Here is a 72089-nt window from a genome sequence, read left to right on the forward strand (position 1 = left end):
TGTTTTTAACATAGGAATTTATTGAAAAGAGCCTGGCTCGATCCAAGAGGTTCTGATTTGGGCAACACAGCTAGTGTCGCCATACAGTCTGGGCGACACTACCAATCTCCCCCACACAGGCTGGGTCGACAAGGTCAAACTACCCCGGATCATTTCAAGGTTCAGGGCTTCTATTTTGTGAGTTTTTGGGGTCATTTTGAACTCTGCATTCTGCAAGTTTGTATCTGCTACTTTGGGACTGGCATATGTCAATGACTCCACCCGACCACAAAACGTCAACTATTATCGATGAGTTTTAGATGAGTTGTCGTCTTTCTATTGGGTGATTAGGGGCCTTGAGAACATGTCCATATTTTTACCTGCTATGGGGCATTCATGTGTTATACTGGCAGGGAAATTCTTCATAGAGGGGTATTTCCCTCAAAGGGTTCTTCGCCAGTTTCTCCACATTCAGAATACACTTCTTCCGAAGAGGCGATCGATCGTCACCCTATCATTCCGCTTCGTCGGCACTCTTCAGCTCTTTTGACCAAGGCAAGTTTGTCATGGAAGGGGAAGAAGTCCTCTTCTAGTGAGGGGTTAACTAGGCCAAACAAGACCACGACCACTTTGAACTATGATTCTTTGTGGGAATGTGCTTGCCCTCTTCCACTATGCTCCAGATCATAAAGACTTCGTGGCGAGTCTTCTGCTCCTGGTCAGGATCTTGTGGCTCATCCCAAAGATGGCGCCTCATGTTCCAATAAACTAATCAAATCAGATGAGGACACACCTTAGATCATCTTGGAAGGGGCTGAAGTCGAATTAGCTCGATGGGTGGCCTTTGTGGCGGAACTCAAGGAGAAGGATATTGATCCGAAGTTGAAGACTGAATAGCCAAACTCTTTCTTGACATGAATGAGTTGATTCTGTGATCATTCTCATTTTCAGTACTTTTTCGTTTTATTCAAGTCCTTTGGGATAGTAGATATTTCAGTCGTAGGACCAAGTTTGATAGCATGAACGCCTATAATAAGCCAATTTTTAAAACGGATGAATAAAGTCAGAATTATGAGGTTGCAAAATTTTGTTTTTTGTTTTGCTTGATTTCACTTTTTTTTTTTTATTGTCCCTGTTGGGGGGTCTTTTAACTTATTCATATGCGAATGACTCATTGAAGTAGAGTAGAACACTTTCTTTACACACACTTTCATATTGAATTGTTACAAACTCAGAACCCCCTAGTGTTTGAACATATTTTTCAGCACCTTGGTCTTTGACAGGAAGTAGATCATTAAAGCTTACAAAATAGTAGAAATTCTTGATAGTCTCATAATGGCCCCAGAGCTGGTCAATATCTTTATCAACACCTCAAAAGATCACTTGCCAAGTTTCATCGCGATTAGATATGTCTAAGGCAATGAACACAAAGAAACAGTTTTCGGAAAAAAATGGCCTCTAGCATTCTAAATTGACCCTACAACTAAAACTACATTTCGGTGTCTCAAATCATTGTGAGACCATCGCCATTGGATCTGACACGGTCAAAAACCCTTATGGGTCAAGTTTCGGCTTAATCGAGTACTCCAGGACAAAGTTATAGATGAAGGACCAAAAAAGGGTAAGCCATAGACTATTTCCATGTGGCCTCACTGCACCAAAACACCATTGGAGGTGGTCATTTCACAAACACGGGCAGTGACTTTTAGGGCCCATATCTCACTTGTTCCAAGTAAGATCATGCTCAAATTTTGTGAGCATGTTCATCTTGTTGAGATGAGTGTTTCGATATGTGGTACGCCACGTGACGATGTCCAAGCAGGGAGAAAAACTAGAGAGAAGTTGTCGGTATGTGAAAACGTTGCTTAAAATTCAGTAGCGATATGCCTTGCTTGATCGACCAAATCACAATGTTCACACAACGGATCAACGCAAAACCAATTTCATTGCATGTGTAAGGTTTTGAGCTGTCATTGGTCCAAACCACGTACATGATGAAAGGACAAATTTCAAGAACGAAGCCAACAAAGTAGCTAAAATTCCAGCAGCCGGATTCCAGATTCCGGCTAAAACTCAAAAAGTTGTGAAATCTTTGTTCTGGCTCCAAATCACGTTCCATTGCTTGCCACGTGATCGTGATGACATGCTTAGTGCACTACGACATAAAAAATTTAGAAAAACATTAAGGCAAGATCTGAGCGCATCATTGATCCAAAGTTTTCAAGATTCAAGCAAATTTCATGTCTAATGATCGTGGTTCGAAACACGATCCATGGCTTAAAATTTGTATCAAAATGATTGTCATGCCAAGCCTTATAAGAAAACGATCATCTTTGGATCAAACAGGCATCAAAGCAACCTCGGATCAGTCATGGAAGATTATGCAAGTTCTATGGCAATAGCAGAGACTATTTTGATATTTTATGAATTGTTAGGCAGGGACAAAACATTCCTTTTGTACCATATTTTCTTAATTTTCTTTAACTCAGAAGAATAGTAATTATCATCAATTTTAGGTAGCTTTGGGTGTCCACCCTTGTTTGGGCCCAATTTTATATAATCATACAAAGCTAAATTGTAAAGGACAACACAAAACCCTCAGTTCATTCTTTCATCATTCAATAGAAATTTTCATTCTTGCTCGAGCCTGTGAGTATGTCGTGGAGAGAAGGAGAGAGGAGACAGAGAAAAAGGGGCACCTTTGGGGCAGGTAACTTTTTCTCTCCTCCCCTCTTCTTTGTCCCCTCTTTCTCTCTCTTCTTCTCATCACTATATCTTTCTCTCTCTTCTTCTCATCTCTATCTCCTTCTCCTTCTTCTCATCTCTTACTCGCTCTTCTTTTCTCTCTCTTCTTTTCTATTTCTTTCGCTCTCCTCATTTCTTCCCAACACTGGCTTGGTTTTCTCATCTCTCTCTATTTATTTCTCTTCTTCTCTTCTCTTTCTCTTTCTCTCTCTTCTTCTCATCTCTCTCTTTGTCCCACTTCTTTCCATCTCTATCTCTTTCTTTCCCCTCTCCCTCATGCACCTCTTCTGTCAGTCAGCGAAGTCAAGCGCCGACTGGATTTCTCTCTCCTTTTCTATTGCAATTGGAGAAGTCTTAGTACCGGTTGAATTTCTCTCTTCTTCTTTCATCCCTAGCACCGGGTGATTTTCTCACTCTCCTCTTCTAAAGCAATTGGTGAAGTCTCTGCACCAAATTTCTTTCTCTTCTTCTTTCATCCCCAATGCTGAGTGAATTTCTCTCTCTTCTCTTCTAATGCAATCGACAAAGTCTTAGTGTCAGGTGAATTTCTCTCTCTTCTTTTAATGCAATTAGTAAAGTCTCAGTGCTGAGTGAATTTCTCTCTCTTCTCTCCTAATGCAAACGGTGAAGTCTCAACGTCGGTTGAATTTCTCTATCTTCTTCTTTCATCCCCAGTGTCGGGTGAATTTCTCTCTCTTCTCTCTTGTCACAATCAGTGAAGTCCAAGCTTCGTTGGATTTCTCTCCTCTCTTGTCACAATCGGTGAAACCCAGCACTGGTTGGATTTCTCTCTCTTCTCTTGTCACAGTTGGTGAAGCCCAACACCGGTTGGATTTCTCTCTCGTCTCTTGTCACAGTCGGTGAAGCATAGCGTCGGTTGGATCTGTCTTTCTTTTGTTGAAGTCGGCGAAGCCTAGCGTCGGCTCTATCTCTCTCCCTTGATTCTCTCTCATTGCATCCAGCGCAAGTCTAGCTCGGATTGGTTCTCTTCCTCCCTCTCCCATCTTCTGACAAGCAGCAATGTCTAGCATCGACTGCATCTTCCTTCCCTCCATCTTTTATCCTCTTGTCTCTTATCCCTTCTACTATCTATTCCCTTCTTCTCTTACCTCATTCTTTCCTCATAACCACCACTCTGCAATTCTTTCGCTCGACTAAGAGGGATTGATGTTAGCCTCTCGTGGAGGTCCTGTCATTTAGCTGTAATGTTGTTGTGCCAGGACTACTTGGTCCACTTTATTGCCACGAAAGACTGACAATCGTGCTTAGCCAGTCGGTATTGGCAATGATGTCTACTAGTGATCCCGTGAGCCGGTTTTAATACAAAGCCCGTTTTGCTACCATGTTAGGCCAATTACTCGCCAGCTTGATACTCTCACTCAGCCGAACAATTCTCTCCCCCGTCTTTCTTCTCTTCTTTTTTTTGAATGCACATGCTTGTATACGTTCATCAAAGATGAAAAGGGTGAGGTCTAACCCACCTGTCTTACAACCTTTGCCATATATGTGTGTGATTGCATAAAATAAGAAGAATATGAGCCAAGGGAAGCGATTTCAAACTAGTTTCATTACTGGGGGCTTTCTTCGTGATCTAAGAGGACGCCCACGCGAGCCAACCCGAGTAAGTCCTGAACCCACCTTAAAATTTCTCTCTCACCCATTGGTAACACCTGCCCCCGTTTTCAAATGGGGTTCCCTAGAGAGAAATCTCATAAACGTCCCAGGTCTTCATTCGAAACCCGAGACAAGCGCCGCCCGATCATCCTGGATCCAGAGGGAGAGATCAAGGCACCTAACCAGCTTAGCGACTCCACTGGGGACTTACTACCCCTTAGTCGGATAGTTCTTGTTTTGCTAGTTTCTGCTTTTATTTTTGCTTTCATTATCTTTTCACATTCACCTATGGCTGCTGGGTTCTGTAACCAATTTATCTGGATCGGGGATTTTCTAATCCCCGTATTTGACAGTGTCCCTAGGGAACAGATTCCTTCGACTTTGTTCCCGACCATGAGCTTGAGCAAAGACCCCTTGTCTTAACCTGGACCGGCGTGAGGTGAGACCTAAAAATCTCTCACTCCCCATCTCCTCGCCCTAGCGGAAACTCCACCAAGGCGCCCTGCACCGTCAGCACTTATGTTGCCCCACACGGCATGCACCCAGCCACCGACAAGTCACTTGTCGATCGTACTCCTGAGGTACGCCGGAAGGCCACCCAGTCCCTTTTGACAAAAGACAAATAGTTTTGCATTGCTCCTATGGATCACCATAACGTTACCCCCGACATTTATGCACCACTGGTCTCCATCCCGGGAGGCCCAACACATCCAGGTGGAGACCCCACGGTCTCAACCTCACACACACATCACAAAGCTCGTGGGTCACCCACTCGAGTCACACCTCAAGGCAACGCTTCTGTTGCCTTCACGATCGGGTCTTCCAAGGGCAGATCCGGTGCATGCCACTCATATGCATCTCACTGCTTGGGGCGATGCCATTATTAAGCTAACCCGAGTACACATGAGTCGACCTCCTCATCCTCCTATTATGCATGCACAAGCGCACCCTATAAGGGGAAGCCCTACACCTGTTCTCTTACAGACACTTGCTCATAGTTCTTGGCCTCTTAAGGCCAGATCACTTGCACGAGTCCAGGTTGGGCCTCAGGTCTCTCATAATCCTTCTTCAAGGGGCGCACATGCGTCACCCTCTCAGATGTCCCCTCGCCTTCAACTCGAGCCTCCTCATGAGTCAACTCTGCTCTTGCCTGCTCCTTCTTCATTGAGCAAGCACCTTCAGCCGTGGTACTCGAAGATTTTTCTCAAGAGTACTATCCTGAACTAGCCTCGTCACCTTAGTCCTATCTTTGGAGCTCATAAGAGAGCTCGGGGCATGGACCTAATCGAAGATAGAGTCCTTCATCCTCCCTGACACAAGATGACTCCAGTTTCTGGACCTCATCCATTGCCGCATTTGATGGAGACAGCTCTCTCTAGTGCAAGAAGAGTTGACCAGCGTGACCTAGATCGTAGTTTCGGCACGAGGTCCATCAAAACCTCAAGGCTAAATGCGATAGAGGTCTGCAAATTTTGTCTAAGGAGGTTACCAAGGTAGTCAAAATAGCCAATTTTGACAACTTTTCACCTGAATCCCTTCTACAACCTTCAGATGATGAAGCCTGAAGATGAGCTCCTTGAGCCCTGTGCTGTGGTGACCATCACAGTTGAAGACGCAGCCACTCAACAACCATGGTCCCAAGACCATGTGGAAACGGTCCAAACATGATCTGTATAAAAGAGTCGAGTTCAGTCAAGGCATGTTGGCCCCCTACTAAATGACCTACGCCGTATGACCCGTCAAGCTCGCAATCCCTCAGTCACCACTAACGTTGACCTCCCTAGTAAAACGGTCTGCATAATGGTCGTAAGCTAGCCCGGTGATGCGTAGGAAGAGCGTATGAACAACTTTGAGGACATGGTGCATGCGATGATGGAAAAGATCAATCGTATCGACGCTGCATGCCAGTCGGCTAACCATGAGGTCAATTCGCATCACTTTGATGGTGCACCTCCATGGCGGCTCCCTCCGTCTATCTCACAGGACAATTTTGTCCCTCATTCACTCTCTCAGTCAGATATAGACGCCATGGTCACTCACAGCCTGAAAAACAGATAAAATATGGGGATACAAGGAGTGACACCTTATTAAAGGCCTTACCCCTCCTGTATTGATCAAGTCATGTGTCCCGCAGACTATAAGAAAGGGAAGTTTCCTCTATACAGTGGAACCCTGTCCCCAAACAAGCATATTTCCCACTTTCAGGCAGCATGTCGGGAAACAGTGGCTGACGGGAGACTTTTTCTCTGACAATTCATTGAGACCCTTGATGGCCCAACATTCCAATGGTATGCTCTACTTCCTTCAAACTAGGTGCATACATGGGAGGAGATGGAGAAACTGTTCTATCAAAGCTTCTATGAGGTCGAGAGAGACGTTGAAATCATCGAACTTCTTACCCTTACTAAAGACCCCGATGAGCCCGTGGATCTATTCATATCAAGATGGAGAAACTTGGCTTCTCGCCATCCTAGTCCTATGCCTGAGAAGGAAGAACTCCAGACTTGCGTGCAGAACTTGCGACCGGAAATCGCTCTACATGTTGAGGCCTCTAGTCCGACCTCCATATCAGAGTTGATCTTTAAATCAGTTCGCATAGAGAGTTTATCACTCCATCATGGTGGGACACGACAACCATCTGCAAGTTCAGCAAACAACCGGGGCAACGGTAGCCCTCGAAATAACACACGGGGTAGCCAACAGAAAGGGGTAGTCAGTGCAGCAGTCATGGTCACTGATTCGTAGAAGGCTTCCTCCCAAGCATTCGACCTCTCTAAAATGGTAAGCACGGTGAAGGTAACCATTCAAGAGGAAGACGAAATGCCTGGTATAATCCACGCCTTCTTCATTATAATTCTTCAGGAAGGTATAATCACACTGAAGCAAGCAAGGCAACCTCGTCGCCTTATTAAGGGGACTGAAGATCGTTGATGCCCATTCCATTAGATAAGAGGTCATTATTTGTCAAAAGGCACAACTTTCCTTGATATATTTGCAGAGAAGATGCCGGAGTGTCAAGAATTTTACAATCTTGCCGTAACTTATCCCCAAATCACTTCTCTATTGGGGGAAAAGATCTCACAAACCAGGACCTTGTATCAATGCCTCTGACTCTACAGAACCCTCGGATTCCTAACCATGGATAACATACCATGGTCGAAACAGACTCAAGTCCTTAAGACGAGAAGTGGTTCGCCAAGAAAGATTGGTTTGCAGCCCCAGTGAGACGAATCATAAATCACTTTAGAAAATCGGAAAGAGACGGGCACTAAGGGCTACTCTTGAGAAGAAACATGACCACTCAACCCATAGTCGAGCAATAATTTCTCAGGCCCCTTCTCCTATTGCCAACCTTGCTGGACTTCATCCTTGCCACAATCCTTTTTCCATCTTCATCCTATCAAGAAGATGCTCCCGTCTCATCTCCCACTTAGCACACGTCCAATGAGGGTGACGACATTAAATGCACTCCCCAACGGTCTAAGCAAGGGAAAGACTTAAAAGACCCCCTGCGCCCATCCAACCCTGGTGATGACATAAAAAGCTGCTCAGATCGGTGTGATGAGGGGAATAAGCTTAAAAGTCCCCCACCTTTTAATCCTACTCCTCCTTCTTCCCCTGCTTCTCATTCTCCTCATCAATGTCTATTGTAAGTACAACCTTGATTTGTCCAGACATCGAGACTCTCGATAGAGAACTTGAGGGATCGAGCATGACCAAGACACAACGGAAGCGATTGAGAACGACCCTGACTCTAGCAGCAAGATTCTTAATAGTAGTTAATTCTCTGGCAGCTAAAGCTAAGGCACAACCACCTTCTTCTAAGAAGTGTAAGACGTCTACTCCAAAGAAACCCTAATGGCCACCTGAGCCTGACTTTGAGCAGAGACTGAGAGAGTCGAGGCGGCAAAGCTTCTAATCTCAAGGTGCTTGCCACATGATGCAAATCTTCGGGGCATTACCCACCATGGGGCAGATAAATCTCAAGTCAGGAAAGACACTGCATCTTCCGCCGCAGAAGTCGTGCCCCTTGAAGTTTGCCAGTCCTCCACTGCCCCTTAATCTAAAGACTAGTCAGCCTATCCTATAGCTCCCTAGGCTCCTTCCTAATCCCAATTCTTCAAACAACATTGTTTATCATGAAAAATCAGAGATATCTATATTGATGATCTCTCGGATCTGACACTTTAAACTGATAAAAAATAAAGTAAATAAAATGGTAAAGAGTGTGGGAATAATCGAATTCAGATCTGAGGCCAGATCTACACAGAAATGAGCAGATCTGCTCTCAAATCTGTGGCGGAGCCAGATCAAAAGCATTTAAAATATGATTTTAAATCAAAATAACCAAATTCAGATCAATATCAAGTGAAGAAAACAAAAGAAATAATAGTAAAAGGGGAAGAAATGTTACCAGATTGGGCCGGATGCCCCGGGCTTCCCGAGCCTTTGGGGCTCGCCCGTATCAAAACCGGCTCCTCTTGCCCTTTTGGTCCAGATGTCAATCAGAAAATCTCTAGTAATGAGTTCGGTCCTAAGTTTATATCTAGGGTTTCTCTCATGAAGCTCAGGCTCCTGGATGCAATTTCCATGTTTTTCTCTCCTGTCGTTGACTCAGGTTTTTCATCTCTATCGGTTACTTTTCCTCTTCTAGGGTTTTAGTCTCTATATCTAGTCTCTCGTCTCTCTCCCAAAAGAAATCTCTCTTTCAAAGTCTCCCTACGTCCCCCCTCTCCATGATCCCCAAAAGATCTTAAAAGGGGGCAAGAATTTGTTAGGGAGAATATCTTCAACCAACGGCTCAGTCAAAAACATGTCTTCGAGGGTCTCGAATCTGGGTGGCACGAGGCGTGTCGCCTGAGTGGCATGGGGCATGTGACTCTAGCGACACAGGTCATGTCGCCCTGGTGGCACGGGGCGTGTCGCCTGGGTGGCACGCCCCGTGTCGCCTAAATCAAAACTTGTCAAAATTGATTTTTCTTTTTTGTTTCAAGTGTGTTCCTCAGCCTCTTGTGAAGCTCTTAGAGAAAATAAATATATTTTTTATTATTTTTAATGATTGTTTTGGTAAAACACGACACTTACAGAAATCTGGGTAAAAACAAGGTCTTTGCAGAGTTCCGGGCAGGCAAACTGGTTTCGGATCACGAGGTAGGCTATGAGAACTATGGATTTGAGTTTGCTAGGTTAAGTGCGATCTTAAGGGTTAAAGATGCCACAGAATTTTCAAGATTTAAAATGGGGTGTCTACAGTTGCCCCTCTTTGGGATTCCATATCCTTCGAGGGACAAGTGAGTGGCAAAGAAGTAGAGACTCTGACGTTCCTTGTCCTTCGGGGGGCAGGCGAACATTAAAGATAAAGTAGATATTTTAAATTTCATCATGAAGTCACGTGGTCAAGGGGCACACCAACTATCCCACCAAGTCATTACGCTCACCGAGCTCACCCACCTAGGATATTTTCCTCCTAGGGTTTTCGGCGTGAGATGTCGATGAATTACACAAGCTTGAAACTCAAGTTGGATTTTATGGCCATGCCACTTAACGTTAGGGGAGTTCACAATTTCAATTTTTAACCCTGGTATTTTCCTAAGGCTATCTATAGGGAAAGGCCTTCTATAGGCAGAGACTTGTTTGGCCACATCCGAAGTGAGAGATGAGGCAGCAATGCGGCAATCATGGCAAACGCGGTATTCATCACATACGTGTGTCCTAACACCTTTGTTTTAGAAAATGTTTTAGAAATTTTGAAAGTAGGGGGAGATTTCAATAGAACCCGGAGCAAGGACAAGTTACGATTTGAACAAAGAAATTATAGTTTTTGAAATCAAGACATATAGTGAAAATTTTGAAAAGAGAAAGATATTTTGAAAAACAAGGTTGGTTAGCAGTTTTAACTCTTGCAACCATAGAGCCCTCTAAACAGTTTAATGTCATGAAGCGATGGACCATAAACCGGACCCTTTTAAGTCATACGGGGATAGACGTTTGAACAAGGTGGTTGTGCCTTGAACACATTGAATAGAGTGGTTGTGCTCTGAACAACATTGAACAGGGTGGTTGTGTCACACGAGTTGGACGTTTAACTGAATATACCTGACCTTTAGCGTCATACGGGGCTAGATGTTTGAATAGGGTTGTTGTGCCCTGAACACATTGAACAGGGTGGTTGTGCCCTGAGCACATTGAACAGGGTGGTTGTGCCTTGAACACATCCGACATTTTACGTCACACGAGTTCAATGTTTTTCCTGTCTTGGCTCTTTAACGTCGCACGAGTTTGATGGTTTTCCTATCTTGGCTCTTTAATGTCGCACGAGTTTGACGTTTTTTCTGTCTCGGCTCTATAACATCACACGAGTTTGACATTTTTCCTGTCTCAGCTCTTTAATGTCAAACGAGTTTGAATTTTTTCCATTGAAACAAGGTGGTCGTACCTTGGATCAGACTTTGGTTGGCAGTTTAGGCTCATGCCACTGAGGAGTGTTTTCTCTTTTTATTTTTTTGAAACTTGGTTGGCAGTTTAGGCTCATTCCACTGTAGAGTGTTTTTATTTTTTGAAATTTTTTTTTTTTGAAATTTTCTAAAAATTTGGTTGGCAGTTTAGGTTCATGTCGTCGAGGAACGTTTTTATTTTTTATTTTTTTGGAATATTTTTTGAAATTTTTTGAAAAATTGGTTGGCAGATTAGGCTCATGCAACAGAGGAACGTTTATTTTTTAACTTTAAATTTTTTTTCTTTTGAAATTGTTATTTTTTAAAACCGGTTGGCAATTTAGGCTTATGCCACCATGGAGCATCTGATAGGTTGTCCGAAGACAAGTACTTCAAAATCATTTGAAAACAATTTATTTCCAAAATTCATTTTATAAAAAAGATGATTTTTTATTATTAAAATGCCTCGAGATTAGACCCGGCATGTTGCCCAGAGTTGGTTGACACAGGGTTTGTCGCCAGGGATGGGAGACAAAGGACGTGTCGCCCACCGAAAAAATTTCTTCTTTTTATTATTTTTTTTTTCTTTCTTTTATTATGGGGTGGGTGGCACGGGTCGTGTCACTCGAGTGACACGAGATGTTCCAGCAGCCAAATTTTTGTTTTTCTTTGGTAAAAGGTTGGGCGACATAGACCATGTCATCCGGGTAGCATGAGACGTGCTGCCAAGTAATTTTTTTCTTTTTTTTTTTGGTGAGTAAAATTTGGGTGACACGGGATGTGTCGCCCGAGTTCGAGTACAAAATTGGGTGACACGGAGCGTGTCACCCAAAAAAAATATTTTTTATTTTTATTTTGATTGTTTTCTTAGCTTTAGGGTTATCCATGCCTGCTATTGGCTGAAGTGAATAACTATAGGACGCTTTTTGGGTCAAGTTTTTTTTTTTTTCCAAAAATCATCCTCCTCCCATTCTTCCCTTATCTTTCAAACTCAATTTTCTTACTGTCATCTTTGTCCTCTCCCTTCATCATCATCTTCCATCTTTTTTTACAGATTTTTCTTGCTCTCAACTTCAAGCTTTCTTGGCTCCTAAGAAGGACAACACGATCTCCAAGAGCAAAGAAAAAGTTCTCTAACGGGTTGACAATGAAAGAGAGGAGGAGGCTTTGCCACTTTTCCTTAGGGTCAGGCAATTCCCTGAAGGTCTTCCCTCTCATATTTCACAATGCCTTCGATCGGGTGAAGTTCCTCGACGTGTCAATGGCTTCCCTGTTATTGGGCCATAGTTTCGGGATTGGTTTCTTTCTGCTCCGCAATGGCCCGAGATCATGGTACTTCTAGCCGCAATCTTGATCATAGGCATCTTGAGTATGGCCTCTTGCCCTGTGAACTTTCCACTTCTCGAAGAGTTTGCCGAAAGGTTTAACTCTCAGACGAACACTTTCTTTCTTCTTACAGGCGAGACAATTCCATCGTTGGAGGAAGATGTCAGGATTTCTGGCTTGAACTTGGTTGGGATTGCATATCAAACCTCAATTGCCACTGACGACCACTCTATCATGGGTGCGTGACCATTGGGGGCTGCTTATTCTTCTCGTGGTCATTGGGTTGATACGAAATTGCTGGTCCAAAATCATGAGCAATCTCGAGCCGTTGAACAGATCTTTACATTTCTTTTTTTGTTGTTGGCCTCCGATCTTTTCCCGAGTGGTCGTAAGATAGTTCGCATTTCCCTTTTTCCTTTAGTCCATGCTTTCTGAGAACAAGCAGGTTACACTGTTGTTCTGACCGTGTTGGCAGGCATATACTGGGGTCTTCACGACAGGGTCACACGAGGTGATCGATTTATTGAGGGCAGTGTCCTAATTTTGTAGGTATATTTTTTTGAATAATTTTATTTATTTTGCCCCTGGAACTCGGTTTTGAGGATGGTGTCCTGATTTTCTGCAGATTTGGGCTTACAAACATGGTGTTGTTGTCCGCCCTCCTAGCTCAACGATGGCTCTATCTGCTGCTCTGAGACTGGCATATGTCAATGACACCACTTGACCCCAAAATGTCAATTATTATCGTAGGATTCTTGACGAGTTTTCGTCATTTAATTGGGTGATTAGGGGTCATGAAAATGTGTCTCTATTGCTGCCTGCTATGGGGCATTCATGCCTTATTCTGGCGGGGCAGCACTTCACAGAGGGGTACTGCCCTCAGGTTTGCCAGTTTTGCCATACTCATAATTATACCTCTCCAGGAGAGACAATCAATCGTCGCCCTATCTTTATGCTTCATGGGCATTCTTCCACTCTTCTGGTCAAGGTGCGTTTGTCATGGAAGGGAAAGAAGTCGTCTTCTGGCGAGGGGTTGGCTAAGCAAGATGGGCCCACAACTACTTCGAACTATGATTCTGGGTGGGAACGTGCCTGCCCTCTTCCACTATTCCCTAAATCTTCGAGATTTCATGGTGAGTCTTCTGCTCCAACTCAGGATCTCGTGCCTCATTGGGAAGATAGCCCCTCTTGTTCTAATAAACGAATCAAATCGAATGAGGATGTATCTGACATTAGTTTGGATAATGCTGAAGCTGAATTGGCTCGATGGGTGGCCTTCGTGGTGGAGCTCAAGGAGAAGGACATTGATCCGAATCCAAGGACTGAATAGCCAAACATAATATCTTTCCTTTAATTATTTTTTTTTTGGCATGAATAAGTTTGATCTCATGATCAACACTATTTTTCAGTAGTTTTGTTGAAGTTGGTTACGAATTTCGGTCTGAAGATCTGATTTGACGGTGAGAATGCATGTAATGAAGCCATTTTCAAGGGATGAATAAAATTTGAAATTGACATTTCCAGAATTTTGTTTTGTATTCTCATTGATTTCCTGGGATGGTGGAATCCTCTTTTATTTTTCAAAACTTTTTGAAAATTGTTTTTTATTATAATGGGGTGGGCGACACGAGATGTGCCGCCCATGTAAATTTTTTTTTTTTTTTTTCTTATTTGAGGTGAGCGACATGGTTTGTGTCACCCAGGCGGCACGAGACGTGTCACCCATGTAATTGTTTATTTGTTTTTTATTTTTTTTATGAGGTGGGCAACACGGTTCGTGTCACTTGGGAGGCACATCTGCCCACCTAACTTTTTTTATTTTTTTATTTTTAAATGAGGTGAGCGACACGGTTCTTATTGTCGAGGCGACGTGCCGCCCATGTATATATATATATATACATATAGGAAAACACTACGCAGCCTATAGGCGAAAATGAACAGTGATTTCGCCTACCCCCATCACCGTCCAAAGTTCATTGCGCGGTCATGATTGTCGAGTAGTGTTTCATCTTATATTTTTTTTTTCTACAAATTTGATTGACCAAAAATTTGGAGCGTGTATTCCTCAAAAATAGGGCATCTTTCAGAATTATAAAAAAAATATTTTACATGAAAAACATTGACCAAAATACCCCCAAAATGTTTCAGAGGTATTTTGGTCAATTTATTTTTCATGGATAATGTTTTTTATATTTTTATTAGATGAACCTTTATAAGATATACATATCCTCCAAATTTCATATCATTTCGATTTATCAAAAAAAAAATGAAAAATAAAACACTACAAACAATCATGACTACGCAATGAAATTTGGATGGTGATGAGAGTAGGGGAAATCACTATTCATTTTCTCCTATAGGCATTATAATATATATATATATATATATATATTAAATGAGGTGGGTGACACGAGGGCATGTAAATCTTTTTAATTTTTTTTTTTTTTTTTTTTATAGGTAGGCGACATGGTTCTTCTCTCCCATGTAATTAAACTTTTTTTTAAAAAAAAATGAGGTGGGCGACACAAGAAGTGCCTCCCATGTAATTTTTTTTTTTTTTTTTAATAAAACTGAGGTGGGTGACACAGTTCGTGTCACTCGAGCGGCACGAGATGATGCCGCCCATGTACATATATATATATATATATATATATATATATATATATATATATATATATATATATATATATATATATATATATATATATATATATATTTTTTAAATGAGGTGGGCGACAAGAGACGTGCCGCCCATGTAAACTTTTTTTTTTAAAATGAGATGGGCGACACAGTTCATGTCGCCCGGGAGGCACGAGACGTGTCGCCCGAGCAGCACGAGATGTGGCGCCCATGTAATTAATTTTTTTAAATTAGGTGGGCAACAGGGTACGTGTCGCTCGAGTGACACGAGATGTGCCGCCCATGTAAATGTTTTATTTTTTTAATTAAAATGAGGTGGGCGACACGGTTCGTGTCTCCCGAGTAGCACAAGATGTGCTGCCCATATATTATTTTTTTATTTTCTTAATGAGGTGGGCGACACTGTTAGTGTCTTCCGCCCATATGTAAATTTTTTTCTTTTTTTTTTATTAAAACTGAGGTGGGGTGTCACGCGACGTGGCGCCCAGCCGGCCATTGTTTTTTTTTTTTTTTTTTTAATTAAAAATGGTGAAGTGGCAAGAAGCGTGCCGCCCAGGTTGGGCGACACTGATAGTGTCCCCCGGGCGGCACGAGACGTGCCACCCATATATATATATATATATATATATATATATATATATATATATATATATATTTTAACTATTACTTTTGGGAGAATTATGCTCCTATTGGGAGGTCCTTTGTACATTTCCCTTCTTATGGGGAGTTTGAAAAACCCCTTGTCGTTATTTTTATTTATTTATTACCCCTATTGGGGGGAAAGACGGTTAGGCGACACTAGGTGTGTCGCCCCCTTAAAATAAACCCCCCCTTCTACTTTTTTTTCTCTTTATTTTTTTTTATATTTTGAAAATGGGTTGATCTCACAATCACCATTATTTTCAGTAGTTTTGTTAAAGTCCGTTGGGACAATAGGAACTTTAGTCACAATACCAAATTTGATGGCATGAAAGGTTGTAGAAAGCCCATTTTAATCAAGATCATAATTTTACTTTTTGTTCTGATTGATCTTTTCTTTTTCTCTATTATTTTTGTTACCCTTGTTGGTGCCCTTTTTTATTTTTTTACTTGCATGTGTGTGATGGACCAATGATACAAAATAAAACACCTTCCTTGCACTCACCTCTTTAATTTGAATTTTTATATATTTAGCTCCCTAATTGTAGGGTTTTTTATCTCGAATTTCCTGCTATTGGGTCATCATACGCACACACAGGGATGGGCTTGCCTCAATTTGCCACAGGGGATTCAATCGAGAGAAAAATGCTCCCAGACTAGCCAATTGGCGAGGTTCACCCATCACTGATATGTGGTAGTTGGTAGTTATACTCCTACAATTATGGAGTGCTTGACTAGTTTCAAGCCTTCATAAACGCATAGGAAGTTAGCTTCGAGAACGAGGTCAGATTGACTAACAGTTTAACCTCTTATAATGATGGAGGAGGTCCCTTATAAAAGAAGAAAGCTTTTGAAAATGGATGATTTTAACAATCAAATTGAAACAACATTTTCAAAAGGGATGGGCCTTACGGTTTTGCCTCCTGTGGCCCCTTTGGTGGTCATTTTCTTTGTTATATTTTACCCAAAGAAGATGAAAGGATTTCCTTATGAGATCGTGAGAACTCAGAAATCACTTAGTTGTCTTTTACCTTTGGAGCTATCATCCTCTGCTTCGCAGATCCATGAAAAGTCCTCTGGATTATTGTCGAGCTTTCCTCTTAGAGGGTCTCGACGTTTTCTAGGGTTAATTGAAATCACTTCAGTTTTCTATTCATGTCACCCTCCTACATCTTTCTAAGTTGGTTCTGTTAGGAACCTGCAGGGTTTACGAGGAGTCTTCATCCTTAGATCTACTTGTATAGTATTATTGGGACTTGCATGTACTTATTTGTACTTGAGTGTTTTGCATCGAAAGCTCCCTCTTGAAGATCTTTGTATTCTCTCTTTTACCCATGATGCCTTTTCAAGTGTTCACCAAGTCCATTTTTTTATTATTTTTATTTGTGGGGCCTTTTTAGGTTTCCACAACGTGTTTTAGCCCGTTACATATAGTATTTTCTGAGATACATTGCATTAATGGGATCATTGAGTTTGTACCCCTCTTGATTTTGTATTTTATAAGAATTGCCTGCATGCACTCAGGTAACCATGAATGGCCCCTCCCAATTAGGTTTGAACTTGCCTAAATGGTGTGGATTTGCAAAAGTGTGTAAGATTTTCTTGAGTACCATATCTCCTTCTCTGAATTGTCGACGAACAACTTTTCTTTGGTATGCCCTTTCGGTTCTACGTTAGTAAGCAATGATATTTTGTGTTGCTCGTAGTCTTTTTTCATCCAAATTAATGGGGGCAGCGATTCGTGCTTCGACCTTTTGTTCCACATTTGAATTTTTATGAATAAGGATTCGGAGAGATGGCATCTCAACTTCAATGGGTAACATTGATTCCATACCATACATCAATGAGTACAGGGTCATGCTAGTGGGAGTCTTGTCAGTTGTCCAGTAGGCCCATCGTGCGTCGTTTAGCTTTTCATGTCAATCTTTCCCGCCTTCTATTATTTTGCCTGTGATTCTGAGACGTCCTTTTTTTGTGGTTTCTGCTTGTCCGTTTCCATGAGGGTATTAAGGTGTGGAGAATTTCTGTATTATCCCAAACCTTTTGCACACCTTAGTGACCTTTTCATTTTTTAGATTGGATCCGTTGTTAGTGATGATCGACTTAGGAACTTCAAATTTAAATATAATGTTATTCTTTATGAAACGGGCAATATGTTGGCCTTCAATTTTAACAAATGATACGGCCTCTACCATTTGGTGAAGTATTCTGTAGCCGTTAATATAAAATGGTGGTCGTTTGAGGCTTTTGGTGATATCATTTCGATGATATCAAGACCTCACATGGCAGAAGGCCATACGAGCGATGTTGAGTTGAGTGATACGGATGGTGCATGGATGAGGTCTCCATAGAGTTGACATTTGGGACACCTCTTAACGAACTTCCAACAGTCTTCAGTCATGGTGGTCTAGTAGTAGCCTTGGTGCCTGATTTTCTTAGCTAAGGCAGCTGCCCCAGAATGACTACCTTCACTGTGCAGCTCTGTCAGTACTTGGTCAATTTCTGGCTGATCATGGCATCGTAGAATGATGTCATCGAAGGACATTTTGAATAGGAGACTGTCTCTTACTAAAAATCCCATTGAAAACCTTCGAAGGGCTTCTTTATCCTTTTCGACGGCTCCTTCAGGGTATAAAGCATCTTTTAGCTGGGACAAAACATCGTGGAACCATAGTTTTGCCTTAACTAACGCCTCTAAGCCACGAGGGACACTTCCCCATCATTCTCGTTTTCTTGCTCTATTTCTTTTTTGATCCTCGGTGGGGAAGGGCCATGTTTGTTCCTAATGTAGAATGGCAGCATGGTGATTTTTGAGGAATATCGACTATTAAAGCAAGGGTCGCAAGGGTGTCGACGAACCAATTAGTTTCCCTAGTAAGGTGATTTTCTTAAAATGTGAGATCATCTTTTCGTCCTTTTCTTGATAGGGTTTGAGCTTTTCTTCTTTCACCCTCCAAATCCCTTGAACTTGGGTTATGACGAGTAAGGAGTCACCAATCACTCGTATTACATAGGAAATTCAATCTGAATGTTGTTGGCATTAAAATCTTCTCGGGTGAGCATAGTATGACTCCTATACCTGACCCATATTCGTTCTTTGCACCGTCGAAGTATAGCTCCCAAATCCTGTCCTCAATTGTGAAGAGGTTCCCATTCGGGAGGTCTGTGTTAACGGGAATATTGTCTGACAGTACGTGTTCCACTAAGTGGTCAGCAATGGCTTGTCTTTTGACCAATTTTTTAGTGATATACTCGATCTCGAACTCGCTCAATAGCATTCTCCACTTCGGCAAACGTCTGTTGACGACGGGCCTCTCCAAGAGGTACTTGAGTGGGTCAATTTTTTATACGAGCTTGACAGAATGAGATAAGACATAATGTCCTAGTTTCTGCATGGCCCACACAAGTGTTAAGAAGTGTTTCTCCACATCCGTGTGTCTTGTCTCATAATCGACCATGGTTTTGCTGATATAGTATATCGTTTGTTCTTTTTCATGGTTGTTATATTGTCCTAACATTGCCCCCATGGTCTTGTCCTTCACTAACATGTATAGGAACAGGGGTATATCTAGACTAGAAGGATTAAGGATGGGAAGTTTGGTGAGGTACTCCTTGATTTGATCGAACTCTACTGGCATTGATTGTCCCATATGAATGAGGTGTCCTTCTTAAGGAGTCTATTGAATGGTGCACACTTATCCACCAGTTATGAAATAAAACGCCTTATGGCATTTATGTGACCTTGAAGCCCACAGATTTCTCTGATGTTTCGAGGAGGAGGCATTTCAGTGATGGCTCGTATTTTGGACGGGTCCACCTCAATGCCTCTTTGGCTTACTACAAAGCCTAGTAATTTGTAGGATTCAACTCCAAAGGCACATTTTTGTAGGTTGAGTTTGAGTTGATGTTTCCAGAGCCTTTCGAAAATGGTTCTCAGGTTGGTGAGATGATCAGATCTGATCTTCGACTTCACCAGAATATCGTTGATATAGTCCTCCATGATGGTATGCATTAAATTGTGGAAGATGCTAGTCATTGCATGTTGATAAGTTGCTTCTGCATGTTTAGGCTAAAGGGAATGACTTTGTAACAGTAGGTTCCCCATTGTGTTAAGAATGACGTCTTGGTTTGGTCTTCTTCTGCAATGAGGATTTGGTTGTAACCCAAGAAGCTGTCCATGAATGACATCATCTCTTGACCTGCAGTGTTGTCGACCAAGGCATCCATGTTTGGTAAAGGAAAATTGTCTTTGGGGCATGCCTTATTGAATTCTCTGTAATCGACACACTCAGATCCTCCCGTCTTTCTTGTGTATGACCACTATGTTGGCAAACCATTTTGAGTAGTCGACGGGGGTAATGAACTTCGCCTTGAGCAGCTTGTCGATTTCTTCTTTAATTTTGAGCTCAAGGTGGGTTTTTTGACGTCAGAGTTTTTGCCTTACAGGCTTTGCCACTTCATTGAATATTAGGTGATGTTACACCAATGTGGTATCTAGCCTTGTCATATCTTCGTATGACCAAGCGAAGATATGGCGATATTCCTTGAGAAAAGAAATCCCATTTTCCCTTTCCTCAGAAGATAAGGAGCTTCCAATCTTGGTTAACCTTGGGTCCTTCTAAATTCTTACGTTTACGTCAATCGTCTCATCGATGATAGCCGTTGGGTCACCATCGAACCTTTTCTTGAATTTCTCAACATGAGAAGTAAGTTCCTCAGGTTGAGAGATTTCTTTAGACTCTTGACTCTCTTGATCTTCATCTTGGTCGTCCAATTCATCGTCTCGGGTATTATGCACCGTTATTGGGCTATCTTGAGTGAGCACCGTTTTTTAAAATTCTTTTTCATTATTATCAGCTTTATCATGTTTTGAATTTTCCATGGTTTTTGAAATGTCGTAAGAGGTGTCCCTTATGAGACTTGTGAGAGAAATGTTGGGGACAAGTCGTGCAAGGTGGTTAGATGGGCACCCCACGCCTATCCACTTTTTAACACCGAGACTTGAAGGAGCCGCTGGTATGCTTCCAATGATTCTCGAGATAAAGGAATGATTGACTAATTCCGATCTTGGGTTGGTGTTGGTTGATGCACCCTTGGCTGTGTTAGAGTCAATTGTGCACACCTCCTCCAGATCCAGATCAGCAAATAGGTCTTCAATTCCTAGTCCTTCTGTGTGCTGAGATGTGGGAGAGGGACTACCCCCTGTTGGGGATTCAAGGATCACTTTTGACCATTTTGAAGGATGGGCATCGAGAGGATCGAGGCTTTGAATGCCCCCTAATATGAAGCACGGAGGTCTTGAAGGCTTTATTTGACTTTGAAATAGGGTGAGAGTACACTCGAGACCTCTTCGACCCCCATTTCCATTTTTGGCTTCAGGTGATGCAGAAATTGCTTCCTTTACACCTTGCTCTTGACTTCCCAAGCCTTGGCATGGTTGGAAGCCTTGGGAGAGGAGCATGTGCCATGCTTCGAGGGACCAGAAGCCGTATCAATGTTGGCATTGGATAATCTCCTCCATCCATGCGGAAGATTGCAAAATTTGAGGAAAGGGGTTGTCGACTTCTAGGCGTAAAGTGGCACAATCAGCTAGTTCGAAGGAAGCGAGCGGGATTTTCCAGAGCTCGACCCCTACGGCTAGCTTTCCGCTATGTGTGTTAGGATTAAGAAAAGCGGGGTCGGCACAAACCTTTGCAACGCCATTTTTGGTTGGAAATTTTAGGCATTGATGTAGCATGGAGGCGACCATGAGGTTTTTCGTGGAGCCAGGGTCTTCTTAGCAGCATGTTGAAAGAAGGTTTTATGTGTAAGACATAAAACTTTACCGACTGAATGGTGGGACCAATCTTGAGTGTGAGAGGCAGTATGCCCTCATCTTGCCTCTTGGTCCCATTATATGCAGCGATGCTTAATTGACACGGTTCAAAGTCATCAGGTCTTTTACCTATCTGCTTTACTGGTTTTATAGGGATTATATTCAGGGATACACCATTATCAACCAGCACTCTCCTTATCTCATATCCTTTCATGAAAATTATGATATGGAGAGGTTGGATGTGAAAGAGATTGACATTAGTCAGGATGTCCTCATCCATGAATATGATTGGCATTGGTGCCATTAGTTTGTTGATCATCCCGCACAACTCATCCTGTTGTGTGTTGCTCGGGATGTGAATCTTAGCAAGAACCTTTTCAATTTGCGCTCTATGTGCCGATGAATTCGCAAGCAGCTCCAAGATAGAGATTTAAGCTTTGATCCTCCCGAGATGAGTCGGTAGATCATAGGTGGTTGCGGATCCTTGAGTTCTTTTATTAGGTTCATGATCCGTAACCCCTGCTGGTGGTTTGGCTGTTGAAGTGGCTCCCATTCTTTCATCAAGAGTGTCCGCCATCAATTGGATGGGTTTGAACACTCGACCTCTTGGGGTGAAGGAATCAACTTTGCCAGTCTAGAGCTCGATAGGGTCAGCCCTATCGAGAGTAACGTGAGACCTCGGTGTGTTGGCCCCTAGTTTGGAATATGAACCCTTGTCATCCGCTTTGACCATATCAATCTCGAGGGCATAATCTTCGTCATACTGATCCCACTTAGGAGGATCACTAGAGCTCGGGGACAAAGAGTTTCCTCTAAGAAGACTGAAAAGATCTTCTTCAACTTCTTGGAGATGAGGATCACAAGCAAATATGAATTGGCTGGGATCATCTTCTTCATCTCCATTTGCAATCATGTGAATGACAACATCCACCTTTGAGTTACTCAAAGCTCCCATTTCTTAGGTCATTGTGGCCATATTTTTGTGAGAGGGTTTGTGAAGATACCCATCTTTTGATTAGGTTCTTCAACAGGTTGATTTTTAGGTTCGACAGTGATGTCGCCCCTATTAATCAACCCTTGAATCACCCGCTTCAAGTAGAAACAGTTTTGTGTATCATGGACTTGGTTTCTATGCCACTTGCACCATCTGTTCTTATCCTTAATGTCAAATAGTGGTTCAGATGGTGGCGGCAATTGAACCATGTTTTTCTTAAAGAGTAACTCCAGCACTTTTTTGAATAGGCCTTTGAGAAGAGTGAAGTTGTCCTCTCACCTTGAATTGTTAGTTTGAGCGTTAGCTATAGGCTGACCCCTTCGATTTTGAATCCTATTATTGTGCTGGGTGGCTAAACCTTGAGCCGGTCCGTTAATGAAATTTTGTTAGCCTGACCAAAAGCTTTCCCATTTCTGTTGCTCTTATTTTTATTCTACGGAGTCATGATGGGTTTTTTATTGGGCCTAGTACTGAGGGGTGTCCCTCTCGCCCTTTCATGTCGTGCCACCCACTCGATTGTGGAGTCGAAAGAGTGGGGGACAAGTCCCTGGCTAAAGAAGGTCATGTATTCAGGAGCTGCATTTTCTAAGGCCATGGAGATTTTAGCTAGGTCAGTGAGTGGACATTCGATGACCCGCATCGCCGCCTCATAAAATCGACCGATAAAATCCTCAAAGGATTCTTCTAGGTTTTGTTTGGTTGCACTGAGCTCACCCAGGGAAAGAGATCTTGGTGTCAAGCCACGATAATGAGAGACAAACTGGTTGAACAATTCATCTGGAGTTATATTTGGTTGAGCGATTATTAATCTCTGATGCCAGTTTAAAGCCTCACTGATCAAAGTTGGTGAAAATAGAGCCTTCAACTGGTTAGGCCTGTCTAACAAGGTTTGGACGGAGAGGAGGTACGCGTTGACATGAATATCTAGGTCACTCTTCCCATTGAATTTATTTTTAAACTCTAGGATGACAAACCCAGGGGAAAGGACTTCCATGCCTGCAAGGGTCTCATGAACATAGGCCTTTGGGGGTAGGATTTCGTGCATACCCATCCTTAGAAGCATATCTTGTATCACTTTTAAGATGCCTTCTTGATGGGTATTCAACATGAGAGTAGGCCCACTGGTCGGTGGGTTCCCAAGTATAGATTGATGAGTTAGGACTTGGGGTAGATGTTGGCCTGCTTGGGTCTATGATGGATGAGTTGCGGTTACTGGGGAGGTTTGATACATTTGTGCCTGAGGGGCAAACTGGCCCATAGATGTCGCCACTGGTTGCAGAAATGGCACGGTTTGTTGGACCGGATGGACTAAGGGGACCGATTGAAGAATGGGCTGACTCAATTGTGTCAGGGGTTGACCTATACCGCTAACTTGGTTTGGGTTAGACCCGTGAGCTGGGGCATGAACAGTGTAACCTAAGTCAACCAGACTTTTAAGGGCAGCTTGGACGGCCATCTTGCATAAGGGTTGATCTAAATTGACACGTTTGCTCAGTACAATGTTAAGAACATCAAGAGCGGTACTGTGGTGGCTCGAGGTTGGATTGGATCTCCTAGACCTAGTTGGGTCTTGGTTCTGTGACCGCTACATCTCGGGGTTATCTTGGTTCGAGTTGTGGGAATTGGCGTTAGATGCCGCATGAATTTCTTCACTCACTCAACTTTTACTTTGGCTACCTAAAATCCCTTGTAGGACGACTCCTGGTCAGACACCCTGACTATTCAAAGTTTTTTGAGCTAAATTAGCTTTTCTGATCATGCCGATTTCGGGACTAGGAGTAGACCCTTGGGACTCTGCCTCTAACTGAAGACTAGGGCATTGGATAATGGATTGGCATGAGGTCTGTTGATAGCTCTAAGGGTTTACAGCATATTGGTCCCTAGGTTTGGTTTAGAGTCAGCTGTGGAGCAATCATCACGGTCGTCTTGAGTAACCGACATGGTGACTCTCTTTAGCTAGCTTCTAGAATCTAGACTTGGGTAAGGGCTAGACTCGATGGATTAAAGCAGACCTAACCGGAGTCTAGGGGCCAAACTTTAGCTGAGACCTAAGCTAAGACTAGACGAGAACCTAGACTTGCTAAACTCAATGGGTTTTGGTCCAGACCCTGATCTAGGGTAAGCCTAGTCTAGCTCTAGAGGCAACTCTAAGCTTAGACTTATGCTAAAACCTAGACTAAGATCTAGACTAGATGGGTGCGAATATCGGCTCGGGCCAAGGGTGGTTCTAGGTTTGGACTGGTGTGTGAGCTTGATTCGGACCTGGACTGAGCTCGGTGCAAGCCTCGGCTTGAACCGAGAGGGTTTTGATACTCAGATCAGATGTGGACCCAGACTGGATCAAGATTGAGCTAGGAATGAACCTTCGGCTCAGACCAAGAGGGGGCCCAGGCTCAGACCTGAGTGTGGACCTAGTTCGGACCTAGGGTAGGAAAGGTACAAGCCTGGACTTGGACCCAGAGAGTTTTAATGATCTGACAAGGCGTGCACTTAGACTCGATCAAAGATGAGCTAGGAACGAGCCTTCGGCTCGGACCAAGGCGAAACCTGGTTCAGACCTGGGCGAGGCTGTGTACAAGCCTGGACTTGGACCCAAAGAGTTTTAATAATCAAACCAGACATGGATTTGGTTTGGATCAAAGATGTTCTAGGAGCGAGCCTTCGGCTTGGACTAAGAGGGGGCCTAGGTTCGGACTAAGGTGAAACTTGGTTCGGACCAAGGTGAAACCTGGATCGGACCTGGGCTAGGCTGGGTATAAGCCTGAACTTGGACTCAAAAGCTTCAGCTCGGACCAAAAGCTGATCCGGACTGGGATCTAAGATTAACTAATCAAGAGCATGCAAGCAAGCACACGAAAGTTGGTTCCTAACTATTGAAATACTATAAGGCTGATATAGGTCCCCACATAGGTCCTGGCCTCCTATTATAGGATGTTCCCCCAGGTCCTACTATACGCAGAGTTGCTTTGAGGCAAGGATTATGTAGGGGCGCTCACAGGTAAAGTTACGCGAATCCCAACCACCTCGACTCTCAATGTTAGGTTCCCCTTACATCGTTAACATGGATTTTGAGGGTTTTCAAAAATTTGTTTTCTAGTTTTTCGAGATTTCCGGTCGGCGTGTGCTAGAGTGTGTAAAGATGAACGCAAATGAAAATAAAGTCAAGCACACATGCACACAATAAGAAAGAAAACAAGTGATCACTCAGTGCTGATCACGCCTAGCGATGTGTGCTTCAAGGCGAAACTCGCTCAAGGCACAGTATACAAGGAGGGATGAGGAAACCCTTAGAATGTATGGTCAAAGTAGTGAAACCAAGCACAGTTCGTGCTACGTTGAGCGCGGCTCGAGTCGAGGGTAACTCGAATGGGACACGGTTCAGGGAGGGTGCAAGCAACCCTCAATCAAGTTTTTTTTTTATTCGTTAAATTTGATGAAAAACAACTAAACCAAGCATGATGAAAGTAGGGATAATAGGAGTTAACTAACTAGAATGACATCAGATAGTCAAGAATAGAGCAAACCTACCTCAAGCAAAATAATTTTTTTAATATTTTAAAAAATTTATTTCAAGCCAAAAATTGATGAAAAAGCACAAAAAAGACTCTGGCACAGTCCTGTGGGGTCCCAGAAATTTTTTGGGACCTCTGTGATAGGGTGGCATGGACCATGTAGCCCAAAAACATTTTTTTTTTATATATATATTTTTTATTTTTATCTTGTTTGTTTTGATGAAATCAGACTACTAAAACTTGCAAAAAATCAGAATTTTTGATGAAATAAAATTAAAACAAAGTGAAACAGAAGATAAGACATGTATCAAGCAAAATTTTTTTTTGGTATTTTTAAAAATTTTATTTTGCTCTGAAACTTTGGAAAAAGTCACAAAAGAGACCCAGAACCCAGCCTACAAAGATTCAAAACATTCTGAATTCGGCGACGCGGGGAACCAAAGAGCATGTCGCCCTGAATCTGGGTGGCACTCTAGTGTCGTCCAAGATATTATATTTTTTATATGTTTTTCTTGTAGAAATTGATAAAATAATATTAGTTTAAACTTGAATAAACAACAAATAAAATAGGTTTTGATGAAAATAAATTAAATAAAGCGATATGCGGGGACTGCGGAGCTAACAAAAAAATATTTTTTTGTATTTTTAAATAAGGTATTTTTACCTGAAACATTGGGAACAATCCCAAAATGGTACTTGGAACATTCCTGCAAAGTTTCAAAATATTATGAGATTTTTGAAATTTTGATGCTCGGATCACGCTCGATTTTCCCCACGGTGAGCACCAAATTGTTTACCGTGTAAAATCAGAGAGATCTTGATTGATGATATCTCAAATCTGACACTTCAAACTAATAAAAAATAAAGGAAATAAAATGGTAAAGAGTGTGGGCACAATCGAATTCGGATCTGAGGTCAGATCTGCCCAGAAATGAGCTGATCTACTCTCAAATATGAGGCGGAGCCAGCTTGATCAAAAGCATTTAATATATGATTTTAAATCAAAATAACCAATTCATATCAATATTAAGTGAAGAAAACAAAAGAAATAATAGTAAAAGGGGAAGAAATGTTACCGGACCGAGCCGGATGGCCCGGGCTTCCCGGCCTTTGGGGCTCGCCCGTATCAGAGCCGGCTCATCTTGCCCTTCTGTTCCAGATGTCGATCAGAAAGTCTCTAGTAGTGAGTTCGATCCTAAGGGTATATCTGAGATTTCTCTTTGGAGGCCCAGGCTCCCTGATGCAATTTCCAGGGTTTCCTCTCATGTCGTTCACTTCGGTTTTTAGCTCTATTGGTTTCTTTTCCTCTACTAGGGTTTTAGTCTCTATCTCTAGTCTCTCATCTCTCTCCTAAATAAAATATCTCTTTCGAAGTCTCCCTCCATCCCCCCTCTAAATGATCCCCAAAAGATTGTAAAAGGGGGGAAGAATTTGTTGTGGAGAATATATTCCCGCAACCAACCAAAGGCTCAGTCAAAAATGCGTCTTTGAGGGTCTTGAATCTGGGCAAAATGAGGCGTTTCGCTCGGGCAGCACGGATAGTTTTGCTCAAACGGCACGGATCATGTCTCCTGGGCGGCACAGGACGTGTCTCTCGGGGGACATGGATCGTATCGCCTGAGCCGCACACCTCGTGTCTCCCAAACCAAAACTTGTCTATGTTGAATTTTTTATTTTCAAGTGTGTTTCTCAGCCTCTTGTGAAGCTCTCAGAGAAAATTTAGGTCAAAACAGATATTTTTATTATTATTAATGATTGTTGTGGTAAAATAGGGCATTTACAGAAATTTGGGTCAAAACAGGGTTTCTACAGGGTTCCGAGCAGGCAAACTGGTTCTGAATCACAAGGTAGGCTATGTGCACTATGGATTTGGGTTTACTAGGTAAGTGTGGTTATAACGGTTCAAGAAACCACAGAATTTGCTAGATTTAAAATGGGGTGTCTACAAATACGCCTATTCTCCAATGCCCTGGGATCCCTTTTATCCCATGCACTCAGTCCCTTCCAAAACCTCAAAGTTCCATCACTCGAACCAAGCCCGCTATGTAGTCAAGTCAACCAACTGGTCAAAATTAACCTTTTTTTCCCAAACCTTTTCCCCAACCCAATATACCACCCAAATCAGTGGAAGGACCAAGAGCACAAGGCCTTGATCATGAAAAGGTGAAATATGATGTGATTGAGCACCTACATAAGCTTGTGGCTCTTCTCAGTGTCTATGACATCCTCATGATCTCAAGGGATTAACGAATGACTTTGGTTCAAGCTCCCTATAACTCGGACATGTACGAAACTGAAGTAGAACCCATTGAGGTAGACCCGACATTTCTACATGGGTGTATGTCGATCACCTTTTCAGAGCACGATCTGCAGCTAGGGGAAAAGTTTCATAATCGCCCTCTCTTTGTTATTGGAGAATTACATGCTTACCCCATAAACCGAATTATGTTAGATGGAGGGTCGGTAGTCAACCTCATTCCAAGAAGGATCCTCACTCGATTAGGGTTGGGGTCCGAAGATCTTACCCCAACCCATGTCACGGTTCAAGGGTTCAACCAATCGGGAGAGAAGCCAGCTGGTACGGTACGCCTTCGTTTTAAGATTCATGAACTGAATGATTACTTTCAATTTCATGTAATCGACACCGACACTTCTTACAATATTCTCCTCAGTTGGCCGTAGCTCCATGATCAGGGGTGGTTCTGCATCAGTGCTTCAAATATAGTCAAGATGGGAGACAGCACACAGTCTACAATTATAAGTGACCGTTCCCTATGGCCGAAACTCACTATACTGATGCTAAATATTACTTCACAGATTTGGCCTCGCCTCAAAAGCAGAATGATGAAGGTCACAAGTCTACATGCAAGATTGCGCCCTTGTCTCATGAAGATGTTAAGGATGTTGGGGGGGTGCTGGTGAACATGTTCAAAGATGAAGAAAGGCAGGGTAGACTTTTACCCCTAACTACTCTTCATTCTAACATTCCAACCATCATCCCTCAAGAAACTCCTTCTTCACTCGAAAATGAGTCTTCGCCCTCTGCCCCTAGTTTTGAGCCACCTTGGTCGGAAGTTGAACCAGATTTCATTCTTGAGATTGAGTAAGCCATGGGGATAGAATTCCCAGCTCCAAGGATCACTTATACGCCAGACCAGCAGAAAGTTTTGCATATCCCCATTGCACTCTTGAGAGCTGAAGCAGCGTGGCAACCGCCGTGAAATATTTTTAAAAATCCGGTTGCTATAAGTATAGAGGATATTCCTCAGACCGGTGTCCAGCTAAAAGTGTTACTTCTCCCCGACCTCTCAGGTGAGCAGTTCAATAAAGATCAACGTTCTTCCCCTCAAGGGCAGGATCCCCTGGCAAACATGGGAACCGAAGTCCATAGTCTCCAGAGTCAATTGGAGATCATGCGTATCTATTCAAAGCATCTCAAAGAGTTCATGCCGGAGATTAAAAGCTATGATGAGCTTGAGGTAAACGCGCCACTAATGGAGGCTGAGGCTCCTCTTGAGTGGACTATCTATAGTGACCAGGCTCACCAAATCATGAAGAAAATGAACTATGAGCCATTCGCCAATCAGGCATTAAGAAGAGAAAAAGCAACGACTCCCCATTTCGAAGCTATCCAAGCCGTGACAGCCCATTATGGAACTAAACAAGACCTAGGATATTAGTCTGTTGGGGCAATAAAAGTATCGAGAGGCATTAAAAAAAAATCACATGAGGTGCGGCAAAAGTAAGGAGATAATGATATCATGTAGTAAAATCAATCGAAAGGGAGAAGTGCTTTATTCATTAGTTACATTTTTTACAAAGTACTGACCAGAGACATGTTCAAAAACCATCAATCATCTTGCCGATCTCTGCACTGCGTGCTTCAAGAAAATCTCGATGCCTTGAACACACACCTTCAGCTCTGACACCGTTTGAGTCGCCTCTATCTTCGCCACAGTTTCCGACTCAATTATGCCATCAAGTTTGGACAAATCTTCAACCAAAGAGGCCTCCATGGCTTTCCTTTGAGCCATCTCCATCTAAAGGCCTGCGAAATCCTATTTCAGTATTCCCATCTCTTCTCTGATTTCGACCATTCTATTGAAGCTCCCTTGTGCCTCTCTCCTGAGATCATGCTGACGGGCAGATAACATGGCATTCTTCTCAATTCAAGCGTCTATCTTCTCGCGACTCCAACTCGTTTAGAGTTACATCAAAATGGAAAAGTTGCTCTGACGTTGTCCCGACCACAGTAGTCACGGCGAACTCCCTCAGCTTTGCCAGAGCTTCGCCCAGTTCATTGAAAGGCACCTCCCCCAAGCTCTGAAGGGCTGCTCTAAGCATGCCTGCAATCATGCTAGAAACACCACTAAAAACAGGCCTAGATGGTGTTATTGAGGCCACTAATGCTGAAGAAACCTCAACCTCAAGGATCGGGCTCGATGAAGTAATGGCCATCTGAGTCACCGGCTCCTCCGAAACAAGGGCAAAGCCTAGGGCTTCTTGCCCTTCAGGCTCATTGGTGGCCCCAGCCTCAACCTCCCTGGGTTCTTCAATGTTAGTCTCACTGTCTTCACCCTCTCTTATGGAGACATCCACTTGCTGTTCATCCTCCTGAACTGTCGCCTCAGCATCACCAAGTTCAGGAACTGCCCCTTCTCTTTGACCTGTACCGGCCAACTCATCCCTAGTAATGGCTTCTTCCACTCGGCCTTGACCTTCAACAGCCAGAACCTCGTCCATGAATAGTTCAACTCCCTCATCTTTGCGGACTATGCCCACGAGGGCAACAACCTCTTGGTACTCAAGCACGTCATCAACTTCACCGTCTTCTTCTTGAGCCATAACCCTTGCCTCGGTCGAGGTACTGAACTCCTCATGCATGGAGACCACATCGACATCAGAACCCCTATCTGGAGCAGTTGCTTCAGGGCATTCATCCTTCTCAGTCTCCATCGGAGCCGCCTCTGACTCAGGAACTACCCCTGGACTCAAGGGTGCCTCCCTAAGATCCGAAGTCACCTCCTGATCGAAGCAATGTCAATAGGCTCAGAGCTATCGGAATCGTCTACCTCAGTTTCTGAAGAAAAAGAAAACATTTTAGCAGAAGCAAAAGATGGTCCAAAAAGCACAGACGACAATACTGAAAGAATTCTTAAAAGATCAAAAGAGGAAGGATTACCTCTTGGTTCTGACATCATTGAAAGCTTGTCGCTCTTGCATCTCCGAGTACGCCCACTAACTGAAGACGGTGCATGAGTATCAAGAGTAGTTGAGCACTTTCTTTTCTTTCCTCCTCTTGAAGTAGGAGCTGTCGCCTGAGATCCACCTTCTTGAGAAGACCCTCCAGTTAATTTATTGTGAGGACGCTTCTCATAACCAGGAACTCGCCGCCCCTCATCCCATTCGAAGATGGAACTGAGATTGTCGAAAACACTCCCAGTCTTCGTCTTCATTGCAAGGAATTCTGGTGAGGCCTCAGCAGCTGCTATTTCACACTGAAGCCCTAAAGCTCGACTAATGGAGGGATAATCTAAGACATACACCGCATCAGGAGCTGGAGCATCCGTTAGTCTCCTTTGCTTGGTATTTTGCCACCAGTTACAATTCACCCCTTTCCTGGGATGATCTTGATCCCAATATCCCTTACTTGTGATTCTCCACTAGTTCACATATGCCTTTGTCATCCAAACCCTATTGCCAAAGTGAGGTATGATGTATTTTCTGGTTTCTATCATCTCTAAACACAAGGACTAAGCGGTCCATATATGCTCTGGCAGCCAGCACTCACGGAAAGTTCCCAAATATTTCATCTTCCCCTTGATCACCTTACTCCGACAATTTTCAAATAATACTGAGAAGGGGCAGCCTTGATCAAGCTCGTGCTAACGGGCAAAGCGGTGAGGGAAATACCTCTCTAACCTGGCATTGTGCGAAGTCAGATAGGGTAAGACTCCACCTCTAATGCTCAGGATGAACATGAGTTCCTTAATAGTTGTTGGAGTACCGTCTAGCTCCTTCCCCAACTCACCAATGAAAGCACGGTTGGTGAAGTTCTCGACGAGAAAAGGGACCTGCCTCATGTTCAAAGAATCATTCCCAAATAGACCCCGAGCCTCCCCTAGTGTATGGAAGATGTCCCTCTGGTTGAAAATCCTCATCAAGAAGGGCCACATCTTATCTCCCGAGCACTGATGCTTGATGTAGGTATCAGGGAAATAAGCCCCTAACCACCTGTACACGTAATGCATAGGGAATGGAGTCTTGAAATCCCCAAGAAAAGCCTCTCCTCCAACAATACCACTTCCTCCCACTTTTCACCTCTAGGCTTTTCCACGGGAGATGGCCTTAACCCATGAAATATGTTGCACAAGACCGGCTGAGCAAGAGCATACTCATGCCCTCTGGTCATGTCATAGGCCACGTATAGCACGTCTGGATGAATGTCGTCCCCCCAGCCAGGAAGCACATATTTGCACAAGAATAAGGCCAAGTATGCAGCTTATAAGACACGGTCATCGTCAGTCTCAAGTTGATATATGGGCGGCGTCTCCTTTGAGACATCCTTCCCTTTCCCGTTCAGAGTACCCTGACCACCCTCGAGATAATTCCCGCAAAAGAAGTTCACCCATTCTGTAAAGGTGACCCTGTCATTGTTAGATCGGGCAACAATCGACTGGTAGGCCTCAAAGATCTTTTGAAGGCTGGCAGGTGGCTCTTCATCCCCCAAGTTAACACCACCGAAGATGACTGAGTTTGGGGCCACAAACTCATCATACAGATCCCCAATCATTGGGGGGCCTCAAATGAAATGAAGAACTAGCAAAGAGATCCCCGCTTTGCCATGACCAAGAAGCCAAGTATTTCTTACATGTCTCCATGTCTTCAGTAACACCTTTATTGTATTCGACCAACGGTCATAGTAATTGCTTGAAAATTGGACCGCTGTCAATAACGAAGCACATTCAAGAGCTCTTTTGTATGATGTCAATACCTTGGCAGTCCAGGAAGTGTATCCCTTCAGGTATTGATGCTCCCCTTGAATCCCGAGGCCCTTTCCTGACCACCTTAGTAATCCCTTTGCCTATACCATCTGCTTCCCTAAGCTAGGCAAATTCTCCCTGGAAGTTATGTTTTGATGCATAAAATGAAGAAGTGCCATCCGTTCTAAGTACTGACATTCCCATCATTACCCTCGCACACTTCGAAACAAATAGGGTCAGTAATGAAAGTGACACTAAGGGGCCACTTTGGCTCGCACAATGGTTGGATCAGCCAAATGGGCTCACCCCTTGATAAAACTTCGCCTGTAAATTCACAGATGTTGATCTCTCCCTCTCTTAGAAGCTTCTACACATTGGGAATTTGGTAAGAAGAGCCAGCCATTATAAAGGGCTTGGTGGTTTACTCCCAAAATGTTGCTAAGACAATAGGCCAGCGTCGGTTGAGTCTTTCAAATGCTCAGTGCCTATTGAATTGCCAACACCCAGCGCCAGTTGCATGCCTGACGACTAGCACCGGTTGAGCCTTTTAACACTCAGCGTCGGCTGAATTGCCAGCACTCAGGGTCAGTTGAATTGCCAACATCCAGTGCAGGTTTAGTGTCAGACGACTAGCACCGGTTGAGTCTTTTAGCACTCAACACTGGTTGATTTGACAACACCTAGCGCCGGTTGTGTGCCAAACGACTAGTGCCGGTTGAGTCTATCAACATTCAGCGCTGGTTGAGATTTCCAATACCTAGCGCCAGTTGGATTTGTCCGAGGCCATTGCCGACGATGATCGAAACTCTCGCACGTGCCATGAATCTCAGTCGTGACACTGCGAACTTAGTTGCGCCGACTGACAACCGTCTCCATGTCCATCGATGTCGACTCACACACGAGCGACTGACAACCGTCACCACGTCCCATACGCCTCCCCTGCCACGGTTCACCTCCACCATTGTTCACCTCCAGCCAACCGTACACCTTCCACGATGGCCCACCTCTTGTGACCGTTCGTCTCCCTCCGGAACTTCTACTACACGACTGGAAAACCTATCGAAAAACTTTCCCGCTTATGTTTTGGAGTGGACAACACTTCTTTAAGTTCCAAAAAAACCTTTGCAACACCACAAATAGTGTCGAAAAGTTACCACAACCTCTGGGAAAAGCCCTTAAAAATCCGAAAAAACCATCAAAATGTGTGGAAATGCTCACTGCTGCATTTCCTACCTTTTCTGCCAAAAAACAAAACTGCAGTCGGAACCTGTTCCCCTCGCCATAAGCCTCCCTGTGCGGAAAAGCTCTCCCCGCAACTTCACCAAATTCTTGGTAAAAACTTCGCTGAGAACCTTCCCTGCAAAAACCGTCAGAATCCTATTGTATGCCAGAGAACCTTCTTTGCAGTACTTTTGCTGAAATACTGCTACTCGCTGGAACTTCAACCAAACACTCTCTCCTCACAGTTAAAGAAAACTTGTGCTTAAGTTTTTTTTTTACCCCTGATGAAAAAATGAGGCAAACGAGATTTTACCCCCCCATATATAGCATGCACTACCGTCGAATGCCCCTCACAAACTGGGAATTCAAGTCACATCCAAGGGAAGCCAAGCAACGATGAGCCGAGTTGGGATTTGGCTCGAGGCCTGAGGTAACGCTCATTAACCCAAGCCTAGCACCGAGTGCGTTTTGAAAACAACCCTAGCATCGAGTGTGCTTCCAAATGACCCCTGCGCCGATTAACTTAGCGTGGGTTGTCTTCAAACGATATCACAGGCTGTTCACAGCGTCAATTGAGTTTTTAAGAACTCAGCACCAGTTGAGTACACGCCAGAAACCACTAGCGCTCCACCTGGCGTCAGCCGTATTTCCGGCACCCTATTGTTACCTACTTCAGGTTGAAGTCTTGTGCGTTTTACCACTTATCCTTAGTGAGGTTGCAACCAAGCCGTGACCTGTCATCCCCAGTGATGTTGCACCCAGTCTGTTGTACCCAAATTGTGACCCATCATCTTTAATGGAGGTAGGAGCTATCCCTCATCCCCATAAGAGTCACACCCATACTGCAACCCATTATTCCCACTGAAGTTAATGTCATTCTTATCTCTTCACTTCTCGACGGGTCCATTTCACACGAGCTATCTTAACCCCAAGGAGTAATCTTGCCCCCCTAAACCTTAGAAAAGACCGTCTTTGTTCGTGATCCTTCTACGCCCTCAGTTTGTGAATGGTCTTAGCCATTTTATTCCCTAGGGAGTCGGATTGCTATCCATAGACCTATTCCCCATAAAGTTCCACCTACATGGTGACCCACACAGTGGTCTAGTTGCATGACCCTAAACTGCATGGTCCAAACTATATGACCTTAAATTGTAGCGATGGTCTAATTGCACGACCCAAAACTGCATGGTCCAAACTATATGACCTTAAACTGTAACGATGGTTTTTATGAACCTAAACTCCATGGTCCAAACTATATGACCTTAAACTATAGCGATGGCCTTGTACGACCCTAAACTGCATTGTCCAAACTGTATGACCTTAAACTGTAACGGAGGTCTAGTTGCACGACCCTAAACTGCACTGTCCATACTGCAAGACCCTAAACTGCTCAGCCTCAGTCAGCACTATATGACCTTAAACTGCTCAACCACGGTCTAGCTATATGACCTTAAACCATAATACATGTCTTAGCCGCATGATCATAAAAGGCTCAGCACCATGGTAAAAAATATTACCTTGAACTGTAGCGATGGTCTAGTTGCATGACCCTAAAGTGCATGGTCCAAACTATATGACCTTAAACTGTGGCGCTGGTCTAGTTGCATGACCTTAAACTGCATGGTCCAGCTATATGACCTTAAACCATAGTTCACATCCTAGTCGCATGATGATAAAAGGCTCAACACCATGGCCTAAACTATATGACCACAACACCATGGCCTAAGCCATGGCCAACAAACTATTTCATATAGGTCTAAGAGGTATGAATATAAGCTTATCGCCACTTACGTGCACATGCCTTTACGTGCATTTTCACGCACTTCCCACTTGTTAGTGTGCACGTGCCACCTTCATTACCTCTCCACTGAGTTCATTCACTTCATCACCATTCCTCGTTCCCCAGCGAGTCTCAACTGCGCTCACAAAATGGCTAACCATCCCGCAATCTATATTCGTTGTAAGTTAGTGGGTCACCATCATCCACGCACATTTCATACATCATCCATCTCTCATAGGTAGCCTGATGCCATTTCCCCAAGTGAGTCAAACCACCATCATTCTCACTCCGTAGCTTCCACAGACTGCCATTCTTCATCACCACGGTCCAGCTATATGACCCTAAAACTATAGTACATGTCCTAACCACATGACGTTAAACTGTTTCGCACAAGTCCCCAATGCAGGACCCTAAACATGCCTTCACAAAAAATAAATGATGAAATAACGAGAATGGTGTATACTTAAACAAGGGAACCATGAGTAAAAATGACGGACGGGTATGGTCACGAAACCATGAGTAAAAGAGTTCCACGAATAAAAAAATGGGCACGGTGAAAACATAAAAAGACATTGTGAGTAAAAATGGAAAAAGGGCAGACATGGCCTTCAAGCCATGGGCAAAAGAGCCTAATAAAAGGGAGGATTGGTGAAAACCGTCTTTACAACACCACTGCCCCAGTCCAAGTGAAAACCTGCAAAGGGCGCTCAGAGCAATAAAATGAGCTTGACGCAACATTCGCTTCCACAGGTGGCTTCAGCCAGCACTCCCTTCATCATCAAGGCGTCCAACAGGTATAGACATTAAAATCATCTATCATCTTCCTTCTTCAGTCTTGGATGAATAGGTAGCCCAGTCGACATCCTTCTTCAGTCCTAGTTGAATAGGTAGCCCAGTAGATATCCTTCATCAGTTTTGGGTGAACAAGTAGCCCAGTCAACATCCTTCTTCAGTCCTGGGTGAGCAGGTAGCCCAGTCGACATCCTTCTTCAGTCCTGGGTGAACAGGTGGACCTTCCCTTCTTCAAAGGTTGGGTGACAACGTAGCCCAGTCATTATTCCTTCTTCAAAGCTGGGTAAAACTTACCCAATGAACATCCTTCTTCAAAGCTGGGTAACGACCTGCCCAGTCATCATCCCTTCTTCAAATATGGGTAACAACCTGCTCAGTCAAAATCCTTCTTCAAAGCTGGGTAACGTCCTACCCAGTCATCATACCTTCTTCAAAGCTGGGTAACAACCTGCCCAGGCAACATCCTTCTTCAAAGCTGGGTAACGACCTGCCCAGTCGTCATCCCTTCTTCAAAGCTAGGTAACAACCTACCCAGTCAACATCCCTCTTCAAAGCTGGGTAACAACTTGCCCAGTTACCATCTCCTTTTCTTATGGATCCCGTTCCCCATGCATGAAATGTGCATGCCTTCTCCTTCTCTTATGGACCTTCTCCACATGCATGAATTGTGCATTCCTCTCTCCATGAGGCTAGGTGACAAAGTAGCCTAGTCATCATCCTTCCAATGTAGAAACTGACAAATTCAGAGCGGAACCTGCTAGAGACGTTAGCTCGTCTAGCCGGCATGACCAGACCTTTCGGGATCGGCTAATAAAACCTGCCCCCGACTGGATTCGGTAGACGAGGCCCACAATGGTACTCTGATCGTCAAAAGCCAACATGGTGTAGCAGCAAACAAACGGGGCCAATTAGTCTCTTCTTCCCCTAAAGTCTCCACAGATGGACTCGCGAACAATGCATCCTTACGTCTGAGCAGCCTAGTTACACCATTACGTGAATCTCCTCGACGTTCACATGATCTTGTGGCTAGGAAGGGAAAAAGTAAAATCTGAAGGAAACTTTCCCAATGATTTTCCTTCTTGCTTCTCTTGAAGCACAAAATTCGACAGGGCCAGCTTTTTGAATGTATTTTTCAACACCTTGGTCCCTGATAGAAAGCAGGTCAATAAAGCCTTCAAAACAGTGGAAATTCTTGACAGTCTCATAATTGCCCCAAAACTGGTCAAGATTTTTATCAACACATCAAAAGACCACCTGTCAAGTTTCATCTTGATCAGACATGCAAAGGTAGTGAACACAAAGAAACAGTTTTCGGAATAAAAATAGCCTCTAGCACCCATAAGAGGACCCTACAACTGGAACTATATTTTTGGTGCCCCAAAGCACTATGGGACCATTGCCATTGGATCCGACACCAGGAAAAAGTTGTGGGCAAAAGACAAAAAATGGGTAGGCCTCACAATATTCCCATGTGGCCTCACTGCACGAAAACACCATTGAAGGTGGATGTTTTCACAACCATGAGTAGTGACTTTCAGAAACCATATCTCACTCGTTCTGAGTCGGACCGTGCTCAAATTTTGTGAGCATGTTCGTCTTGTCGAGATGAGTGTTTCAATATGTGGTACACCCGGTGACGATGTCTAGGCGGGGAGAAAACTACAAGAGATAAGTTGTTGATCTGTGAAGAAGTTGCAAAAAATTCAGCAGCGACATGCCTCACTCGATGAACAAAATCACGACGCTCTTACAACGGATCAACATGAAAAGAATTCCATGGTGTTTGTAAGGTTAGGGGTTATCATTGATCCAAACCCCGTAAATGATGAACAGACATATTTCATGTACGAAATCGACAAAATAACTGAAATTTTGGACACCGGATTTCAGATTCTGACCAGAACTCAAACGTTGCAAAATCTTCGTTTGGGCTCCAAATCGCATTCCATTTGTTGCCACTCGATCATGACGACATGCTTAGTACGCTATGATGAAAAAAATTATAGAAAAACATAAAGGAAAGAGCACATCATTGATCCAAAGTTTTCAATATGCAAGCAAATTTCAAGTCTCGTGATTGTGGTTCGAAACACAATTCATGATTCAAAATTGGTATCAAAATGATTGCCATGCCAATCCCTACAAGAAAATGATCATCTTTTGATCAAACGAGCATCAAAGCAACCTCGGATCAGTCATGGAAGATATTGCAAGTTCTACGGTAGCAGTAGTGACTGTTCTTGAATTTCATGAATTGTTAGGCAGGGGCAAAACAATCCTTTTGTACCCTATTATCTTAATTTTTTTTAATTCAGAATAATTGTAATTATCATTAATTTTAGGTAGTTTTGGATATCCACCCATGTTTGGGCCCAATTCTATATAAGCATACAAAGCTAAATTGTAAAGGACAACACAAACCCTCGGTTCATTCTTTGATCATTAAATAGAAATTTCCATTCTTGCTTGAGCCTATGAGTACATCTTGGAGAGAGAGAGAGAGGAGAGAGAGGAAAAAGGTTGGTACCTTTTGGGTAGGTAACATTCTCTCTCCTCCCCTCTTTCTCTCTCATTATCTCTTTCTCTCTCCTCCCCTCTTTCTCTCACCTCCTATTTTTCTCTTTCTCACTCTTCTTCTCATCTCTATCTCTTTATCTCTCTTCTTCTCTCCTCTATCTCTTTCTCCCTCGTCTTCTCATCGTTATCTCTCTCCTCTTTTCTCTCCCTTCTTTTCTATTTTTCTTCCTCTCTCCTCTCTTCTTTCTAACGTCGATTAGGTTTTCTCATCTCTATCTCTTTCTCTCTCTTCTTCTCTTCTCTATCTATTTATCTCTTTTCTTCTCATCTCTGTCTTTCTCCCTCTTTTTTCCATCTTTTTCTCTTTCTCTCCCCTCTCCCTCATGCATCTCTTCTGTCAGTCGGTGAAGTCTAGTGCCAATTGGATTTCTCTCTCCTCTTCTAATGTAATTGGTAAAGTCTTAACACCATTTGAATTTCTCTCTCTTCTTCTTTCATCCCCAATGCTGGGTGATGCAATCGGTGAAGTCTTGATGTTGGTTGAATTTCTCTCTCTTCTTCCATCCCCAACACTGAGTGAATTTCTCTCTCTTCTCTTCTAGTGCAATTGACGAAGTCTCAACACCGATTGAATTTCTCTCTCTTCTTCTTTCATCCCTAGTGACGGGTGAATTTCTCTCTTTTCTCCTCTACTGCAATCGGTGACGTTTCAGTGTCGGTTGAGTTTCTCTCTCTTCTTCTTTCATCCCAAGTGCCGAGTGAATTTCTCTTTCTTCTCTCTTATCACAGTTGGTGAAGCCCAATTCCAGTTGGATTTCTCGCCCCTCTCTTGTCACAGTCAATGAAACCCAACACCTTTTGGATTTCTCTCTTCTCTTGTCAAAGTCGACGAAACCCAACACCAGTTTGATTTCTCTCTCCTCTCTTGTCACAGTCAGTGATGCCTAGCGCCAGTTGGACCTATCTTTCTTCTGTTGCATTCGATGAAGCCTAGCGTTGGCTCAATCTCTCTCCCTTACTTCTTTCCCATTACAACCGGTGCAAGTCTAGTGCCGTTGGGTTCTTTTCCTCCCTCTCCCAGCTTTTGACAAGTGGCAATGTCTAGTGCCGACTACATCTTCCTTCTCTCTCTCTTTTATTCTCTCAGCTCTTCTCCCTTCTGCTGTCTATTCTCTTCTTCTCTTACCTATTTCTTTCCCCCATAACCACCACTCTGCTATTCTTTAGTTCGACTAAGAGGGATTGAGGTTAGCCTCTCATGTCCTATCGTCTATCGGTAATGTTGTTCTGTCAGGATTACTTGGTTCCCTTTATTGCCAGGATAAGCTAACCATCTTTCGTAGCTAGTCGGTATTGACAATGACGTCTGGTAGTGATCCCATGAGCCAGTTTTAATATCAAGCCCATTTTGCTACTACGTCAAGCCAATTAATCGCAAGCTCGATCCTCTCGCTTAGCCGCACTGTTCTCTCCCCCGTCTTTCTTCTCTTCTTCTTTTTGAATGCGCATGCTTGTGTACGTTCATCAAAGAGGAAAAGGGTGAGGTCTGACCCAGCTGTCTTACAACCTTTGCCATATATGTGTGTGATTGCATAAAATAAAAAGAATATGAGCCAAGTGAGTCGATTTCGAACCAGTTTCACTATTGGGACATCGTACGCATACACGGGGATGAGCTTGACTCATTTTGCCTCAGGGGATTCAGTCGACAGAAAAACACTCTCAGACTAGCCAATATTATCATTAGCAAGGTTCACCCATCTCCGATATGTTGTAGTTGGTAGTTATACTCATATAACAATAGAGTGTTTGGCTAGTTTCCACCCTTCATAACAGGTATAGGAAGTTGGCTTCGAGAGCGAGGCCAGATTTACTAACAGTTTAACCTCTTGTAGTGCTGGAGGAAGTCCCCTTTAAAAGGAGAAAGCTTTTGAAACATGGATGATTTTAACAATCAAATTGAAACAACATTTTCAAAAGGGATGGATCTTACAATTTTACCACCTGTGGCCCCTTTAGTGGTGATTTTCTTTGTTATATTTTACCCAGAGATGATGAAAGGATTCCCTTGCGGGATCGTGAGAACTCAGAAATCACGAAGTTATCTTTTTAGCTTTTGAGCTTTCATCCTCTGCTTCACGGATCTATAAAGAGTCCTTTGGATTCTTACCAGGTTTTCCTCTTGGAGGGTCTCGGCGTTTTCTAAGGTTCGTCAAAATCACTTCGGCTTTCCATTTATGTCACCCTCCTACATCTTTCTGAGTTGGTTCTATAAGGAACCTGCAAGGTTTAAAGAGAGTCTTCATCCTCAGGGTCTGCTTGTGCAGTATTATTGGAACTTGCATATACTTGTTTGTACTCGAGTGTTTTGCATTGAAAGCTCCTTCTTGGAGATTTTATTCTCTTTTACCTGTGATGCCTTTTTAGGTTTCCACCAGGTCCATTTTTTTATTTTTTTATTTTTCTTTGTGTTGCTTTTTCAAGTCTTTACCACGTTTTTCAGCCCATTACTTGTAGTATTTTTTTAGATACATTGCATCAATGGGGTCGTTGAGTTCGTACCTCTCCTAATTTTTTATCTTTTAAGAATTGCTTGCATGCACTCGGGTAACCACGAATGGCCCCTCCCAATTGCCTAATGGGTGTGGATTTGCAAGAGTGTGGAAGATTTTCTTGAATACCATGTCTCCTTCTCTGAATGGTCGATGAACAACTTTTCTTTGGTATGCCCTCTCGGTTCCACGCTGGTAAGCAACGATATTTTGTTTTGCTCGTAGTCATTTTTCATCCAAATTAATGAGGGCAGCGATTCGTGTTTCGATCTTTTATTCCTCATCTGAATTTTTATGAATAAGGACTCGGGGAGATAGTATCTCAACCTCGATAGACAGCACTGGTTTCATACCATACACCGCGGCCTCTACCCATTTGGTGAAGTATTCTGTAGACATTAATATAAAACAGTGGTCATTTGAGGCTTTTGGTGAAATCTTTCCAATGATATCAAGACCCCACATGGCGAGGGCCATTTGGGCGGTGTTGAGTTGAGTCATACCGACTTGTATGGAGTTGACATTTGGGACACCTCTTAACGAACTTCCAGCAGTCTTCAGCCATGATGGTCCAGTAATAGCCTTGGCGCCTGATTTCTTAAGCTAAGGCGGCTGCCCAGAATGACCTCCTTCATTGTGCAACTCTGGTAGTACTTGGTCAATTTCTAGCTAATTGAAGCACCGTAGAATGATGCAATCGAAAGACTCTTTGAATAGGAGATCACCTCGTACTAATAATCCTCTAGAAAACCTTCGAAGGGCTTCTTTATCCTTTTTGATAGCTCCTTCAAGGTAGAACCCATGTTTCAATAAGGACAGAACATCATGGAACCATGGCTTTGCCTTAACTAGCGCATTTGAAGGCACGAGAGATACATCCCCATCATTGTCATCTTCTTATTCTATTTCTTTTTCAATCCTTGGTGGGGAAGGTCATGTTTGTTCCTGATGTAGAATGGCAGTATGGTTATTTCTGGAGAAATATCGACTATTGAAGCAAGGGTTGCAAGGGTGTCAGCGAACCGATTATTTTCCTTAGTAACGTGCCGAAAGATGATTTTCTTAAACTATGAAATCATCTTTTCCACCTTTTCTTGATAGGTTTTGATATTTTCTTATTTTACCTTCTGAATCCCTTGAACTTGGTTTATGACAAGTAAGGACTCACCGATTACTCGTTGTTTGAACGTATTTTTCAACACCTTGGTCTCTAATAGGAAGCAGGGTAATAAAGCCTACAAAATAGTGGAAATTCCTGGCAGTCTCAAAATGGCCCCAAAATTGGTCAAAATCTTCATCAGCACTTTAAAAGACAGCCTGCCAAGTTTCATCGCGATCAGACATGTCTAAGGTAGTGAACACAAAGAAATAATTTCAGCAAAATTTGACTTTAGCACCCTCAAATGGACCCTAAAACTAGAGTCATACTTTTGGTACATCAAACAGCTATGGGACCACCGCCATTAGATCCGACATGGTTGAAAACCCCTATGGATCAAGTTTTGGCTTAATCGGGCACTCCAAGACAAAGTTATGGGTGAAATACCGAAAAGGGATGGGCCGCACACTATTGCCGTGTGGCCTCACTCCATCAAAACACCATTAAAGCTGATAGTTTTTACATTCACAGACAGTCACTTTCGGGGCCTTTAAATCACTCATCCAAGTCAGATCGCTCCCAAATTTGGCGACTGTGTTCGTCTCATCAAGACGAGTAATTCGATATGTGGTACGCCCCATGACGACACCCGAGCAAAGAGAAAAGCTAAATGAAGCTAGCTGATCCGTGAAGGAAGTTGTAGAAAATTCAGCAGCAACCTCGTTCGAGCAGCCAGATCATGATGCTCACATATCTGATCGGCACAAAACTAATTGCATTATGTGCGTGAGGTCAGAGGCTATCTCTGATCCGAGCCTCACGATGATGAAAGGTTGGATTTCACACTCAAAGGCATCAAAGCTGCTGTAAATTCTGACCATCTGTTTTCAAGATTCCGGTGAAAAACTCATGACGACAAAATCTTCATCCGGACACGAAATCTAGCTACGTTTGTTGCAACGTGATCGTGACGAGATGCTCATTGTGATTTAATAGAAAAATCATGAAGAAACATCAAGAAACGAGTACACAATCAATTTGAAGTTTTCAAGATTCATCCAAAATTCAAGTCTCATGATCATGCCTCAAAAACACGATTCATGGCTCGAAGTTGGTATCAAAATGTTCGTCATGCCGAGCCCTACAAGAAAACAATAATCTTTCGATCAAATGGGCATCAGAACAACCTCAGGTCAGCCACGGAAGATCATGCAAGTTCTCGGGCAGCAGCAGGGACTATTCTGAAACTCCACACTTTGTTAGGCAGGGGCAAAAAAGTCATTTTATACCCATTTTTAGAATTTCTTTAAATTCAATTCAATGGTAATTATCTTCAATTCTAGCTAGTTTCATTGGCATACATCCATATTTAATCCCGACTCTATATAAACATGCAAAGCTAAATTGTAAGGGGACCTTGCGTTCATTTTTCCATTATTCAATAAAATTTTCATTCTTGCTTAAGTTCTTAGGTACGTCTTGGAGAGAGTGAGAGAGGAGAGAGAAGAAAACAACTGATACCCTGGGGTAAGGTAATTTTCTCTCACCTCCTCCTTTCTCTCTCCTCTTATCTCTTTTCTCTCTCTTCTCATCTCTATCTCTCTCTCTCTCTCTCTCTCTTTTTCTCTCTCATCTTCTTTTATTCCCAACTCCCTCTCTCTTTTATTTAAATAATCCAATAACCATCTCTATCCTTTAACTAACCCAAAAGTTTTGTTTTATTAAAACGTACTCTCTCTCTCCTAACTAAAGTACTTTTTTATTATTATTTTAATATTTTACTCTCTCTCATTCGGTAACCAACAAAAAAGTCTCCCTCTCTTACCAACTTTCCATTTTTTATTATTATTTTATTTCACATAATCTTACATATTCTACTTTAATTTACGTCACGCCATTTTTCTTTTATGCCATTTATTTTATCTTATATTCCCTTATCTTATTTTATTTTACTTAATTTAATTTCATTTTATCTACCTCTTTTATCTTATATTCATTTACCTTATTCCATTTACTCCACTTATTTTATTTTAATTTATCTTTATCTTCTTTATTTTATTTACCTTACTTCTTTTATTTTATTTTATTTTTCTCACCTCAATAATTTAATTTCATTTTCTTTTATTTTATTTATTTTATTCGACTTGTTTTATCCTATTATCCCTTACTTTATTTTTATTCATTTATTTTATTTTAATTATCTAATCTTTTTTTTTTTTCCATCTATCCTAAGAACACCTACCAAGTTTCGTCGCTATCCTACAAGTTTAAGGCAGTGTAGATGAAGAAACAATTTGAAAAATCGATCTCAAGCACCTTGGAAATGAACCTTATAATTACAGTTCTATATCCGGAGTGTCAAACCATTGCCATTGGATCCGAAACATCTGAAAACCCCTACAAACCACGTTTCAGCTTGATCGGATGTCTTTGGACCATGTTATGGCCAAATTTTCCAAAACGGGTAGGCCTCAGGCTATTACCAAGCACCCTCAGTAAACCAGTTTTCGTTAATAGAAGTTGTGTTTTTGGGTTTCAGGCTGAACTTTGGAAGACCATATCTCTCTTGTCCTAGGCGGATCAAGCTCAAATTTTGAGCGCATGATCGGCCCGAAACTAGACCCATTATGAGCACGAGGTCAGAGGCTTCATCTGAGCCGAAACTCGCATGTGATGGACGGTCAAATTCAACGTACAATAAGTATGAAATTGCTGCAATTTTTAGCTACCAAAAACCAAACACCGGCCAAAATACCAAATTTGGAAATGGGTCGTTCAGACATCAAATCGAGCCTCCGTTCATCGCCAAACACTCAAGACAACATGCTCGTAAAAATACAGTGAAGAAATTATAGAAAAATACTGAGAAAAGGGCATGATCTTAAATCAAAGATCACACATTTCTCATGATTTTCACATCTCGTGATTGTGGCCCAAAAGTCTACTCCCTAGCTTGAAATGGGTATCAAAACGACCGTTTTCTCGTGCCGATCAAGAAAGTGATAATATTTTGGCCAAATGAAGGCAAGAAGGATCCCGAACGGATCCCAAAAGTTCACAAAGGTCGTATAACCATGATAAGGACCTAATTAGAATTTCAAGATTTGTGGGTAAGGGGCAAAATCATCATTTTGCCCTTAATATCCTAATTTTCTTTAATTCATTGAATTCCTATTTCTCCACAATTAGATTAAGAATTGGGCATCCACCCATGTTTGTACTTAAAATCTATGTAAGCATGTGATGCATTCATGTAAAAGGACCCCATCGTGATCAATAAAAAATTAGCTTTTTACTTAAGTTTTGGAGCGGCACGTCTCATATCTTGGAGAGAGAGAGGGAGGAGAGAGTGGATTTTAGGTGGTACCCTTAGCCACACATGTAACTTTCTCTCTCCTCTCTTCTTTTTCTCTCCTCTTTCTCTCTTTTCTTTCTCTCTCCTCATCTTCTTTCCTTTCTCTCTTCTTCTTTCATTTCTCTCTATTCTTCTTTCCTTTCTCTCTCTTCTTCTTTCTTTTTTCCCTCTGCTTCTTTCCTTTCTCTCTCTTCTTCTTTCCTTTCTCCCTCAACTTTTTTCCTTTCTCTCTTTTCTTCTTTCCTTTCTCTCTTCTTCTTTTCTTTCTCTCTCTTCTTCTTTCCTCTCTCTCTCTTCTTCTTTCTTCTTTATCTCTCCTCTTTCTTTCTGTTCTTCTTTCCTCTTTCTCTCTCTTCTTCTTTCCTTTTTCTTTCTCTTCTTCTTTCCTCTTTCTCTCTCTTCTTCTTTCCTCTTTCTCTCTCTTCTTTCTCTCTTCTTTCTCTTTGTCTGTCATGACGGGGTATACTGTCGTGTGTGATCTTTCTCTTTCATCTCTCTCTCTATTTGGCATGGTGAGATATACCACCTTGCACGATCTTTCTCTCCTCTCTCTCTGTTCAGCATGACAGGATATACCACCATGCACAATCTTTCTCTCTCTTCTTTCTCTTTATCTGGCATGGTGGGGTACACTACCATGCATTACATTTCTCACTCCTCTCTTCCTTCTTTCTCTCTCCTTCAATCTTTCTCTCTTTTACGTACTTGACTGAAGGGCAGGCTGGGCCATTTGCCGCCATGTCAGTCTTGTCGTCGAGCAGTTTAGCCATCGTGCCGGTCGAACCACCATGCGCATTTATCTACCATGCCAAACTAGACGTCGTACCAGTCTTGCCACTATGTCAGTCTTACCTCCGTGCCAATCTTGCCATCGTGCAGTTTAGCCAACGTGCTGGTCTAACAGCTGTGCCAGTCTGGCTGCCGAGCCAGACTAGGCACCGTGCTAGTCTTATCGCTGTGCCCGTCTCAACACTGTGCCAGTCTAGCCGCTATGTTAAACTTTTCCTCTCTCTTTCTTTCTCACTTCTCTTATTTTCTTCTCTTCTCCTCTTTGTCTCTTCCCCCCTTTTTGAAGGTTTAGCGAGAGCCAAGCTAACCTTCACCCTCTTTCTTATTCCTTTCTTCTTCCTCTCTCAAAAACAAATATATTTTTTTTTTTACCTCTGAAGAGCTAGCTGAAAGACAAAGTAGCCTTTGTTTCTATTTTCTTTCTCCACTCTATCTCTCGGAAAAATCAGGTGAAAGTTAAACTGGTCTTCGTTTCTTCATGTCTCTATTCCCTCACTATTCTCTCTACTTTCTGTCTCTTCTTGTTCCTCTTTTACTTTCTCCATCTCACCCCTTTCCAGCATTTTTCTACCAAGGAAATGATGTTGCAGGTCCCTTGTTAAGAAGACATCAGAAGGCTGTCTAATTGACATGGACCCAATGGCATTGTTCGCTTATTTTCCCCACGAATGAACACATTTGTGTGCATTCATTTAAAGACAAGGCGGGGTTATCAAACCCACTTGTTTGTATTCTGATATGTGTGTGTGGTCGAAAGAAATAAGAAACGGTCAAAGGAGGCTATTCTGAACCGGCCACAGGCTAGGGGACATTCTACGTGATGTAAGAGGGTGTTCATGCAAGCCATCCCGAGCGTGTCACAGATCCTTTTGAGGTTAGTCCCACGTCACAACCAAATTCTTTTCTCACCAATTGGTATTCCTACTCACTGTTTGAGGGCATTTTTCATCACCTTGTATCCTCGATGCGGAATAAAGAGAAGCCAAGACAATAAAGACCTAATCCAGAAGTGAAAATTCCAACAGTCTCATAATGGCCCAAGAAAGATCAATAATGTTGATAAAAGTCTCCTAAGAACACCTGCCAAGTTTCATCACAATCCGACTATTTTAAGGCAGTGCAGATGTAGAAACAATTTTGGTAAAATCGGCCTATATCGCCCTGAAATGGACCTTATAACTACAACCCTATCACCAGAGCATCAAATCATGGTGGGAGTACTACCATTGGATTTAAAACATCAGAAAAGCCCTAAAGACCAAGTTTCAACATGACCAAACATTCCTGGACTAAGTTATGGCTAAATTACCCAAACTGGGTACGCACACGCTATTACCGTGCACCCTCAGTGAACAAGTTTCCATTAATGGAATTTTTGTTCATAGGTTTCAATCTCAACTTTGAAAGACTATATATCTCTCATCCTAAGCAGGATCAACTCAAACTTTATGGGCATGTTCGTCTCATCGACCCGAGCATTTTGATATGTGGCACGACTCATATTGTGGCCCGAGCTGGAAGAAAAACATGAGAGAAGATCGCGGTTTGAGGCAAGGTTGCAGTTTTTTCAGCAGGAGCACACCTCGATCGGGTGGTCACATCATGGCGCTCGCTTGTCGGATCGACCCAAAACCAGACCCATTACGAGCATAAGGTTCGAGGCTTCATCAGAGCCGAACCTTACACATAATGTACGGTCAGATTTGATGTGTGACGGGTATGAAGTTGCTAAAATTTCCAGCCACCGGAAACCAAATTCTGACCAATGATCAAAAATGGAAAATGTTCGTTCAGACACCAAATCAAGCCACGTTCGTCACCAAGTGCTAATGACGACTTGCTCATTGATATTCAGCGAAGAAATCGTTGAAGAAGGTTGAGAAACACACATAGTCTTTAAACAAAAATCGCGCATTCCTTGTGATTTTCGCACTTCTTGATCGTGGCCCAAAGACCCACTCTACGGCTAAAAAATGGTATCAAAACAACCGTTTTCTCAAGCCAATCAAGAAAAGAATCTTCTTTCAGCTGAACAGAGACCAAAAATAACCCAAACCAACCCGGGAAGATCGCAAGAGTTTTTGGGCACAATAGAGACTCAATTGAAATTTCATGGATTGTTGGTGCAAGGGCAAAATCGTCATTTTTTCCCATTTCCTTAGATTTTTTTAATTATTTTAATGCCTTATTTTTTACAATTAGGTAAACTCTTGATTGTAGACCCACCTTTAGGCCTCAGTTCTATATAAACACGCATGCACCACATGTAAAAGGACCTAAGTTTTCATCGATAAAGACTACTCTTTTGCTTGAGATTTTTGATCATGTCTTAGAGAGAGAGAGGAGAGAGAAGACTTTTGGTGGTACCCTTTAGCATAAGGTAAATTTTCTCTCTCGTCCTTCTCTCTTCTTTCCCTCTCCTCTTTCTCTCTCCTCTTTCTCTCTCCTCTTTCTCTCTCCTCTTTCTCTCTCTTCTTTCTCTCTCCTCTTTCTCTCTATTTTTTCTCTCTCTTCTTTCTCTCTCCTCTTTCTCTCTCTTCTTTCTTCTTTCCTTTTCTCTCTTTCTTCTTTCCTTTTCTTTCTCACTTCTTCCTTTTTTCTTCTTTCTCTCTTTCCTTTTCTCTCCTTCTCCTTTCCTTTCCTTCTCTTCTCTTTCTTTTTTCTTTCTGTTTCTTTCTCATATCGTGTTCTTCTCTTCCTTAGTCTATTCCACGAAATAGTGCATATCTCCTAGCGTGATGATCTCTTCTTTCCCTGTCCATCGCACACAGTAGTGAAAATGCTAAGTGTGATCTTCTTCTCTTCCTCAGTCTATTGCACATGACAGTGCATACTGCCGAGCGTGACGATCCCTCGCTATACATTGTGCAATGCAGTGTAAATGCCGGGCATTATCTCCTTCTCTCTCAATCTGCTGTGCACAACTGTGTATACTGCCGAGCGTGACGATCTCTTCTCTCTCAGTCTGTTGCTCACGACAATGCATACTACCGAGCGTGACCATTTTTTCCTCTTCAGTCTGTTGTGCACGGCTGTGCAAATGCAGTGCATGATTTTCTCTTCTTTCTCTTTGACTATTGTGCACGATAGTGAACACTGCTAAGAGTGATTTTTCTTCCTTCCCAGTTTTTGCCACGCACGATAGCACACACTACTGAACATGATTGCCTTTCTCTCTTTTTTCCTTTTGCTCATTTGACTAAAGGGCTGATTGAGCCTTGCACTGCTGTGCTAGTCCTGATGTCGACCAGTTTAGCCACTGTGTCGGACTAGTTACCGTGATCGTCTAGCTGTCGCCTCAGACTAGTCACCGTGTTAGGATAGTCGTTGTGCCGGTCTTATTGTTGAGTAGTTTAACTGTTGTGTCAGACTTGTTACCGTGCCCGTCTAGCTACTGCACTAGACCAATCATAGTGTTTTTCTTATCACTGCACACGCTTAGCCGTCAGGTCAAATGACTCCATTCTTCAAAGGTCCAACGAGAGCCAAGCTGGCCTTCATCACTGATTTCATTCATTTTCCCTTCCTCTTCACAAAAATCTCTATTCTTTGCCTCTAGGAGTTAGGTGAAATCCAATCCAAACTCCTTCCTACTTTTCTTTGAAGAACTAGTTGAAAGACATACCTTCCCCCTTTTCTCTATCATTCCCTCTATCTCACCCCTTTCTTTCTTTCCTTACTAAAAGCCCTTGTCAAGGAGACGTCGTAAGGCCGTCGAATTGATGTGGACCCTCATATATTTTTCCTTTCATTTATCTTTGAGTACACACAAATGTGTGTGTTCACCTTGTGATAAGGTGGGGTCCGCAGACCAACTTATCAATACTCTAATGTGTGTGTGTGTTTTGTAGGTAAGAACAAAAAGATAAGACAAGGGAGACAATTCCACATCGGCAACAGGCTAGGGGGGCATTCTTCGTGATCTAAGAGAGCACCCATGTGAGTCAGCCCGAGCGCGTCATGGACCCACTTGAGGTGAGTCTCACCTTACGACCCTAATTCCTCTCTCATTGGTCGATATTCCTGCCGGTGTCTTGTTCACACGGTTCCCAAGAGAGCGATCTTTGGTCCTGGGTCCATCTCTAAACCCAGAACACAGTCACCAGGTCGACCTGACCTGGAGGCTAGATCGAGCTACCAAACTAACTTGGTGAGTCATTGGGGACACGCTACCCCATCATTGGATCATTCTTGTTTGGCCTTTCCTTTCTTTTGTTTTCCTGCTTATTAACACACACATGTCTTCTGAGTTGTTTAACCCGTTCATCCGAGTTGAGGATTTTATGATCCCCACACTCGTGAATGTTTCTCGAGAACAGGTTCCTCGAACCTCGTTCCCAACCTTCCTTCTAAGCAAGGACTCGATGTCATGCTCCCAAGTTCTTACCTGAATTGGTGTGAGGAGGGACTCAAAAGTCCCTCACTCCCTGTTGATTAGATGCCTCGATCTCACCCTCCGAGTCGGGATGACCTGGTGGCACATGTCTCGAGTTTCAGGAGAACCCGGGACTTGAGACGGCTCTCTCGGGAACCTTGTCACAAAACAAGGGCACGTACACCAACCGATAAGAGAGAAATTTAATGTGAGGCACCTCACCTGGGTCCATAACTCACTCGGGTTGACTTGCGCAGGCACCCTCTTTGATCATGTCGGAAAGCCCCCCAATCTTAAAACTGGTTTGGAATCGCCTCCCTTAACCTGTACTCTCCTATTTCTGTAATCACACACACACGGTTAATTTATAAAACAAGTGGGTATGGGGACCCCACCTTATCTTTGGGCGAAGGCACACAAGCGTGCGCATTCAAGGAAGAAAGGGAAGGAATGAGATGGAGATTGGGGTAATAAGAGGAGAAGGGAGAAATGGAATAGAGGGAAGAGAAGAAAAGAAAGACAAATTTTGACCAGGTGGCTAGACTACTAACACACTGTCTAGACCAGTAGGGTGATTGACCTGGCGTGGTAGAAAGACGTGCACGGTAACCCTAACCGCCACAGCTTCAATACTACTCGATGACAAGAGCAACACCAACAAACCTAGCATAATGGCTATCCTATAGTGGTAGCAAGACGGGTACGGTAACTCAGACCGACACAATGAAAATATTACTCGACAACGAGACTACCATGATAGTGTTAATCATAACCTCATTTGGTCAAACGAGAGAAGAAGAAAAAAGAAGAGAGAGGAAAAAGAGAGGGAGAAGAGAAAATAGAGAGAGAGAAAAGAAGAATAAAAGATATGAGAAAGTAGGGAGAGATAAGAGAGAGGAAAGAGAGAGAAGAGGAAGAGAAGAAGAGAGTAATGGAGAGGAGGAGAGAGAAGATGATAAGAAATTAAGAGAAAAAGACATAGGAGAGAGAAGAAGAAGAAAAAAAGGGAATAGAACAGAGGAGAAGAGAGAAGAAGAAGAAAAGAAAAGAAGAGAGGAGCAAAGAGAAGAAGAAGAAAAGAATAAAAGAGAGAAGAAAGGAGAGAAGAAAGAGGAAGAAAAAGAAAGAGAAGAAAGAAGAGAGTGCAAGAGAGGGAGAGGAAAGAAAGAAGAAAGAGAAAGAAGAAAGAGAAAAAAGAGAGAAGATAGAGATAAGAGAGAAAATAAAGAAGAGAGAGAAAGAAGAAAGAGGAGAAAGAAGAGAGAAAGGAGAGAGCAAGAAAAGAGAGGAGAGGGAGGAAAGTGTTGGAAGAAGAAAGAATAGAGAGAAACGAGATGAAAAAGGGATAAAAGGAAGAGAAACGCGGACAACAATGAGGTTTCGCCGTCCATGACAGAGGACTGAAAGTAAGAGAGAACATGGATGGTTGTGGACGGCGATGCTTAATGACGTCGGGACCTTCCTACTCCTTCGTCTCGCATTTTCTCTTCGCTCTCTTCTCTTCTCTTTTCTTCTCTTCTTGCTTAACTAAAGGATAAACTCAGTCTAGTACTGTCATAGTGGTCTAGTCGTCGAGCAGTATTCCTGTCGTGCTGGTCAAGAGTACCATGCCTGTCTTGCTGCTACACCAGATTAGGACGGTCATAAGTATTGCCGTCGCGTTAGTCTGAATTACCGTGCCCTTATTATTACCACTCCAAGTCGGTCACTGTACTAGTCAGCTATCATGCTAGTCTCATTCCCTTGTCAAGTTCTCTTTACTTTTCACCCTTTATTGAAATCCTCTTCTTCGGCACCCTAATTTTTCATTCTCTCCTCTGCCATCTAAATGTGCACATCTGTGCATGTTCACCTCAAGACAAGGGTGTGTCTCTCGGCCCACTTCTCTTGCAAATTAACTATGTTAGTGCTTTTCAGAAAACAAGGTGATTACAAGTCAAGGGAGGAGATTCCAAACTAGTTGAAGCAACTAAAGGATTTTCCATTGTGATATAAGAGGGCACCCACGTGAGTCAGCCCAAGTAAGTCACGAACCCAGGTGAGGTTGGTCCCCACCTCACGAATAAAATTCCTCTCTCACCAGTTGGGCACCTGCCCTTGTTCTGTGAACACGATTCTCAAGAGAGCGGTCTCAGGTCTTGGGTCTTCTAAACCTGAGACATGTGTCACCTGATCACCTAGGTCTAGAGGGTGAGATCGAGGCATTCGATAAGTTTGACGACTCCACTGGGGACTTACTACCCCTTTATCGGTTCGCTCTTGCTTGATCAACATCACCTTTTATCTTCTGCATTGCATTCCATGGCATCTGGGTTATTCAACAGGTTCATCCGAGTTGGGGATTTTCTTATCCTCGCACTCGTGACCATTCCGAGGAAGCGAGTTTCTCAAGCCTCATTCCCTACACTCTTCTTGAATTATGACTCATAGTCCAGCTCCCAGGTTCTTTCCTGAATTGGTGTGAGAAGGGATTTGAAGGTCCCTAACTCCCCACTTCCTAGTCCTGGTGGGCCCTCCACCAAGGCCCTTCCCATTGGTAGCATGTTTGCTACCACCCACAGCACGCATGCTGCTATTGGCAAGTCCCTTGCTAGTCACATTGCTAAGGTACACTGAAAGGTTGCCCTGTCTACTTTCGCGAGAGGCAAGCAGATTGCCACCGCTCTTGACGGACGTCGTATGGCCATCCCCCCATACTTCTGCATCATTTCGAGGCCCTATGTCTAGAGGCACAACACACCAAGGAGAAGATCTTAGGGCCTCCACCGCTCGCACACACCTTAAGGCTCGTCGTCCGTCCACTCGAGCCACACCTTGGGGCAACATTCACGCTGCCTTGAGTTCGCATCCAAATCTAGGCCTTCTCGGGCGGAACCGTGCACGTGCCATGCATCTGCATCCCACAGCTAGGGGCAGTGCCAGTTTTGCGCCAGCTCGAGCACATGTGGGTTGACCACTTCATGCTCCCTCTCAGCACACACAGCTTCACCTTGTGAGAGATAAGCTCTTACCCAGTCTCTTAAAGACACAAGCTCATATGCCTCCTAAGGTAGAACCAGTTGACCGAGCCGGGGCTAACCCCTAAGTCACTCGGAGGGCTACCTCCAAAGGTGCACACGCACCAGCTTCACGTGTTCCTCCTCGATCCTGACTCAGGCGTAGTCGTTCGCTAGTTCCTTTTTCTGTCACCCTTCCCTTGCAAAAAAAACACCTAGAGACCTGATACTCAAAGGTTTTCCCTAAGAGTACAATCTTGAGTAAGCCACCTCAGGTCAGCCATGTACCTGAACCTCACAGGGGAACTCGGGGCAAAGGCTTGATGACACTCTTTACTCCAGTTGATGGATACTACCCTCGCATGCTCAAGAAAGACAGGGCAGTCCAAATCTCAGGCTCAATTCTAGAGTGAAGTCTATTGCTGCCTCAAGATCAAGCAAAAGAGAGGCCTGCAGCTTCTGACTAAAGAGGCCCCTAAGGCAGTTGAGGTGATCACTCTCGATGACCTCTTGCCTCACAATCCCTTCTTGCCTCTTCGGATTCCAGAACCAGAGTAAAAAGTCTAAGAATATTGCTCGGTGGTTACCGTCACAGGAAAAGACTGAGCAACTAAGAAGTCACGATCCCAAGAGCATCAAGAACTAGTCCTCACATGGTCAGCATAGAATACACAAGTCCAGTCGAGGCAAGCTGACCCCCTACAGACTGACTTGCAGTGTACGGCACGCCAACCCTGGCAGTCCACTACTACATCTGGCTTTGACCCTCCAGAAGAAACGGTCAGCGTCATTGTGATCAACAAGGTGAGTGACGACCAAGAAGAGTAGATGAACAGGTTCTAGGTGATGATGGAGTCCATTCTCGAAAAGATGGATTGCCTAGAAGCCTCTAAGTCCCCTGCTTCTTCTTCTCACCATGAGGCCAACTCCCCGCTTGTTGAGAACACAGCTCCCATGCAAACTCCCCCACCGGCCTCCCAAGACAGCTCTGCTCCTGGCATGGTTTCACAAGCCGATATAGATGCCATGGTGATCCACAGTCCCATAAGTAAGATCCCGGGCATGCAAGGGGCACCGCTTTACCAAAATTTGTACCCCTCGTATATGTACAAGGTTTCGTTTCTCATGAAGGGACACTCCTCATGTTCAATGGTACTACATCCCTACACCAGAATATCGCTCACTTCCAAGCGGCTTGTCGAGAGATGGCAACTGACGGGTGACTCCTCCTTCGTCAGTTCGTCGAGACTCTCGAAGGACTAGTCTTCCAGTGGTATGCTCGACAACCTCCGAGCTAGGTAAACACATGGCAAGAATGGAGCAATTATTTTACGAGTGCTTTTATGAAGTCCAGAGAAACGTGGAAACCATTGAGCTCCGCACTCTGACACAAGAGCCTGGTGAGCCAGTGGATATGTTCATCACCCGATGGAAAGAGTTAGCAACCTATCATGCCACTCCCATGACTGACAGAGAAGCAGTTCAGACCTACATACGAAATATGCTGCCCAAGATCGCCCTGCATGTTGAGGCTTCCAATCCAGCCTCCATGTCAGAGCTCATCTCTAAAGTGGTTCGTATAGAAGGTCTATCCAAGCACCATGGTGGATCTCGTCAGCAGCCCACTAGCTTGGGAAAGGGCCAGGGCAATCACAATTCTCGCTCCAGCAATCGGGGCAACCTGCAGCTGTGACTGTGACTGATAATAAAAAATCCATCCCTCAAACCATGGATCTATCCATGCGCGGCGGCGGTAGTCATGGGCGGCAGTAGCATTGATACACAAGACGTTGAGCAGCTGTTGGCATTCGTAACACACGACGTTGGTACATGCGGTGTTTGTCACAAATGGCATTAGTCACGCTCAACATTGATAGTGGCTTTCACTCGTGGCGTTAGTTGCAATCGACATTGGTCTTAGTTCGGGCTTTAGGCCTGGCTTGACCCGGTCCTGATTCTTTTGACATTTGATGGTTGGGGTTTCATGAGCGACAATAACCTGTGTTTGGGCTTCCGACCTTAGCCCGACCCGGTCCGACCCATCGTCCTTTGTCCTTCAAGGACTTGACTGGCATTTCTAGCTTGTTCGAGGCACTTCGGGAAAACATCACCTAAATAAGGGGGTAGCATTTTTTTCACCATTTACCTTTGGGTTAAAGCGGCTACGGAAATTTTTAGCAGAGAGAGAGAGGGAAGCTTCCGACTAGGACTCCAGCAAGAATGCCGGGGTTTACAGGAGTTTGTCGGTAAGAAAGTTTCGGTTAGAAAGCAGAAGCACTGACAGGGTATCATTGGGTCATTTACGAATGGTTGCAGTTTTCGGAGTTGGGGGAAGTAGCTGGTGCTAGTCTTTGACGAACACAACTGGTGTTGGGCCTTGATGAACACAGTCGGTGATAGTCTTAACGAACACAGCCGGCACTGGGCCTTGACTAACACCGCCGCCGTTTGCTTTTGAGAACATGGTTGGCATTGGGTTTTGACAAACACAGCCGGCGCTAGTCAATGACTTAGTGATTCGCATACGGCAGTGAGCCCTTGAGCTTAATATAGTGGCTGGGCCTTCTTACAGAATCCCTGATGTGAAGAACCTTCCAAAGGGAGGAGAGCTTTCCACCAGTAAATTTATTGGTGAGAGCCTGGTCAGGGGTGAGCCCATTTGGTTGACAGAACCAATATGCAAACTAGAGTGGCCTCATAGTGTCACTTTTATTACCGACCTGGTTCATTTTGAATTCTGGTAAGACAATGATGGAACTGTCAGTATTAAAGAGGGGGTGGCCCTCCTTCATTTCATGCATAAGAATGTGGCCTCTGGCGAGAATTTACCCACATTGGGGAAGAGAATGGTGAAGACAAAGGGGTTGATATGGTCTTCTGCTGGTCTCCGAATGTAAGGGGAGCACCAGTATTTGAAGGGGTACTCTCCCTTGACCATCAAGGTGTTGCACCCATATAAGGGTACTCTCGAGCGTGCATCCCTGCTAACGGTAGTTCAGTGCTCGGCCTGCTACTATGATCGGTGCTCGAATATTGTTAAGGTGCTGCTAGAGACATGGAGTCATGTTAGCAACACATGGCTCCTTGGGCATAGCGAGGCAACAATGTCCTTGCTGGATCTTCACTTCATTGGCGGCCTTTTGTTAATCGGAGTAATTTATGATGAGTTCATGCTTCAGAACTCAGTCATCTTCGGTGGTGCTCTCCTAAGGGATGAGGAACAACCTGCTGGTCTTTAAGACATCTTTGAGATTTACCTGCTACTTTACTCCAAATCCAGCAATGGTCGTGTGACTTTTGTTGAATGGCTGAAATTCTTCTATGGGGATTACCCAGAGGAAGCTGGTCCAACTGTTTCGAGAGGGAAACGAAAGGCAGCTGCTAAGGGGATGCCTCCAATTTACCAATCCCAGGCTAATGATGATTGTGTCTTTTTGGCTGCATACTTGGCCTTATTCTTGTGCAAGTTTGTTCTCCCTGGGGTAGCCACTATGATTCGTCCAAGCACGCTCTATGTGGCTTGCGACATGGCGAGGGGGCGCCAATATGCTCTTGTACAACCAGTCTTGTGCAACATTTACCATCGACTGGGAGCAATTTTGAGGGGGAAGGCCTACTAAGGCAAAGAAGGGGTCAATGGCCTTGTCGGAGGTGAATCTTTCCCTAGGGACTTCAAGACACCATTCCCCATTCATTATGTATATGGGTGGCTAGGAGCCTACTTCCCATCCACTTATATCAGAAATCCAGGAGTGGGGGAGAAGATGTGCCCCTTTTTGATGAGGATTGCCAGCCATAAGGCTATCTTTCACAACCCGGGGGATGCTCGTAGATTTTTTGGGAACGAGTCCTCTAGGGTGCGTCAGGTCGCTTTTTCAATTGGGGGCTTTACTGACAGGGCATTTATTGATGAGATGGGTCAAGAGTTGGATGGTGCTCCTACAACCATCAAGGAGCTCATGTTCATTTTGAGCATTAGAGGAGGAGTTTTTCCCTACAGGACCCCCAATAGTGCCAAGCCTAAAGGGTACCTCCAGCATCATTTCGCTCGTTAGCACGAGCTAAATCAAGGCTGCCCCTTCTCTGTATTCTTCGAGAAGTGTCATGGCAAAGTAAACACATGGAATAAGGAAAATCTAGGGACTCTTAGGGAATCATGACAGCCAGAGCATATTCGCACAATGGTCCACATGTTTGGAGATGACAGAAGTTAGCAAATATGTGGTAAAACATTTTGGCAGGAGCGTGCGGGTGACCGAGGCCTATGCACGCTGGTGGAGAATTATCAGCCTGGGATACTGGGAAGCTGATCACTCCTGGAAAGGGAGAACTGCAATTGGCACCAAGATATCAGGCAGAGGAAGATCATCAGGGCTCCTCCTCTAAGCGAGTTTTTTTCCTTGGACTTCCCTTGGAACTTGAAGGCTCTTGGGATATCTCCAGAGATAGCCTCGGAAAACTCTTCACCACAGCTTCTTGCCATGGAGAAGAAGACGGGGAGCCTTTTTGACAACCTCACCTCTATCTTTCAATGGAGGGAAGGTCGAAAGGTCCCTGCTCATGAAGGGCGCTCGATTCAAGACTTGAATGCACTGATAGGGAGCAGCTTGCACAACGCTCTTACTAGAGGCTCTTCTCGAGAGGGGAGTTCTAACGTGACTTCTCGTTCGATAGTGGGAGGGAAGAAAACGAAGTGTGCTGCCCCCACTGGCACTCGTGCACCGACTCGGGCTGCTAAACCAACTCTAAAATGCAAGAGTGTGAAACTTCTTGTCATTATGGAATCAGGGGATAACTCGTCATCTTCTGCTTCCTCTGGTTCGTTCGTTACTCTTTCTGAGTCACCCTCTGCTTTTTCTTCATCATCTTGTGCCTCTCGTGAGTTGTTTTCTACCTCTTCAGATGCTGAGGCAGATTACTCCGGCACCTTCGAGCCCATCATCATTGCTTTTGGTAGGGAGGGGATGCCCTAGCTAGGGGTGGTGCACGAGGTTCCAGGAATGTCCCCTGAGTTAGATCTGGTTCCAGTGGAGCTTGACGAGGCTGAAGATGAAGATTCTACTATTGTTGTTTAAGGAAAGGAACCTGAAGCAGACAGGGACTCAGAACTTCAGGAGGCTGCTACCCCGACTGCGGTAGAGGGTAATGAAGGCCCAACCATCCTTCAACAGGAGGGGTCTACTGTTAGGGAGGCACCTGAGCATCAAGAATCTGCTTCCACAGGTGATGAAATTATGGGTGATGCAGGCCATTCATACGAGGGAGATCTCGAGGGTTCAGAGGAAACAGCCCTAGAGAGTGCAAATCTAACAAAGGAAGTAGTAGAGGTTTTGTTTATGGGGGATGCAAACTCGGTAGAAGAGCCTGCGGCCGAGACTGAAGGCCAAAGGAAGGAGTGGGCCCTGAACTTCTTGAGGCTGAGGTGGCTGTTCAGAATGCTGAAGGCAAGGAGAAGGTATTGGGTTAGAACTTATCGAGGCTAGACCAGAGGGTTAGAGGCTAGGAGAAGAGGCTGCTTTGAAGCATGCTGAAACCAGAATGATGGGCTCACCAGTGCTCGCCTGATGTCCTCAACATCTTCATGAGGTTAAGGTTCTGTACTCCTCACAAACTTGTGATCACCGTGATTTGGCTTTTGGGGTGACACCTAATCTGTGAAGCCATACTTAGCATCAGCATAGTGAGTTTCGGCCATAGGAAATGGTATTTTGTTAGTATAGACCGTATACTGTCTCGCCTCTCTAATATAATTCAAGCACTGGTGCAATGTTGATGGAACCACCCCCTGGTCATGGAGCCACGGGAGGTAGAGAAGGATGTTGTAGGAGGTGTCGGTGTTGATTAATTCACCGATCTTGAGATGAAGGCAGACTATGCCAGCCAACTTTTCTCTTATCTGGTTGAACCCCTGAGCTGTGATATGGATAGGAGTATGATCTCTGACCCCAACTAAGTGAGAATTCTCCTTGGGATAAAGTTGACAGCTGACCCTCCATCCAACATAATTTGGTTGATGGGGCATGCATGTAACTCATCCATCACAAAGAGCGGGCGATTGTGAAATTTTTCTCCCAATTGCATATCATCTTCCGAGAAGGTGATCGCCATACATCCACTCAAGATCATTGGGTCCACCTCAATGGGTTCCACCTCGATCTCGTACACCTTTGGATTGGACTAGCCTCAACCAGAGCCATACGGTAATCCCTTGAGAGCATGAGAGCATCATAGATGCTAAGAAGGGCTGGAAGCTTCCTCAAATGACCTATCACATTGTATTTCACCTTTTCCTTGTCAGCCTTTTGTGTTCCCGATCCTGTCATTGGCTTGGGTGGTATAGTAGGTTGAGGAGCAGGTTTATGTGGAGGATGTTTATTTTGGTCTGCTGGCTGGCCTGGTTACGCAACCGGCTTGATTTAGGTGACAGGGATTTATTTTAGTGGAGTAGAGGTTTGAGGTTGAGGCTTAAGAGGTGGTTGGGTATATAAGACTAGGGGCATCCCAAGGAGTTTGAGGATAGGTGGATTGCCCGGGGTATTTGAGAGAGGAAGGATCCTAGGGCTCTTGACGATGGGTAGATTGTTCGGGGTATGAGGGTGAGGAAGGAGTGGTGGACCAGGAAACATCAGGACGCTTAGCCTCTGAGGTGGAGGTTGTAGCGTTTTCCTTGATCTCACTCATTTACCTTGTGCTGGGTAATTCTTCTGAGATCAACAAGATTTGACAGGCTTCATGAAAAGTGTTTACAATGAAAATATTACAGATCTTCCAACGAAGATCTCTCAATCTTAACACCTTAAACAGATGAAAATGAAATGGTAGAGAAAGTGGGACAAATCAAATTCAGATCTGAGATAATATCTGTCTGGAAACGAGCAAATCCACTCTCAGATCTGTGGCAGAGCCAACATGATTCAAAGCATCAAAACACGATTTTAAAGTAAAAATATCAAAATAAATCCAAATAAAATTAGAAACAGTAAAAGAAGAAGAAATAAGAAAGAAGGAAACAATACCAAACCGAGTCGGATGGCCCGAGACTTTCAATCCTTCGAAGGCTCGCCCATATCAGAACCAACATCCTCTTTGCCTCTTCACTTCAGAAGTTGACCAGCAAGATCTCTAATTGAAAAGGGTTGTTGTGCCCTAGAGATGGTATTAGAACCAGGGTTGTTGTGCCCTTTCTCCAGGTTTTTTTAAGCTTACGGTTAGGGTTCTCTCAGATAACTCTTTTTCTCTAAAGAGGCTATCGGGTTTCAATCTTTCCTCTTTAGGGTTTCAATCTTCCTAAAGTCGCCCCCCTTGAATGGCCATGAAAAGATGTTTTAAAGGGGTTAAGGATCTATTGTGAAAGATATCTTCCCATAACCAATATAACCTACAGTCAAAGATTACAATTTTAGGGGTTCAGATCTGGGAGACACGCCTAGTGTCGCCCAAACAAAATGACAAAAAACGTCACAAAAGGGTAAGAAATCCCCTTCTTAAGGAAAATTTCATATTTGGGACAAAAGGGGTTGAGCGACACCAGTGGTGTCGCCCAAGTCTGGGCGACACCACTCGTGTCACCTAGTCTAGGCTAGGTGACACTCCTAGTGTCGCCCAAATCAAATGTTGTCCAAATTGAATTTTTTGACTTTGGATGTGACAATACACCCGACCCTTTTACGTCATATGGGGATAGACAGAATACACCAGACCATTTACATCATACAGGGATAAATAGAATACGCCCGACCCTTTTACGTCATATGGGGCTAGGCGAAATACACCTGACCTTTTACGTCATACGGGGCAAGACGAAATACAGCCGACCTTTTTACGTCATACGAGGCTAGACGTTACCTACCTTGGCTCTTTTACATCGTACGAGTTTGATGTTGAACTAGATACACTCAACCTTTATCGTCACAAGGGGATAGACGGTACCTGTCTCGGTTCTTTTATGTCGCATGAGTCTAACGTTGCACTGTCTCAGGTCTTTTACGTCGCACATGTTTGAAGTTTTCTGAATTGGACTTTGGTTGGTAGTTTAGGCTCATGCCACTGTGGAGCATTTTCTTTTCGAATTTTATTTTTATTTTTTTCCTTGAAAATTGTTTGGCAGTTTAAGCTCGTGCCACCGAGGAGAATTTGAAATTTTTGAAAGTTAATTAAAATGTTTGAAAATGGCTGTTAAAATTCGTGGTAGAACCAAAACTCTTCTTTGGAAAACCACCAAAATGAGCGGGGACTTTTTCGAGAAAATGTTTTTAGGTGAGACTAATGGTGCCCCCTGGTTGGCACTGGTGGTGTTGCCCGAGCGACACTGGTGGTGTCTCTCGGGCGGCATTGGAGGTGTCTCCCACAGTTTTGGCGACACAGCTGGTGTCGCCCATAAAAAAAATAATTTTTTTTATTTGACATGCTTGAATTAAGCAGGGGCATGAAAAATTTAGGTGACACGAGTAGTGTTGCCCTCACAGAGTGGGTGACGCTAGGCATGTCATTCATTAAATTTTTTAATTTTTTTAAGTGGGGGACATGAAAATAATTTTTTTTTTTTATGTGGAAAAATGGGGCAATTGAAATAGACAAGGGTTTTTTGCAAAAAGATTTGGGCACCACTAGTGGTGTCGCCCGGGCGACATGAGGAGTGTCGACCTCACAGGTTGGGAGACACTAGACTTGTCACCCATTTCAAAAAATATTTCTTTAATTTTTTTTATTGTTTTGCAGGGGATTATAAAAAAAATAGTTTTTGTAAAAAAGAATGTGGGTGACACGCGTAGTGTCGTGCCCACAGGCTGGGCGTCACGAATAAATTTTGTTTTTGTTTTTTGGAAAATTGGGATGTGAAAGGGCCTCTTTTTAAAAAAATTTCTAGGTGGGTAAAAAATTGTGCGACACCAAGCATGTCGCCTAGACCACCGACTTCCAAAATTGAAGTTTATGATTTTCGAAGGTTTTAGGGTTATCTAAACCTTTTGTTGGACAAAATGGAATCCTGTAGGATGAATTTTGGGTCGGATTTCTTAATTTCTATAAATATCATCTTCCTTCCCATCCTCCCTTCATCCTTCCCACTCGTCTTTCTTCTTCCCATCTTCAACTTGCTTCTTCATCATCTTCCCTTTGACGTCACTGGTTTCTCTTGTTCTCACCATTAGGCTTTCAATGCTTCTAGGAAGGATGATGTTATTTCGAAGGGCAAAGGGAAGGTTTCTGAGCGGGCTGGTAATGGAGGAGAGGAGGAGGGTTCCCCTCTTTTTCCTAGAGTTTGACACTTTTCTGAAGGTCTACCCTCGCATATCTCACAGGACTTTCAATCAGTCGAAGTTCCTCGACGTGTCAATGGCTTTCCTATCATTGGCCCTTGGTTTAGGGATTGGTTTCTTTCTACTGGGCAATGGCTCGAGCTCATGGCTATTTTGCTTCAATTTCGATGATAGGTATGGTAAACATGGCCTCTTACCATGTGAACTTTCCACTCCTTGTTCCTACAGGCGAGACAACTCTAACTTTGGAGGAAGTTGTCAGGGTTTCTGGCTTGATCTTGGCCAGGATTGTGTATCAACCTTCTCCTACCACCAATGATCATTCCATCATAGGTGCATGAATGTTGGGGGTTACCGACTCTTCACATGGTCAAAGGGTTGATATGGAGTTGCTGGTCCATAATTAAGAGTGGTCTCAAACAAATCTGTATTTTTCTGTATGTGCTATTGAGATCCATCCTTTTTCCAAGCGGTCGTAAGATGGTTCAAAGTTCCCTTATTCCTTTAACGCATTCCTTTTGGGAGCAAGCAGTTTACAGTATTGTTCCTATCGTGTTGGCGGGCATTTACCGGGGTCTCCACGACCAGGTCACTTGAGGTGACCGATTCATCGAGGGCAGTGTCCTGATTTTGTAGGTATCTTCTTGTACTCAATTTTACTTTTTTTTTTCCCATGCAACTCAATTTTTCTTCTGGGTTTTTCCCGTGTATCTCATATTTTTGCAACATATGCTCACTTGAAAAGGCCCTGCTCAATCCTGGAGGTTCTCAGTTGGGCGACACTGGTGGTGTCGCCTTGGTGAAACTGCTAGTGTCGCTCACACAGGCTTGGTGACAATAGTAGTGTCGCCCAGATCAATTTTTGCCAGATGGCCCCGGGGTTCTGAGGTGCTATTTTGTGACTTGTTAGGATCATTTTAGCTCATGTTTTCTGCAAATTTGGGCCTATGAACGCATTTCCATTGTCTGTCATCCTTGATCAACGACAACTGTATCTGTTGCTCTGGGACTGACGTATGTCAATGATACCACCTAGACTCTTAACGTCTACCATTATCGCAAGATTCCTGATGAGTTGTCGTCATTCGATTGAGTGATCAGGGGTCTTGAGAACGTGCCCCTACTTCTACCTACTATGGGGTATTCTTGTCTCATTCTGGCAGAGAAGAACTTCACAAAAGGGTATTTCCCTCAAAGAGTACTTCGCTAGTTTCACCATATTCAACATTATACTTCTCCTGGAGAAGCGGTCGATCGCCACCCTATTTTTCCTCTTCGACGACACTCTTCCACCCTTCTGGTCAAGGCAGGTTTGTCGTGGAAGGGAAAGAAGTCTTCTTCTAGTGAGGGGTTGATCAAGCAAGATAAGCCCATGACCACCTCCAACTACGATTCTGGGTGGGAACGTGCATGCCCTCTTCCACTATGCCCCAAATCTTCGAGACTTCATGGCGAACCTTCTGCTCCTGCTCAGGATCTCATACCTCCTAGAAAAGATGGCTCCTCTTGTTCAAATAAATGAATCAAATCCAATGAGGACGTGTCTGACATCAGCTTGGAAGAGGCTGAAGTCGAATGGGCTCGATGGATGGCCTTCGTGGCGGAACTCAAGGAGAAGGATGTTGATCCAAAGTTGAAGACTGAATAACCAAATATTTTCTTTTTCTTTTTTTTTTCTTGGCATGAATAATTTGATCTCATGATCACCATTATTTTTCAATAGTTTTATTTTTGTTGAAGTCTGTTAAGACAGCAGAAATTTCGATCTCGGGACCAAAGTAGAATGCATAAGTGCATGTAATAAGCCCATTTTCAATGGATGAATAAAATCAAAATTTTGAGACATCTAGAATTTTATGTCCCATTTTGATTGGTCTTCTGTGACTATAGAATCCCTTCAATTTTTTTTACTTTTTCCTTGTTGTTGCCCATGTTGGGGGGTTCTTGCATCGAAGCATAATAGAACACTTTCTTTGCACAGACTTTTTAAACATAATTTTTTTTACAAGCTCACCCCCTAGTTGTAGGGCTTTTGTATCGAATTCTCAACTATTGGATCATCGTACGCACACACAAGGATGAGCTTACCTCATTTTGCCTCAGGGGATCCAGTCGAGAGAAAAATGCTCCCAAACTAGCCAATGTCATCTTCGACGAGGTTCACCCATCTCCGATATGTGGTACTTGGTAGTTATACTCATACAACTATAGAGTGGCTGACTATTTTCAAACTTTCATAACAGGCATAGGAATTTGGCTTTGAGGACGAGGCCAGATCGACTAACAGTTTAACCTCTTGTTGTGATGGAGGAAGTCCTTTTGAAAAGAGTTTTGGAAATGGACAATTTTAATAATCAGATTGAAAAAGCATTTTTAAAAGGGATGGGCCTTACAGTTTTGCCACGTGGCCCCTTTGGTGGTCGTTTTCTTTATTATGTTTTACCCAAAGATGATGAAAGGATTTCCTTGTGGGATCATGAGAACTCAAAAGTCTCAAAGTTGTACTTTTTCCTTCGGAGCTTTCATCCTGTGCTTCCAGGGTCCATGAAGAGTTCTCTAGATTCCTGCTGAACTTTCATCTTGGAGAAATCTTGACGTGCTTCCATGGTTCGTCGAAGTCACTTAGGTTTTCCATTCATGTCACCCTTCACATCCTTTTGAGTTGGTTCTGTTAGGAACCTGTAGGGTTTAGGAGGAGTCTTTGTCCTCAGGGTCTTCTTGTGCATTATTATAGGAACTTGCAAGTACTTGCTTGGACTTGAGTGTTTTGAATCAGAAGGTCCTTCTTGGATATTTTTACTCCTTTTTTTTTTTTTTCTTTGTGATGCCTTTTTAGGTTTTCACCATGCTTTTGAGTCCGTTATGGGTAGTATTTTCTGAGATACATCGAATTAATGGGGTCATTGAGTTCGTACCCCTCTTGATTTTTTATCTTGTAAGAACTGCCTATGTGCACTCGGGTAACCATGAATGGCCCCTCTAAATTAGGTTTGAACTTGCCTAAAGGGTGTGCATTTGCAGGAGTGTAAAAGATTTTCTTTAGTACCATGTCTCCTTCTCTGAATTGTCGAGGAACAACTTTTCTTTGATATGCCCTCTTGATTCTACGCTGGTATGCAACGATATTTGTGGTGCTCATAGTCGTCTTTCATCTTAAGCATCGAGGGCAGCCATTCGTGCTTCGATCTTTGGTTCCTCATCTGAATTTTTATAAATAAGCACTCGGAGAGACGGTATCTAAACTTCAATGGGTAGCACTTCTTCCATTCCATACACCAATGAGTATAGAGTCATGCTAGTAAGAGTCTTCTCGATTGTCTGGTAGGCCCATAGCATGTCGTTTAGCTTTTTATGCAAATCTTTACCACCTTCTATTATTCTATCTATAATTATGAGAAGTCTTTTGTTTGTGGCCTCTGCTTGTCCGTTTCCTTGAGGGTAGTAGGGTGTGGAGAATTTTTGCATTATCCCAAAATTTTGCACACCTTTGTGACCTTTTCATTTTTGAAGTTGGATCCATTGTCAGTAATGATTAACTCAGGAACACCGACTTTGAATACAATGTTGTCTCTCAATTTTGACAAATTGATGCGCCCTTTACCCATTTGATGAAGTACTTTGTAGTCATTAATATAAAACGGTGGCCATTTGAGGCTTTTGGTGAGATCATTACGATAATATCAAAACCCCACATGGTAAAGGGCTATACGGGCGGTGTTGAGTTGAGTGGCATGAACAGTGCATGGACGAGGTCTCTATAAAGTTGACATTTGGGACACCTCTTAATGAACTTCCAACAATCTTCGGCCACGGTGGTCCTGTAATAGTCTTGGCGCCTGATTTCTTGAGCTAAGGCGGCTGCCGCAGAATGACCTCCTTCAATGTGTAACTCTGTCAGTATTTGGTCGATTTCTGATTGCTTGAGACACTGTAGAATGATGCCATCAAAGGATTTCTTGAATAAGAGATCGTCTCTTACTAAGAATCCCATAGAAAACCTGAAGGACTTATTTATTATTTTTGGTGGCTCCTTCGGGATATAACCCATCTTTCAGCAGGGACAAAACATCATGGAACCATGGTTTTGCCATAACTAACGCATCTGATGCCACGAGAGACACTTCCCCATCATTCTCATTTTCTTGATCTATTTCTTTTTTGATCCTTGGTGGGGAAAGATCATGTTTAATCCTGATATAGAATGACAACGTGGTGATTTTTGAAGGAATATCAACCATTGAAGCAAGGGTCGCAAGGGTGTCAGTTAACCGATTATGTTCCCTAGTTATGTGCTGAAAGGTGATTTTCTTAAAATATGGGATCATCTTTTTTACCTTTTCTTGATAGGGTTTGAGCTTTTCTTCTTTCACCTTCCAAATCCTTTGAACTTAGTTTATGTCGAGTAAAGAGTCACCAATCACTCGTATTTGCTGGATTTTCATTCCCATGTCGTTCTCGAGCCTAGCTATCAAGGCTTCATATTCAGCAATGTTATTGGTACATGGGAAATTCAATCTGATGGCTATTGGCACTTGAATCTTCTCAGGTGAGCATAGTATGATACCTACACCTGACCCCGTATTTATTCCTTCCACCTTCGAAGTATAGCTCCCAAATTGTGAAGAGGGTTTCATCAGGGGGATCCGTGTTGACGGGAGTGTTATATGGCAACGTGTTCCGCCAAGTGGTCAGCAATGCCTTGTCCCGTGACCGATTTTTTCGTAACATATTCGATCTCGAACTCACTCAATAGCATTCTCCAGTTGTTAAATGTCCGTTCAGGACTGGTCTCTCCAATAGGTACTTGAGTGGATCTATTTTTGAGATGACCTTGACTGTATGAGATAAGACATAGTGTCTTAATTTCTATATAAACCAGACAAGTGTTAAGCAATGCTTCTCCACGTCCGTGTATCTTGTCTCATAGCCGACCATGGTTTTGCTGATGTAGTATATCATTTGCTCTTTTTCATGGTCGTCGCATTGTCCCAACATTGCCCCCATGGTCTTGTCTATCACTGACATGTATAGGAACAGGGGTTTATCTGGACTTGGAGGACTAAGCATGGGAGGTTTGGTAAGGTACTCCTTAATTTGGTCGAAGGTTTCTTGGCATTCATTATCTCATATGAATGGGGTATCCTTCTTAAGGAGCCTATTGAACGACATGCACTTGTCTGCCAGTTGTGAAACAAAATGCCATATGGCTTGTATGCAACCTTGAAGCCCACAGAGTTCTCTAATATTTCGGGGAGGGGGACATTTCAGTGATGGCTCGTATTTTGGAAGTGTCCACCTCATGCCCCTTTGGCTCACTATAAAGCCTAGTAATTTCCGAATTCAACTCCAACGGAACAGTTTTGTGGATTGAGTTTGAGTTGATGTTTCCAGAGTCTTTCGAAGATGATTCTTAGGTTGGTGAGATGATCAGACCAAGCCTTCGACTTAACTAGAATGTCGTCGACATAGTCTTCCATGATGTTGTGCATCAAGTCCTGGAAGATTCTAGTCATTTCCCCTTTGATAAGTTGCCCTTGCATTTTTTAGGCCAAAGGGCATGACTTGATAGCAGTAAGTTCCCCATTGTGTTTTGCGTGAAGTCTTGGTTTGGTCATCTTCTACCTTGAGGATCTGGTTGTAACTTCAGAAGCCATCCATGAATGATAACATCTCATGCCCTCAATGTTGTCAACCAAGGCATCTATGTTTGATAATGGAAAATTGTCCTTAGGGCATGCCTTTTTGAGGTATCGGTAGTCGACATACACTCAAATTCTCCCGTCTTTCTTGGGTACGACCACTATGTTAGCCAACCATTCTGAGTAGTCGACAGGGATGATGAACTTCATCTTGTGTAGTTTGTCGATTTCTTCTTTAATTTTGAGCTCAGGGTGGGTCTTTTGACGTCGGAGTTTATGCCTTATAGGCATTGCCCCTTCGTTGATTATTAGGTGATGTTGCACCAATGTGAGAACTAACCCAAGCATATCATCGTATGATCAGGGGCGGACATCGAGATATTCCTTGAGAAAGGAATTCATATTTTTCCTCTCCTCAGGAGATAGGGAGGTTCCAATCTTAATCAACCTTGGGTCCTTCTCAGTTCCTAGGTCTCTTTGATGATAGCCGTTGGGTCACCATCGAACCTCTTTTTTAATTGCTCAACATGAGAAGTGAGTTCCTCAGGTTGAGGGATTTTTTCAGACACTTACCTCTCTTGATCTTCGCCACTTAGAATAGTGAGAGAAATCCACAGATGGCAGTGACATAGCATGCGCACGACGCTAAGTTTGTGGATGAAGTTCACGACATTAAGCCTCTGGTGAAGTGCATGACATTAACATGAGTAAGGAACACGGTTCTAAGCCTTAGATAATGCGCACATCGATCAATATTTTAGAGAGGTGAGCAACATTAAGGCATAATGATGCCATCAGCAGCAAGTTATAGGAGAAGGTAGACGGTGGCAGGTCAGTGAGGCCCAAGCGGCAATGGCTTGCATTCGGGTATCAGGTTTGGCCCGCCCCGGCTTGGTCCTATCGATGTATGGAGTTAGGGACGTTGAGTTGAGTTTGGCCCACTGTGGTGTTGAGCTGCTCGCAGTAATGGTCACCTGCGGTGTTGAGACACGCACGATGATAATCTCGTATGACATTGAGTTGCACGCAACAATGACCATGGATGACGATGCCTTGAGGTGGCCAAGAGTGATGGAAAATTAGAAGGCTCAGCCATTGTGGTCTGTTGGAAGCCAAGTCCTCCAACACAACAGTGAAGTTCATGTTGTCGTGAGGAAGGGCATCCATCATAGGCCAGCTCCTTGTCACAGAAGTCTGCTTTGTATGTCTTATAGACTTTATCAGAGTACTTCATCCTCTCTTAGAAACCAACCATTCTTCGTCAGATGAATTGAAACAGACTCGGAAATGGTTGGTCCTCCTCAAAAGAAAAAGCAACACTTCAGCATGAACATCCTATTTCCTCTGAAGCAAGAGCAACTATTGATATTTTATCTGTAACTTCTCTAATAATGGGCTTCTAATTCATTAAAAGAAATGAATTTCTTTTGAGTTGGGTTGCTATTTTTCTTTTCCATTTGTTTCTTTTTACTGCATGTACTGCATTTTAAGAGCACATTAGGGACAATACTTCTTTAGGTATCGGTCATTGATAGGGGACATTGCCTCTTCTCTATCAGTGTTTGTTAGTATATAGGCCCCATTTGGTGTGACCATTTTGACTATGAAGGGACCTTCTCATTGGGTTCGAACTTTCCTTTGCGGCGTCCATGCATGACAATCGGTCTCTTGACTGCTAAGACCAGATCCCAACGAGCGAATGAGTGAACCTTGATAGACTTTTCCAAGGCTCTCTTCATTCTCCCCTTATTGAGGTAAAGGTTTTGCTGGGAGTTTAGCCTCTTTTCATCAAGACCATCCAACTCTGGATAACGGAGCTTGACCCTCTCATCTTCAGTCAGCCCTTGATATATAGCGACACGAAGTAAGGGTAGTTGAACCTCAAGGGGTAAAACTGCCTCACCTTCATAGACCAGGGAATAAGGAGTAGAGTCTATGGCGTTCTGAGTGGTGGTGCGATAGGCCCATAGAGCTTCAGGCAGCCAATCATGTCAGTGCTTCTTTTACTTCAAAACTGACTTTCGGAGCACGACGAATAGGGTTTTACTGAACGTATCAGCAAAATCATTGACTCCAGGGTGGTACATAGTCGAGTACTTCCGCTCAAAACTGAACTAGTTAACTAGGCGATCAATGTGATGGCTTTTGAACTGAGGGCCATTATCAGAGAGTATTCAGTCCAAAACCTCGAACCGGTATATGATGTGGTGATGCATGAAGTTGGCCACAGTGGCCCCTGGAACCTGCATGAGAGGGATCACTTCATCCCACTTGGAAAAGTAATATGTCACTGCTAGGATGAAGGTATGCTCCAAGGTAGAAGGAGGGTCGATAGGTCCTACAATGTCCATACCCTACTGGGAAAAGGGCCATGATGCCACTGTAGGATGGAGAGCCTCTGGGGGATGATGAATGAAGCTTTAGTTCTTTTGGCACACTTGGCATCTTTTAGCATAGTTTTGGGCATCAGCCACCATTGAAGGCCAATAATACCCGAGTATGTGTATGTGCTCATAGAGCTTAGGGCTGGAATGATGCAACCCATAGATACCTGATTAACTTCTTCCAGTCCTTTATTTGCTTCTTGTGCATTGACGCATCTGAGGAGAATTCCATCAAATGATGGATGAAAGAGAACATCCCCATCAAGAAGGGTGTTCTTGGTAGACATCCGTCGTATACCATTGCATTCCGCCCGATCCTAGGCAGCTTTCCATGCTTTATGAAGTTCATGATAGGCTCCCTCCCATCTTCCACTTGTTCAACCTCTGCACATATCGGGTTGAAGAATTCCTACTCCTGCTTCTCAGTCTTGGATTCTTTATCTTGGGACATTCCTGCTCGGCCTTAATGACAACCTTGGTTGCTAAGAGTGCTCCGAATGGATAAGGTGTGAATTTAGGGAAGACATCATCATCTGCATCAACTTTAGTTTTCAAGTCAACATGTCTCCATTCTGTTACCCAGACAGGCGTGGGCCCTAGTGAAGATAGTTGAATGATGGTCTCGAGCTTTGCGAGCTCATCTTCCTGCGAG

Source organism: Amborella trichopoda, chromosome 12 (assembly GCF_054954075.1).
Source record: "Amborella trichopoda isolate Santa Cruz 75 chromosome 12, AtrichopodaSantaCruz75HAP2 v2.0, whole genome shotgun sequence".
Taxonomy (NCBI): Eukaryota; Viridiplantae; Streptophyta; class Magnoliopsida; order Amborellales; family Amborellaceae; genus Amborella; species Amborella trichopoda.